We start from the raw sequence: 71,713 nt of genomic DNA on the forward strand, positions 1-71,713 counted from the left end.
AATGAGATTTTTTTTGAGACATTTTAACTAGAAATAGGACAAATATTCTTATTTTGAGTTTTTGCAGTGATCCATGTTACTTATCCTGTGAAGGACAGAATCATATTGATAAGTTCAGAAAACATTTTTTTATTGTTGTGTTTTGATGTATTTGATGTAAGCCCAGTGGATATTTAAAGCTTACAGAAGGCTGCATTTAACTGCTGCTATGTCATTCCTGCAGTATTTCTGCAGGTGTTTTGGTCACTGCTATTATTTGTAATATATTATATTATTTGTAATTAGCACAAATTATCTGTTCCCATATGATAAAATCCACCATCCCCCCTGATTGTTTTTTACAACTCGAGTACTGTGTATAAAGTACTTGAAAAAAGTAACTAAGTAAAAGTAGAAATACCATAACTGAAAAAGACTTTGGTAAAACTTAAAGTCACCCATAAGAAAATGACTTGCGTAAAAGTCTTAAAGAAGCTCACATTAAATGTACTTAAGCATTTAAATTCACATAATGGAGCATAGAAAAGGAGAGGAAACATTAAATTACAATAACAAATAACGAGCAATGTCTAGATTTGTTTTATTTGCATTTTTATTTTTTACCCTTTGAGACATGTGAAAAAAAATCTTATAATCGTTAATAAAACCCCGGAAGGAGGGTTTACAATTTTTCCATTTGGCACAATGAATAGGCCTATGGTACTTACCGAGTAACAAAATTACATTAATAATATCAGAAACATAACATTCCAAATCATCCATGAAGAAAATAATATGGCTTAATTCAAAAGGTGGAACATTATTAATTTTAAGAGATATCCAATTGTGTATGTCTGTCCGGAAACAATGAGACAAAGGACATTGATAAAACAACATTGATCCAGTGTTTCTTCATCCTTTGAGATAGAAAGTCGAAATTACGATATAAAAAGTCATAATTATGAGATAGAAAGTAGAAATTACGAGATAAAAAGTCATAATTATGAGCTATAAAGTAGAAATTATGAAATAAAAAGTCAAAATTACGAGATAAGTCATAATTATGAAATAGAAAGTCGAAATTACGAGATAAAAAATCATAATTATGAGATAAAAAGTCAAAATTATGTAAGTAATTTTTTATTTTTAAGGCTAAGTTTTCATATTATTTTTTTCTTTTACTGGCGGAAATGGGCTTCCATAAGTTCTCTATGAGAACAATTGAAATTATATTTTTTGGGGAAATCTGTATACCAATGACACGAGTAAGTCATGTTCGGTCCTAGGTATATATTGTGATTATTGTGCAAATTGTAAGTATATTATAAATTTAATAGTAAATATATTCTAAATTACTGTAGGCTATGCGTGTATATATAGTATAGTAGTATAAGTATATTATAATGTATGAGTATATTATGATATGTAGTATATTTATACTACTATAAAGAGAGGTATGGGTATATTATAAATTATAAAGTCGTTGCAAACTATTTTGCTCAAAAGTGGATACAGATCTGGTGATAGTAGCAAATATTGTTACTTAAGATGTGGATGGTTGGTTACTTAATCTTTTGTTTTTGTTTCAATTTATTATTTCAGCACTTCTAGTGAATTGCTTTGGGAATCCCGGTCTGTGATTGGACGCCGCTTCGACGTCACCGCTGCTCATTTGCATAAAGGTGAGAGAACGGCAGCCGGACGGCCCTAATTTCGGTGTGAATGCGTTTATTTGGTCATTATCAAATAATATAAAAGAATCAAAAATTCTGAACGAAACTCTAAATTATTCACAATAAATTACCAATTTTCGTTGTCACATAGAAACAAACACGTAAAACATAATTAGATGCGAGCGCGGACGTCGCGGCCACGTGCGTTCCGCGGCTGAAGCGCGTTCACGCGACCTGCGGCGTTTGAACCGCATCAGGTCTCAGTTTTCTCACATTTCTCGTTTGTTTTATGCAGGTGCCTTTTGGCAGCAATGCTGAGAGAAACCCTGGATCGGACACAGGTTCCTAAACTGCCCCCCTGGTAGGAAAACAACACAATAACTTTATTTTAAGGCTTTTTTACCTCCATTTTTCAGTGCACCACCTGCTGGAATTGAAGCCTCTGCTCCAGTTTGTGGGTTCCTGGCTTCAAGACAAGCTCCCTGCTCATCTTTGAGAAACCGGTTGTTTTTTTTGTTTTTTTTGTCATTTAAAACCTTTTAAAACTTTCAGCTGAAAACTGTTTGGTAGTTTTTGCTTAGTTTTTTTTCCTCAATATATTTTTATTCAAGAAAGCACAAAATAAGATGCAGTTAAATACAATATCTTGAATTGGATTAGTTTTCTTTTTTAACGAACAAACCCACCCACCCACAATATCCATATACTGCTGTAAAGAGGAAAAAAACAAAAAATAACTAAACAAAATAATAGTAATTAAAAATGATGACAGACATTGGGGGCATACACATTCAAGTACATGTCAATATTTAGGCAAGACCAAAAATATATCCCAGGTCTCCATAGGTTTATGATGGAAGGGTCAAGCATTTGAGGCTATCAGGCGTTTGAGGCTATCAGCGCTTGAAAGCCTCAAACGCCTGATAGCCTCAAACGCGCCTGATAGCCTCAAACGCGCCTGATAGCCTCAATCGCTTGATAGCCTCAAACGCGCAAGCCTCAAAGATATCGAGATATTAATAAAAGGCCATATCGCCCAGCCCTATATCAAGCGTTTGAGGCTATCAAGCGCGTTTGAGGCTATCAGGCATTTGAGGCTATCAAGCGCGTTTGAGGCTATCAAGCGCGTTTGAGGCTATCAAGCGCGTTTGAGGCTATCAAGCGCGTTTGAGGCTATCAGGCGCGTTTGAGGCTATCAAGCGTTTGAGGCTATCAAGCGTTTGAGGCTATCAGGCGTTTGAGGCTATCAAGCGCGTTTGAGGCTATCAAGCGCGTTTGAAGCTATCAAGCGTTTGAGGCTATCAAGCGCGTTTGAGGCTATCAAGCGCGTTTGAGGCTATCAAGCGTTTGAGGCTATCAAGCAGGTTTGAGGCTATCAGGCATTTGAGGCTATCAAGCGCGTTTGAGGCTATCAAGCGCGTTTGAGGCTATCAGGCGTGTTTGAGGCTATCAAGCGTTTGAGGCTATCAAGCGTTTGAGGCTATCAGGCGTTTGAGGCTATCAAGCGCGTTTGAGGCTATCAAGCGCGTTTGAAGCTATCAAGCGTTTGAGGCTATCAAGCGCGTTTGAGGCTATCAAGCGCGTTTGAGGCTATCAAGCGCGTTTGAGGCTATCAGGCGCGTTTGAGGCTATCAAGCGCGTTTGAGGCTATCAAGCGCGTTTGAGGCTATCAAGCGCGTTTGAGGCTATCAAGCGCGTTTGAGGCTATCAAGCGCGTTTGAGGCTATCAACACGTTTGAGGCTATCAACACGTTTGAGGCTATCAACACGTTTGAGGCTATCAGGCGCGTTTGAGGCTATCAGGCGCGTTTGAGGCTATCAGGCGCGTTTGAGGCTATCAGGCGCGTTTGAGGCTATCAGGCGCGTTTGAGGCTATCAGGCGCGTTTGAGGCTATCAGGCGCGTTTGAGGCTATCAGGCGCGTTTGAGGCTATCAGGCGCGTTTGAGGCTATCAAGCGCGTTTGAGGCTATCAAGCGCGTTTGAGGCTATCAAGCGCGTTTGAGGCTATCAAGCGTTTGAGGCTATGAGGCGCGTTTGAGGCTATGAGGCGCGTTTGAGGCTATCAGGCGTTTGAGGCTATCAAGCGCGTTTGAGGCTATCAAGCGCGTTTGAGGCTATGAAGCGCGTTTGAGGCTATGAAGCGCGTTTGAGGCTATCAAGCGCGTTTGAGGCTATCAAGCGCGTTTGAGGCTATCAAGCGCGTTTGAGGCTATCAACGCGTTTGAGGCTATCAGGCGCGTTTGAGGCTATCAGGCGCGTTTGAGGCTATCAGGCGCGTTTGAGGCTATCAGGCGCGTTTGAGGCTATGAGGCGCGTTTGAGGCTATCAGGCGTTTGAGGCTATGAGGCGCGTTTGAGGCTATGAGGCGCGTTTGAGGCTATCAGGCGCGTTTGAGGCTATCAGACGTTTGAGCCTATCAAGCGTTTGAGGCTATCAAGCGTTTGAGGCTATCAAGTGTTTGATGCTATGAGGCGCGTTTGAGGCTATGAGGCGCGTTTGAGGCTATGAGGCGCGTTTGAGGCTATGAGGCGCGTTTGAGGCTATCAAGCGTTTGAGGCTATCGGGCGTTTGAGGCTATCGGGCGTTTGAGGCTATCGGGCGTTTGAGGCTATCAGCGCGTTTGAGGCTATCAAGCGCGTTTGAGGCTATCAAGCGTTTGAGGCTATCAAGCGCGTTTGAGGCTATCAAGCGCGTTTGAGGCTATCAGGCGTTTGAGGCTATCGGGCGTTTGAAGCTATCAAGCGCGTTTGAGGCTATGAGGCGCGTTTGAGGCTATCAAGCGTTTGAGGCTATCAAGCGCGTTTGAGGCTATCAAGCGCGTTTGAGGCTATCAAGCGCGTTTGAGGCTATCAGGCGCGTTTGAGGCTATCAGGCGCGTTTGAGGCTATCAAGCGTTTGAGGCTATCAAGCGTTTGAGGCTATCAGGCGCATTTGAGGCTATCAAGCGCATTTGAGGCTATCAAGCGCGTTTGAGGCTATCAAGCGCGTTTGAGGCAATCAAGCGCGTGAGTCTATCAAGCGCGTGAGTCTATCAAGCGCGTGAGTCTATCAAGCGCGTGAGTCTATCAAGCGCGTGAGTCTATCAAGCGCGTGAGTCTATCAAGCGCGTGAGTCTATCAAGCGCGTTTGAGGCTATCAAGCGCGTTTGAGGCTATCAAGCGCGTTTGAGGCTATCAAGCGCGTTTGAGGCTATCAAGCGTTTGAGGCTATGAGGCGCGTTTGAGGCTATGAGGCGCGTTTGAGGCTATGAGGCGCGTTTGAGGCTATGAGGCGCGTTTGAGGCTATGAGGCGCGTTTGAGGCTATCAGGCGTTTGAGGCTATCAGGCGCGTTTGAGGCTATCAAGCGCGTTTGAGGCTATCAGGCGCGTTTGAGGCTATCAAGCGCGTTTGAATCTATCAAGCGCATTTGAGGCTATCAAGCGTTTGAGGCTATCAGGCGTTTGAGGCTATCAGGCGCGTTTGAGGCTATCAGGCGCGTTTGAGGCTATCAAGCGCGTTTGAGGCTATCAACGCGTTTGAGGCTATCAACACGTTTGAGGCTATCAACACGTTTGAGGCTATCAGGCGCGTTTGAGGCTATGAGGCGCATTTGAGGCTATCAGGCGCGTTTGAGGCTATCAGGCGCGTTTGAGGCTATGAGGCGCGTTTGAGGCTATCAGGCGCGTTTGAGGCTATCAGACGTTTGAGGCTATCAAGCGTTTGATGCTATCAAGCGCGTTTGAGGCTATCAAGCGCGTTTGAGGCTATCAAGCGTTTGAGGCTATGAGGCGCGTTTGAGGCTATGAGGCGCGTTTGAGGCTATGAGGCGCGTTTGAGGCTATGAGGCGCGTATGAGGCGCGTTTGAGGCTATCAAGCATTTGAGGCTATCGGACGTTTGAAGCTATCGGGCGTTTGAGGCTATCGGGTGTTTGAGGCTATCAGGCGCGTTTGAGGCTATCGAGCGCGTTTGAGGCTATCGAGCACGTTTGAGGCTATCAGCGCGTTTGAGGCTATCAAGCGCGTTTGAGGCTATCAAGCGCGTTTGAGGCTATCAAGCGTTTGAGGCTATCGAGCACGTTTGAGGCTATCAGCGCGTTTGAGGCTATCAAGCGCGTTTGAGGCTATCAAGCGCGTTTGAGGCTATCAAGCGTTTGAGGCTATCAAGCGTTTGAGGCTATCAAGCGTTTGAGGCTATCAGGCGTTTGAGGCTATCAAGCGTTTGAGGCTATCAGGCGCGTTTGAGGCTATCAGGCGCGTTTGAGGCTATCAACGCATTTGAGGCTATCAACGCGTTTGAGGCTATCAACGCGTTTGAGGCTATCGGGCGCGTTTGAGGCTATCGGGCGCGTTTGAGGCTATCGGGCGCGTTTGAGGCTATCAGGCGCGTTTGAGGCTATCAAGCGCGTTTGAGGCTATCAAGCGCGTTTGAGGCTATCACGCGCGTTTGAGGCTATCAAGCGCGTTTGAGGCTATCAAGCATTTGAGGCTATCGGACGTTTGAAGCTATCGGGCGTTTGAGGCTATCGGGTGTTTGAGGCTATCAGGCGCGTTTGAGGCTATCAGGCGCGTTTGAGGCTATCAGGCGCGTTTGAGGCTATCGAGCGCGTTTGAGGCTATCGAGCACGTTTGAGGCTATCAGCGCGTTTGAGGCTATCAAGCGCGTTTGAGGCTATCAAGCGCGTTTGAGGCTATCAAGCGTTTGAGGCTATCAAGCGTTTGAGGCTATCAACGCGTTTGAGGCTATCAACGCGTTTGAGGCTATCGGGCGCGTTTGAGGCTATCAAGCGCGTTTGAGGCTATCAAGCGCGTTTGAGGCTATCAAGCGCGTTTGAGGCTATCAAGCGTTTGAGGCTATCAAGCGTTTGAGGCTATCAACGCGTTTGAGGCTATCAACGCGTTTGAGGCTATCGGGCGCGTTTGAGGCTATCGGGCGCGTTTGAGGCTATCGGGCGCGTTTGAGGCTATCGGGCGCGTTTGAGGCTATCAAGCGCGTTTGAGGCTATCACGCGCGTTTGAGGCTATCAAGCGCGTTTGAGGCTATCAAGCGCGTTTGAGGCTATCAGGCGTTTGAGGCTATCAGGCGTTTGAGGCTATCAGGCGTTTGAGGCTATCAGGCGCGTTTGAGGCTATCAGGCGCGTTTGAGGCTATCAAGCGCGTTTGAGGCTATCAAGCGCGTTTGAGGCTATCAAGCGCGTTTGAGGCTATCAAGCGCGTTTGAGGCTATCAAGCGCGTTTGAGGCTATCAGGCGTTTGAGGCTATCAGGCGTTTGAGGCTATCAAGCGCGTTTGAGGCTATCAAGCGCGTTTGAGGCTATCAAGCGCGTTTGAGGCTATCCAGCGCGTTTGAGGCTATCCAGCGCGTTTGAGGCTATCCAGCGCGTTTGAGGCTATCAAGCGCGTTTGAGGCTATCAAGCGCGTTTGAGGCTATCAAGCGCGTTTGAGGCTATCAAGCGCGTTTGAGGCTATCAAGCGCGTTTGAGGCTATCAGGCGCGTTTGAGGCTATCAGGCGCGTTTGAGGCTATCAGGCGCGTTTGAGGCTATCAGGCGCCAGGCGCGTTTGAGGCTATCAAGCGTTTGAGGCTATCAAGCGCGTTTGAGGCTATCAGGCGTTTGAGGCTATCAACGCGTTTGAGGCTATCAGGCGCGTTTGAGGCTATCAAGCGCGTTTGAGGCTATCAGGCGCGTTTGAGGCTATCAGGCGCGTTTGAGGCTATCAGGCGCGTTTGAGGCTATCAGGCGCGTTTGAGGCTATCAAGCGTTTGAGGCTATCAAGCGTTTGAGGCTATCAAGCGCGTTTGAGGCTATCAGGCGTTTGAGGCTATCAAGCGTTTGAGGCTATCAGGCGTTTGAGGCTATCAGGCGTTTGAGGCTATCAGGCGTTTGAGGCTATCAGGCGTTTGAGGCTATCAAGCGTTTGAGGCTATCAAGCGTTTGAGGCTATCAGGCGCGTTTGAGGCTATCAGGCGTTTGAGGCTATCAAGCGTTTGAGGCTATCAAGTGCGTTTGAGGCTATCAAGTGCGTTTGAGGCTATCAAGTGCGTTTGAGGCTATCAAGTGCGTTTGAGGCTATCAGGCGCGTTTGAGGCTATGAGGCGCGTTTGAGGCTATCAGGCGTTTGAGGCTATCAGGCGCGTTTGAGGCTATGAGGCGCGTTTGAGGCTATGAGGCGCGTTTGAGGCTATCAGACGTTTGAGGCTATCAAGCGTTTGATGCTATCAAGCGCGTTTGAGGCTATCAAGCGCGTTTGAGGCTATCAAGCGTTTGAGGCTATGAGGCGCGTTTGAGGCTATGAGGCGCGTTTGAGGCTATGAGGCGCGTTTGAGGCTATGAGGCGCGTTTGAGGCTATGAGGCGCGTATGAGGCGCGTTTGAGGCTATCAAGCATTTGAGGCTATCGGACGTTTGAAGCTATCGGGCGTTTGAGGCTATCGGGTGTTTGAGGCTATCAGGCGCGTTTGAGGCTATCAGGCGTTTGAGGCTATCAAGCGTTTGAGGCTATCAGGCGTTTGAGGCTATCAGGCGTTTGAGGCTATCAGGCGTTTGAGGCTATCAGGCGTTTGAGGCTATCAAGCGTTTGAGGCTATCAGGCGCGTTTGAGGCTATCAGGCGTTTGAGGCTATCAGGCGTTTGAGGCTATCAAGCGTTTGAGGCTATCAAGCGTTTGAGGCTATCAGGCGTTTGAGGCTATCAAGCGTTTGAGGCTATCAAGCGTTTGAGGCTATCAGGCGTTTGAGGCTATCAGGCGTTTGAGGCTATCAGGCGTTTGAGGCTATCAGGCGTTTGAGGCTATCAGGCGTTTGAGGCTATCAAGCGTTTGAGGCTATCAGGCGCGTTTGAGGCTATCAGGCGCGTTTGAGGCTATCAGGCGTTTGAGGCTATCAGGCGTTTGAGGCTATCAAGTGCGTTTGAGGCTATCAAGTGCGTTTGAGGCTATCAAGTGCGTTTGAGGCTATCAAGTGCGTTTGAGGCTATCAGGCGCGTTTGAGGCTATGAGGCGCATTTGAGGCTATCAGGCGTTTGAGGCTATCAGGCGCGTTTGAGGCTATGAGGCGCGTTTGAGGCTATCAGGCGCGTTTGAGGCTATCAGACGTTTGAGGCTATCAAGCGTTTGATGCTATCAAGCGCGTTTGAGGCTATCAAGCGCGTTTGAGGCTATCAAGCGTTTGAGGCTATGAGGCGCGTTTGAGGCTATGAGGCGCGTTTGAGGCTATGAGGCGCGTTTGAGGCTATGAGGCGCGTATGAGGCGCGTTTGAGGCTATCAAGCATTTGAGGCTATCGGACGTTTGAAGCTATCGGGCGTTTGAGGCTATCGGGTGTTTGAGGCTATCAGGCGCGTTTGAGGCTATCAGGCGCGTTTGAGGCTATCAGGCGCGTTTGAGGCTATCGAGCGCGTTTGAGGCTATCGAGCACGTTTGAGGCTATCAGCGCGTTTGAGGCTATCAAGCGCGTTTGAGGCTATCAAGCGCGTTTGAGGCTATCAAGCGCGTTTGAGGCTATCAGGCGCGTTTGAGGCTATCAACGCGTTTGAGGCTATCAACGCGTTTGAGGCTATCAACGCGTTTGAGGCTATCGGGCGCGTTTGAGGCTATCAACGCGTTTGAGGCTATCGGGCGCGTTTGAGGCTATCGGGCGCGTTTGAGGCTATCGGGCGCGTTTGAGGCTATCGGGCGCGTTTGAGGCTATCAAGCGCGTTTGAGGCTATCACGCGCGTTTGAGGCTATCAAGCGCGTTTGAGGCTATCAAGCGCGTTTGAGGCTATCAGGCGTTTGAGGCTATCAGGCGTTTGAGGCTATCAGGCGTTTGAGGCTATCAAGCGCGTTTGAGGCTATCAAGCGCGTTTGAGGCTATCAAGCGCGTTTGAGGCTATCAAGCGCGTTTGAGGCTATCAAGCGCGTTTGAGGCTATCAAGCGCGTTTGAGGCTATCAAGCGCGTTTGAGGCTATCAAGCGCGTTTGAGGCTATCAAGCGCGTTTGAGGCTATCAAGCGCGTTTGAGGCTATCAAGCGCGTTTGAGGCTATCAAGCGCGTTTGAGGCTATCAAGCGCGTTTGAGGCTATCAAGCGCGTTTGAGGCTATCAGGCGTTTGAGGCTATCAGGCGTTTGAGGCTATCAGGCGTTTGAGGCTATCAAGCGCGTTTGAGGCTATCCAGCGCGTTTGAGGCTATCCAGCGCGTTTGAGGCTATCCAGCGCGTTTGAGGCTATCCAGCGCGTTTGAGGCTATCAAGCGCGTTTGAGGCTATCAAGCGCGTTTGAGGCTATCAAGCGCGTTTGAGGCTATCAAGCGCGTTTGAGGCTATCAAGCGCATTTGAGGCTATCAAGCGCGTTTGAGGCTATCAGGCGCGTTTGAGGCTATCAGGCGCGTTTGAGGCTATCAGGCGCCAGGCGCGTTTGAGGCTATCAAGCGTTTGAGGCTATCAAGCGCGTTTGAGGCTATCAGGCGTTTGAGGCTATCAAGCGCGTTTGAGGCTATCAACGCGTTTGAGGCTATCAGGCGCGTTTGAGGCTATCAAGCGCGTTTGAGGCTATCAGGCGCGTTTGAGGCTATCAGGCGCGTTTGAGGCTATCAAGCGTTTGAGGCTATCAAGCGCGTTTGAGGCTATCAGGCGTTTGAGGCTATCAGGCGTTTGAGGCTATCAAGCGTTTGAGGCTATCAAGCGTTTGAGGCTATCAGGCGTTTGAGGCTATCAGGCGTTTGAGGCTATCAGGCATTTGAGGCTATCAGGCGTTTGAGGCTATCAAGCGTTTGAGGCTATCAGGCGCGTTTGAGGCTATCAGGCGTTTGAGGCTATCAGGCGTTTGAGGCTATCAAGCGTTTGAGGCTATCAAGTGCGTTTGAGGCTATCAAGTGCGTTTGAGGCTATCAAGTGCGTTTGAGGCTATCAAGTGCGTTTGAGGCTATCAAGTGCGTTTGAGGCTGTCAAGCATAGACATATATACATAGACGCCGCATTGACTGACACTTCCTATTGGGGCCGACGTCGGGCTTGGCCGCCATCTTGGATCGGTGGCGCTTTGACTCCAGTGGGTTCACTTCTATTGAGGAAGGAGGTGTATGCATAAGTAAAATAACTATAACTCACTTAATTTTCAACCGATTTTCACGCGGTTTGCTTTGTTACAAACGGCAGACATGTAGCTATGATACAGGATGCTTGATGTACGTTAAAAATGCAGGCTTTCATGCTAAAATAAGTTCTGCAGGTAGTCACACTACTGGTTATGTTATTCAGGTATATATATATATATATATATATATATATATATATATATATACACATACATTTATATACACACACACATATATATATATATATATATATATATATATATATATACACAATACAAAATATAGTATAGCATATTAATGAATGTATTCATATATTTTAATAACAGACAAACTTAAAAACAAAAAACATAACGGATGACAGCATACAATTGTCATAATGGAGAAAATTCATCGTTAATTTCCCTGATCGTCGGTGAAGGAAATTTCATCGAATGCCCATCCCTAGTTCCCTCGTGAACCTCGGCTTTACTCAACCGAGTCATGCCTCGGATGAAGGAGAAAGGAATCGCCGAAACATGTCAGGTATTTAAAAAACCTAAAAATTCTTGTCGACAAAAAGAATTTGCAAATTAAAATGTAAAGCCATGGACAAAATGAACTTCATTAAATACATTTGCTTGAGCTCAATCACTTATGGAGAAATCAAAACCAATTCCATATACAGTATTTGAAGAAGGCAAAGCACGTTCTGTCGCATATTAGACTGTGGCAGCGTGGTGCAAGGAAGGCACCGCTGGAGGAACAAAGAACCACAACAAGGAGGTCGTTCTGAACTTGACCTCATCAGATCATTTGCTGCCGTCCGCTGAGGTTCAGCTCATCCAATTAGACTTCTTCTCGCACTTGGTGTCATTTTCCTTTGTTTTCCTCTATTGAACCGTAATCGGATCAGTCTGTGGGCCATCCCCCATTAATCTCCTGCCTTTGCTTTATTTGTACAAAGTCAGATTAATCTACCTCTTCCCCGTCTAACCTCGTTAGGGAGTACAGCGAGGCCCACCGCCACTACAAAGAGAGGATCAGCCAGGTGAGAGGCATGCAGAGGTTCATCGATCTCCTCAGATACATCATGTCAGGCCGGAAGGACCAATACAGAGAATTGTGCAGGTACATTCATGCTGGACACAAAAACTCTGGCGTCATGATCTTGTCTTTAAACGTTCCTCTCCTCTCTGAAGGTCTGTCGCTTACAGATGTAAGGCGTACTTCAATGTCCTTATGTTAAAGATGAACTGCTGTGGCTCCATGGTGTTCGACCACAACAACGAGAAGCTTGTGATTGCGGTACGTCTGCCTTGTCCGTCTGGTTTGAGCTGTATTTTCCAGGTTTTGGCGATTCAGAGAGTTCAGTGGGACGATGGGTGGAGTTCCTCGCTTCCTGTGGCGCCTCTGTGACCCAGTTAGCGTGGAGTGTTTGTGTTGTTCGTCTATTTCAGTAAGACCGTTCACGGCGCCGGTCACCCAACTGTTTTTAAACTGTTTAGTACATTTGTCACCTACAGCCTGAATTATGGTTCTGCGTCAAACCAATGCAGAGCACACGCCGTCACCGTGACGCCGTCGTGAACCTTTGGACTTCTCCGTCACTCCATTTCTCCGCGGTGCAGTACCCCCGGTGACCGCTAAGTCGCGATCTTTTCCTGAATGGTTTATCCGACTTTTTCCGGTCACAGTGAACTATTGTGCAAAAAACAAAAACAAAAAAAATCCCACATACATGAAGAAAAGATCGCTGAAAGTTCACGACTGCTTTAAACCGGAAACCGGAAATGCGTTGCTACCAAGCGAACCAATCACAGCCCTCTCGTCTGCGTTTGGTCTGCGTCGCCTCGACGCGTAGTCACAATTTTTGGGAGATGCACGTCAGTGACGGCGTCAGTGACGGCGTCAGTGACGGCGTCGACGCGAAGCACACGCCGTAGGCACGGCGTCGTTTTGACGCAGAACCATAACTCAAGCCTAAGTTGCGTCGCACACACTGCCACCCGGTGTCTGATCTGTGAAAAAAATCGCAATTAGATTATTTTCAAAAATCGTTCGGCCCTAGCGCAGGACCAATGCGGTTGGTGGGACCTGAGTGGGATGAATCTTATAGAGCCTCTTTGCAAGTTTGAGTCTTTCGGCCAATCACAGTCGAGATAAGGGGGGTCGTTTCATTCCCACGACGTGGTGGAAGGAGGGCAGCTTTTCATGCTACGCAACTACGCTTCAACCTGATTTCAACGGACGTTAATTCTGAGGCAACAAAGATGTGCTATCAAGAAGATGCACAACATTTTGACGAGTCTTAGCGCCCTCTTTGGGTGAAATTCACTAGATTCTGTGTAGGGCTGGGGATCGATTCAAATGTCAAGAATCGATTCGATTCCGATTCTTGAGATTCAGAATCGATTATCAAGATTTGATTCGATTCGATTCCGATATTGATTTGGGTTAGTGTTATTAAAACTGTTTTTTGAGCTGTTGCATGAATTATGACTGTAGTTATGCACAATGTTACTACTAGTATTATATTGAGATTCAACAGCAAGTATTGCAGCTAATGATGCTGTAAGGACCAATCAACTCCCAGAATGCTGATAGAACTGCTTTCAGAAACATCGTGGGTCAGAATTACCAAACAGATCCAGGGAGGAAACAGAGATGGATGAAATCGGTTTTATTTTTTCCCACATTCTGTTTTTATTTGTTCAATTTTTGGTCTATTTTGGTTTTTACAAATTTTTACACATTTTTGCAAATGTAACCCCAAGACAGTATATAAAGTAATGAAATATAGACAATTTATGCAATTATAACCTAACACTTTAATGTTTTCATACCTTTAAACACATTTAAAGGCAAAAACATGGCACCAGTTATTCTCGTGTCCAACAAAACATTCCTTTTTTGGGGATAAACAAAAAAATAACCAAAAGTTGCAATGCAATCATGAAAAAAAAAAAAAAACATAAATAAATAAAATAAAAATAAATTCCTCCCCCCCAAAAAAAAAAAAAAACTATCTTTAGACATATAAATCGATTTTTAGGAATTAATATGAGAATCGATTTAGAATTGGGAAATTTTTTTCAACACAAGCCTAATTCTGTACGCACTTCCACGGGACCTGTCAGGGTTTGACACTTCCCCCAGTTTGACTTTCAGTTTCTGTCTTGTCCCGCCTGTGTCCCATCTGCCCTGATTGTGTCTGCACCTGTGTCTCGTCATGTCTCGTTATCCCCTCAGTATATCTGGTCTTGTCATTCCTTGGTTCCCTGTCGGTCCGTACTGGTTCTTCCCTCCATGTGCTCCTGGTCCTTGATCCCTGTTAGTTTTGTGTTTTTTCGATCCTGCTCTGCAGCGCCTTGTTTTTGCCTTTTTGTGGATTAAACCCTTTGTTTTTGAGAACTCCTGCCTCTGGCCTCCCTCTCTCTCCTGCACTTGGGTCCTGAGAAAACCACACCGTAACAGGACCAACCAAGGTTTTAATGGTCCGACAGCTTTCAGGGATCTTTAGTTTGGTGCTCATCCGATGAAACGTTTCTGCTGCTCAAAAACGTTTAGGGAACAAAAAGGTGAAAGAAAATGATCATCACTACGAATACACGACAGTTCCAGCTGCTTCGTTTAATTATTTAAGTAGCTGAAGTAACTTTTCTCAGTTTTTGCAACCGTAAGATTTGTATCAGATGAGTTTCGTTCGGCCCGTTTCAGTCGGTGTCTCCAGACAGAGGGAGACCGGCGGGTCCAGGAGGTTGAGGAGCAGCTACCGGGAGGAGAGGGTGACGTTAGTGGCAGCGATGATGGATGGACGGCAGCAGCCGCGCCGCCGGAGCGGCCGAGGACGCGTCACCGGACACAGTTCAAGGACAACGCGGACGTGTCTGGAAAATCAAAGTCTGGTGTCCTTGTTTTCAGGACGGTTGAAGCCGATGCTTGAGCGAACGGAGCCGCCTGATTTATTTATGCATCGATTGTCGGACGCTCTGGATTAAAACGAGGCTCACAAAAGAAAAACAAACATCACCCGACACTGACGTTGCGTTTGTTTTTTTTATTAAAAATGAAATACAACACGTACAAAAGCTGCGACCAAAAACCTTTTATTTCAACGAAATGAGACGCTTTTTAAACTTTTTCAACCATTAGAGACATTTTGCTTAAAATTAGATGATTTTGATATTACTGATCATGGCTTACAGTTTAAGATTAAGATTCCCAGAATATTCAATTTTTTTGAGATAGGATATTTGAGTTTTCTTAAACTGTAAGCCATGATCAGCAATATTAAAATAATAAAAGGCTTGCAATATTTCAGTTCATTTGTAATGAATCCAGAATGTATGACATTTTTGTTTTTTTAATTGCATTACAGAAAATCACAATATCCTAATTTTCTGAGACAGTCCTGTATGCTCATATTCTCTGTAAGTGTGTAAAAGGAACTTGTGTTCCTAATGCTGGAATACAGTCTCTGTTAAATAAGATCGTTCTTCCGTAATACCAAACATATCTTTCTGTGATTTAAGAGCCTTCATACATTGTCTTTTAATTATTTTACTTGTTCTCACAGACAGACACTGGCTCTTATTGTCACATTCCTCATTTAAATACATCAGATTGTATTGTGTGTGATTCCTCTCCAGCAGATGCAGTATAAAACACACTGACCACTGACTGATAAAACATCTGCAGCATCGTACTACAGATAAATAGATCTGGATCATCAAATATTTAACTGAAAACCCTAATTTATCATTGTCCAATGTAAGGGAGTATTATTAAATCGCTTAAATTAATCTCATGTAGCTACACAAGAGATGCATTGCACCAGATTACAGTTCAGTTGCTAATTTATCTGCAATCCATGAAGAGAAGTTTTCCCTCCCCCCAAAATAACACAGAAAAGCTTGTCTAATTACGCTTTTAGTTCATCCAGCCATTCAATACACGTAACTAACATTGATGTATTCACAGTGATTCTATATCAGCTGTAAATGTACCTTTACGGTTTATTTTAATATTTACTGTTCAAAAGTGAGCTAACTGCTGTCTGTCCCATAGACTAACATGACAGCGCAGCTTTGTTGGGAACTATTGAGTCTTACATGAACCACGTGATCGCTCTGGCGGCAAGATCAAAAGTTGTCGCCACTCTGTTTTATCACCCCCCAATTTTATCTTTAAAAGTCTCTGAATAATGTTTTGTTTTATTATACATTGGGTAATTTTCTTTACATATCTTTCTTTAATAAAACCTTTTTCTTTTTTTTTTTTTACTGGTGCAAAGGTCTCTGTACGTCCACCAACGTCTGCAAACCTGCAAAAACCCTTTTCAATACGTAGAAGAGGGTTTAAATGACTGCATGTGCACAGTACAGACATAGCTAATGAATGTAATGCTATTAAGCTCTTAGGACCTTCGGTGAGGAGGTCTGATTTAATTATACCGTAAAGGATGTTTTGTTTGAATACTTTGCTCCAGTCAATGAGATATTTAGACCCTGAATGGCCGCAGGTCTGAAGGCGTCACAGAGACCAGATTTCCACCCAACTGAAATCCTGTGGAAGATTTTGAGCTGTTTAAGATGCAAAGGACTACGTCTTAGTCTAGAAATCTAGACGCACCGCCGGGATATTTTTCATCAGTGCGTTGGAGCTCATTAAAGATGCCCAAAAGTGTTGGCGAGCCAATCAGATCAATGGTTGTAGAGAGAGCCTCTGGGCGGTTTGACATGATGACATCAGAGCGTATGTTGTAATTGGATGTAAACGGTGTAAATGCAGTACTGGAGTTGAGGGAGGATGGCATCCCCCCTGAAATAAAAACAGTCCAAATCATCCCCCCTTTCCATCCCTTATGTCATTTCATCAATGAATGTGGTTTTACTGCTATTTCAACATTTAGAGTCATCACCAGAAAAATAACTTATTTGACAATTTTCACCTGTTTCAAGTCAATTTTCACTTGAAATAAGTAGAAAAATCTGCCAGTGGGACAAGATTTATCTTCTCATTACAAGCAAAAAAATCTTGTTCCACTGGCAGATTTTTCTACTTATTTCAAGTGAAAATCTACTTGAAACAGGTGAAAATAGTTTTTTCCTGTGATGAGTCTTGTTTTAAGTGTAATGAGATTTTTTTTACTAAAATGAGACATTTTAACTAGAAATAAGACAAATATTCTTGTTAAGATTTTGAGTTTTTGCAGTGATCCATTTTACTTATCCTGTGAAGGACAGAGTCATATTGATAAGTTCAGAAAAGTGTTTTTTATTGTTGTGTTTTGATGTATTTGATGTAAGCCCAGTGGATATTTAAAGCTTACAGAAGGCTGCATTTAACTGCTGCTATGTCATTCCTGCAGTATTTCTGCAGCTGTTTTGGTCGGTGCTATTATTTGTAATATATTATAATTATTTGTAATCAGCACAAATTATCTGTCCCCATATGATAAAATCCACCATCCCCCCTGTTTTTTTTTTACAACTCGAGTACTGTGTAAATGGCTGCAGCTGAGGATTAGCGGGAATTTGAATCAGCTTTTTCTTTGAATACTGGACTGAAGATGACCCACTCTTCTACACAACTCACTCCCCCGTTGATTCGTTTCCGTCGCCCGGACTACGGCACCTTGTTCATTGCTACGATTGGTCGTAGCGCTAACCAAGCCGGTCCCGCCCCTTGGATCTGGGGGGCCTATGGATCTTTTTCAGACCTACATCTTTCCTGACGTGGGTCTGATCTATCAGGCTAGCTACATCCAGCTTGGTAGAGTGAAACACACTCAGTAGTGAATATGATTGCAGTTCATCAGCTGACCACTAGGGGCGGGCTCCCCGGTTGGTCAGTGATCATTGATCCCCACGTTTAAAGCTCCGCTGTGGCAGAGTGGAGGGGCTGCAGCCACTCAGGCTGACGAGACACAGGTGTGGCCGGTCAACCTCTCCACCCTGCCAGCCTTATAAAGAGGACTGAGGAGTCTGCTGATGTTGGTCAGACGGAAGCTGGAGCTGTGTGAAGGAGCTGAAGCTTGTGCACGTGTGTCCTGGGTGTTTGGATCTGAGAATAAAACAGTTCTGCACTGAAACTCTGTGTCCTCTCTGTCCTGTCGGTCGGGCCCCGTAGCACTAGCCTTGCTACATCCGCATTTACAGAAAACCTTACCTCACCTAACCGCAGTTATAAGTTAAATATTTTAGTCTGGCTTAGCTCATGCTTACCTGGGATGCTAACTAACGTTATCGTTCGTTAGCGATTTAACATTAAATTGGCCCTCTAAAGGTCAGTTGCTTAGCACCCTGGTTAAAAAATGGTTTTGGTCTCTGTAGCTAGCGACTCGACACGCCTCTGCTCGGTTTGGCACTTTTCCACTAGGGGTCTAACGTGCCGAGTAGATACTTTTCTGTATCTATTCTGCCGAGGTTCTAAGCGGCTGAGTCGGCTGTATCTGACATCATCACACTACAGGCCACCGATTGATCGGGGGGTTGGAGTCAGACGTCTGAGTCAGGATGTGACATCAGAGAAAGAGACTCTGACGGCGGATTCTTGTTCATTTTATTCGACCAGCAACGGCAGCAGAAGTCTGTTTGGTCCAACTCTGAGGTGCAGATGTTCATAAACCTGGTGATGAGGAGAGAATTAAAAAGGGATCTAGATGGAGATAAGGAACGACCAGATCTACCAGGAGCTCTGTCTCTTCATAGCTACCCGCGGGCGGCTCCCAGCTGACTTTTCAGCAGCTCCAAGACAAAAAGAAAAAAATTAAAAAGAGTCGCCGCTTGAAGCTTCTCTCACTCATTTTTGAAATTGATATCCACAGACCTAGCAGCACATATATCATCTCCTCCAGGTTCTACATCTTTACTGTTGTCTTCTTCATTTAATCACACAATCAAATACGTCACAGCAGCTTCGCTCCAACCTCCTACTTCTGCTCCAGGTGAGGAATTATTATGGAAAAGAAACTTGGTTGAGTCGAGCCGAGCTGAGATGAGTAGAGTCGAGTAGGTGCTGGTGGAAAAGTGCAATTAGAGATGTGTCCACGAAGGTGTTACGTGGACCAAGTCCGTGTTAGAGCAAATACGTTGCTGTTGCTTCAACTTTTGCGCAAACGCAGCGACATAACTGATGTTTGCGGCAACGTAACTGACGTGGCTCCCCTTAGCACCCGAGCTGTGGAAAAGCAAACCGGTTCTCAGCTGGTTCCCAAGTGGAACGAGTTTTGAACCAGCACCAACACTGGAACCGGTTTGGTGGAAAAGGGGTATGAAGGACCTGGCGGTGCCTGGTCAGAGCTCCACCGGTCCTCGTTCCAGCTCTGTCGACACTCGTCTCGGATGTTGTTTTGGGAAGACTATTTGTACAAAATCAATCAAGAGCAAATGTACAGTCATGCTAATTGCTTCCCGGATTAAAGGAGGAGCCCAGTAGACCGAAAGAACATTGAGGGTTCCCAAGGTGCCCAATTGGAGCTCTCCTGGACCTTTCTTCAGCTCATATAGTTTCAGTATGAACTACAGAAATGAGGGATGCAAGGACTGGTTCGTTCAGAACTGGTTTAAGGTAACATTAAGGGCCAATCCCAATACACCCCCTACTTTCTACCACTAGGCCTAAAAATGAGTAGGGCCCTTGTAATCTTCCCTAGGGATTGGGACACCACTTGCTACGTCACTGCGTGGTTTACGTTCGGGTACGTAAGCGACTGCGTAGTTACGTTTGCACAAACGTCACACCATATCAGGAAGCCCAGAGCTAAAAGCTGTTTTAATTTCCGCTGTAGCGCTGTTAATATGCCACTTTATTAAGTTTTAATATTTTTTCAGGTGTAAAAGTAACCGTTAAGATCCCCAACCTGGGCTCAGTTTCACCAAATAACGCCTGTTAAGAAATTTGCGCAGATGTTTTCGGGATGAGAACAGCCTGCCGGCTCGGGAGCTGATTTATGATTCTGCGTTAAATCGTGCAGAGCCTACGGCGTAGGGTACGGCGTACGGCGTGCGTCGCCGCGTAACCTACGCCGTAGGCTCTGCGTTGGTGTAACGCGGGACCATAAATCAGCCTTTATTCTGTTGAGATCTGAAAAAACGAGCAAGCGAGTGATTATGTACATTCACTGAGTGAATATTATGAAAGTAAAATATATATTTCTCGCTAGAAATGTAATCAAAATGCATTTTTATGGGGGCTTCCGGTTGGTGAGCAGATGGAGTAGACGTGTTTCGCGAGTGCTCCCGTGAGTGCCAAACTTTTTAAACCACCAAGCCCTCAAACTTTCAAACTTTTTCCTTTAAAAAGGATTCCCTGTTGCTGTTTTTCTTTTTTTTGTCTCGAACGAGCACACTTACATCCGAGATGGCTTCGAGGAGCGGCAAGTCGGGCAAAAAGGACGAGGCTGGCGCTGTCTTAACCCTGGCGGCCATTACCACGTTGCTGGAGGAACACCGAGCTGCCCTGGCCGCCGAGTTTAAAAATACTTTCGGTCAGCTCGACTCCAAACTCGACCAAACGCGGCTCGCGGTCGAGGAACATGGCCAACGTGTTTCGTCCCTTGAACTCGCCACAGAAGACCTCAGCCAGCGAGTTACGGACCTTGAAGGCATCTGCTCGACTTTACGAGATGATAATGCTCGGCTAAAGGCTAAGGTCTTGGATTTGGAAAGCCGAAGCAGAAGGCAGAACATCCGTATCCTGGGTTTACCGGAGTCGACCGAGAGCGGGTCTCCTGCGGCTTTCTTCTCCAAGCTGCTGTGTGAGGTGTTCGGGAATGATACGCTGCCGTCACCGCCAGAAATAGACAGAGCGCACCGTTCTCTCGCCGCCAAGCCGGCCCCGGGACAGAGACCGCGTCCGGTCATCATCCGCCTTCACCGGTACCAGACGAAGGATCTCCTCGTGAGGGAAGCGCGCCGGAGAGGAAAGCTGGAATATCGCGGCCACCCCATCCGGATAGTGGAGGATTACAGCCCCGAAGTTGCCAGCCAACGAGCGGAATACAGCGGAGTTATGTCGGAGCTTTATCACCTGGGTCTGAAGCCGGCTCTGCTCTTCCCCGCCCGGCTCCGGCTCACGCTGTCCGGGGGGGCCAGGAAGTGGATCGGCTCCGTGGATGAGGCGCGCAAATTCATCACGAGTCGCAGCAAATCCTCAAACCCGCCGTAACGGGACTGTTGGAGGCTTTCACGGTCCGCCCTGCAGCCCGGTGTGGTTCACTGGCGCTCACTGACTCTGACTTTTTTTTTTTCTCTCTCTTTTTTTTTTACGTGAGTCATAATATCCCTGAGGGGAGGGTGAGTACCCCGCGACAAACATTTTTGTTTTTCAGTCTTTTTTTTTTGCCTGAAATCTTTTAGTTTTCATTTAAAACCTTATTTTACTCTGTTGTTAGTTTGACTGCCCCTTTGCAAATGTTATTAATTTGCAGTTCTTTTTGGCTATTTGAGGGAAGGGGGAAAAAAGGGAAAAATAAGTGATGGAGAGGGAGAGAAAAAAAGCGAAAAAATAAAAGCTTTTCCAATTTACCTATAAGTTTTGTAATAATTGTAAGCTGTTAACCTTACTTTTACGCTGTTTAAGTCGGAAGTTTTATATTTTACATTTTTGTACAGATATTTCTGGGCTCTTATCGGGACTTCCAAGTCAAGATTTGAGAGGGTATTTCTTTTTTTTTTATTTATATCTACACGTTTTGAGGTGCTAATTTCATATATTCATGATGCGCGAGCAAAAGCTATTAGTGTGTAGGACAGGAAGATGCGTTATTGCACTTTGTTTGTTTTGAAGAGCTTGCTGCTTTTTTTTTCTTTTTCTATAGTAGCTGTCTTATTTGGGGTGGGTGGGTCGGGGGGATATGTCACTGCCAGAAACTTTGCATTAATTCTTTTCAACTCCTTACTTAATGTGGGTCACATTCAGCCTCCTTTCCGTTTTCTTTTTTTTTTGCCTAGGTCATTGTGCTCAACTCCTAATTTTTCTTCTTAGATATTATGAGTAGATACTTGAAGCTGGTGAGCTGGAATGTTAAGGGTCTGAATCACCCTGTTAAAAGGAAAAGGGTCCTCTCACATCTAAAACATCTTAAAACAGAAATAGCCTTTCTACAAGAAACTCATATTCGCAGTTCTGATAATAGCCGCCTGTTCCCGAGGTGGTCAGGGCAGGGATTTCACTCCTCCTTTCAAGCTAAGGCCCGAGGAGTTTCAGTTCTGATCAGTCAGGATGTTTCATTTGAGCAGCACAACGTGATTTCTGACAAGTTTGGTCGCTACGTGATCGTTTCTGGGAAATTATTCAATACATTGGTCGTACTTGTGAACGTTTATGCCCCTAATTCAGATGATGCAGTCTTTTTTGAACGACTGTTTTCACTGCTCCCTGACCTTAATACATATTCTCTCATACTTGGTGGTGATTTTAATTGCTGGCTTGACCCAGTCCTAGACCGATCCTCTACCAACCCCGGCACAGCAAGTAAGTCAGCCCGTCTTATTCAGGCGTTCCTTTCTGACTACGGTGTTTGTGATGTGTGGCGTTCTTTACATCCATGTGACAGAGAATACTCCTTTTTCTCACAAGTGCACCACACATACTCGAGGATTGATTATTTTTTTATTGATAATCAACTGATTCCCCTGGTTCATTCCTGTGCTTATCAGAGCATTGTCATTTCCGACCACGCTCCTGTGGTCCTAACCATGTCCCTTCCTGACTTACCTCAAAGAGACAGACAGTGGCGATTCAATTCAACTTTGCTGTCGGACAGAAATTTTGTTAAATTAATGGAAACGGAAATAGCCTTTTTCCTATCCACGAATATGACTCCAGGAATGTCTAGTCTAACTGTCTGGGATTCCCTCAAGGCTTATCTCCGGGGACAGATTATATCCTACACTGCTAGGGTGAGGCAAAAATCTTATAGGGAGCGATCAGACCTTGCCCGCCAAATCAAAGAGGTCGATGAAGAATATTCTCGGACTAAATCCCCAGATCTTTACAAAAAGCGTCTAGAACTTAAAACTAAATTTGACCTGCTCACCACTCACCCAATTGAACAGTCACTTCTGAAAAGTAAAACCAGGTTTTATGTTTATGGAGACAAATCTGACAAATTATTAGCCAACCAACTTAAAGGCTCTAAGGCTAAACAAAGTATTTCTAAGATTCGTTTACCAAATGGCCATGTAACTACAGATCACTTACTCATAAATGAAGCATTTAGGGACTTTTATACCCAGCTATACACCTCGGAATCTCAGACTGATCGAGATGAGATTGCAGACTTTTTAAATAGTCTTAGTATTCCCAGTCTTTCACCAGATCTAAGGAAGACATTAGAAGAACCGATATCCCTGATGGAGATAACTCGAGCCATTTCTTCACTGCAGTCGGGTAAATGTCCTGGCCCTGATGGCTTCCCGGCGGAATTTCTAAAGAAATTTTCTACTCTGCTTTCCCCACTGCTATCTACAGTTCTTTCAGAATCCTTCAGCCACGGTTCCCTCCCTCCTTCTTTTTCAGAGGCCTGTATCACCCTCATAGCTAAAAAAGGGAAGGATCCTACTGAATGCGCCTCCTACAGGCCCATCTCCCTCTTAAACACAGATGCTAAAATCCTAGCTAAAGTCCTAGCCCATAGGCTGGAGAATGCCCTCCCCACAATTATATCTGAAGACCAAACTGGCTTCATTAAAGGTAGGCAGTCTTACTTCAACACAAGGCGACTGTTCAATATTATCTACTCTGCCTCTGAGGCTATCCCTGAATGCGTTGTCTCTCTGGATGCGGAGAAAGCATTCAACCGCGTCGAATGGGATTATCTCTTTGCTGTGCTGGACAGGTTTGGTTTTGGTCCGAATTTGGCTCTGTGGATTAAACTTCTCTATTTGTACCCGACAGCCTCAATTCGTACTAACTCTCAACGGTCAAAACCATTTAATCTGCATCGTGGAACCCGTCAGGGGTGCCCCCTTAGTCCCATGCTTTTTGACATGGCTATCGAACCGCTTGCCACAGCGCTCCGATCTTGTGAGGATGTGTCCGGTATCTGGAGAGGTGGCAGGGAACATAAGGTCTCGCTTTATGCCGATGACCTCTTGCTTTTCATCTCTCACCCTCTGGCCTCATTACCCCCTGCGCTGTCACTTCTCAGTCAGTTTGGGAAACTCTCAGGCTATAAACTGAATCTCAGCAAAAGTGAGCTTTTCCCTACCAATCTCGAATCGCATGCTTTAGACCTTTCCAATTTTCCCTTTAAAATCGTAAATGACAAATTCTCCTATTTAGGCATATCTGTGACAAGGAAACACAAAGACCTGCTCCAAGAGAATCTTATCTCATTGTTAAATGAGACCAAACAAATCCTTACACAATGGTCACCCCTGTCAATGTCTCTTGTGGGTCGCATCAATTCAGTTAAAATGACCATCTTACCTAAATTTTTGTACCTTTTCCAGACCTTACCACTCTTTATTCCTGGCTCTCTTTTTCAGTCCCTTGACTCAGTTATATCTTCATACTTATGGCGGGGTAAACGGCCACGTTTGAACAAGACTCACCTTCAAAAAATAAAGTCTGCAGGTGGTCTGGCCCTCCCAAACTTTCGTTATTATTATCTGGCTGCTAACCTGCGCTGCCTTGCATTCTGGTCCTTCTACTGCGACGGCGCTGACCGCCCTGACTGGGTGGCGATGGAGTTACATCCAACTGATGACCTGTCAATTCCTGCCCTACTCGGCTCCTCACTTCCACTTCCTTCACTTAAATCAATCGAAAACCCAGTGGTTAAACATTCTCTTAGAATTTGGGCCCAATTTAGGAAGTTCTTTGGTTTTCAAAGCTTCTCTCTTCTTAGCCCCATTGCATCAAATCACTTTTTCAAACCATCCCTTGAGGACCCCACCTTCCAGGAATGGCACAGGAGGGGTATGATTCGTTTTAGAGATATGTTCATAGACGGCAACGTGGCATCTTTTGAGCAGTTAAGTAGTAAATTCAGCCTTCCAAAATCACATTTCTTTAGGTATCTTCAGGCTAGACATTTTGTTCTTTCCCAGACACCCAGCCCTGGTGCATCGATAGGCTTGACCACAGTTGACAAAGTTCTTGCCACAGACCCATTCAAAAAGGGGCTCATTTCGTCTTTCTATGGCATGTTGCTGGATCTTAGGAGTGCCCCTACAGATAAACTCAAAGCAGTATGGGAGCAGGACTTAGGGCTTCCCTTATCAGAGGATACCTGGGAGTCCATACTCAAACTGGTTAATACAACCTCCCTGTGCGCACGTCACTGCTTAATTCAGTTTAAAGTGGTACACAGGGCTCATATTTCCAAGGCAAAGTTATCCTCCATGTACCCAGATATTAGTCCATACTGTGTAAGATGTAAAGTAGCAGAAGCCTCTCTCATCCACATGTACTGGTCCTGCCCATGTCTAAACAAATACTGGATGGAAGTCTTTCATACTCTCTCTCTGGTGCTTAAAATCAGATTAGAACCAAACCCACTGACTGCCCTGTTTGGGGTCATGGAGGGAGGAAGGAAGTTAACCACTGCACAGGGGCACACTTTGTCTTTTGCCTCCCTTTTGGCTCGTCGGGCAATTCTGTTCAGGTGGAAGGATCCCTTCCCTCCTACTCGTGCACAATGGCTGGAAGACATCATGTCCTGCTTAAAACTGGAGAAAATTAGATACTCGCTTCAGCAATCAAATAAGTTCCAGAAAGTGTGGGGACCTTTTCTAGAAGCATTCCAGACCCTGTGAACTATACTTCATATTTCTTTTGTATTCCTAGTGCAGGCTTTTGATGTTAGAATGACCTCATATTGTGATTAGTAATCTGGCAGTGACATGGGAGGGATTAGTTTGGTCTGTAGTTTGTTTTTGGTTACTATTTTATATTTTTTCATACTGTTTAATTGTTTTTTATATTTTGTACACTGGTGTATGCTATGATTAACATGCCCATGCCTACTCAAAATATTTGTAATTGACATTCAGCATTTCACCTTTTTTACATTGTGAAAATTTTGATAAAAAGATCTTGAATTAAAAAAAATGCATTTTTATGCAGAAACTAACTCAAAATATTGTTTTTATTCACTAAAAAATAAGAAATGTCTGCCATGTTTTTTCGTTTGATTCAGTCCGCAAATGACGACGTAAAACATTCTGGGAAATCTTTCTAGCCCTCGGTCAGCTAGTGACCATCTGAAAACCCTCACTGTGAAGGGCTAGATTCATACACACTAGCCCTCGTTATGTCCACTCCCCCTACATGCAAAGAGGAATTGGGACACCACTACCCTCACGGGAATGCGCAAAATTTAGGGGTAGGGCTGAAAAGTAGGACTAGGGGGGGACTGGGACTGGCCCATAGTTTCAGTATGAACTACAGAAATGAGTAGCAAGGACTGGTTTGTTCAGAACTGGTTTAAGGTAACATTAACTAGCACCATATGTTAGCATTAGCTGAGCCAAACTTCAGTAGCTGACGTGTGGAGACTGAGCTAAAAGGGGCGTGGATCCCAGCCTTGGTCAGTCCGCCCATTTTTGGATTAGCTCACCTTCTTCTGCAGTCCATGGTTAGACGACGCTCTCGACCACCTTCCAACGGATAAACGCGGGGACGTCTTTCAGAACAAAGGTGTTCCTGGAAGTAGCGGAGCCCCGACACCATCAGACTCCCCTCCACCTACGTCTTCGTTTCCATGAACTTCACCTCCCAGCTGCTGTCTTTTGAAAAAGCCCGTTGATGGTTTATTCATTTTAATCACTACAGATAATTTTTTTCTTCTTTTCTTTTTTTTTCCTTTTTTTGGGTGCAACACATGCCACATGTATAAAAGAATACAGTCACTTGTATGATGATTTTTTTTTTTTTTTTTTTTTCGTTCATATTTGATATAAACATTTACTAGACAAAATAACCCGACATGGTGACTGGACAGAGATGTTTAAGCATTGCAGACACTTACAATGTGAGGGTTGGTTTTCAGTTATGTTACAGACGAAACGATGGAAAGCTTCCGCAACTTCCGCTGCTATGAGCGGACCACAAGCAAACTCTCAGTCCGTGCTTGCATAGCCAACAAACGGGGAGTCCAAACTGTTGAAAGAGAATTTCTGCAAGAGCCTCGCGCTATCGTCTCACAGCCAAACGCCCTTTCAAAAGCTTTTTTTTTATTTTTCTCAAGCACCTCTCCCGAGGCGTCCCGCATCTTTAACGGTTGCTGCAAACAGAATAGAGAAGATGAGACCTTTCAATAAAAAGTTTCTCCTTTTACAAAAAAGTTTTACACAAAGGAATGCAGTGTTTCCAGTAAACATATATGAGGCCACGGAGCTCCCCCTCGCGAGGTCGGCCCGGGAGCGCGCCCCCAGCGACGCGGGTCGAAAGCCAAGACTGTACTCATTTTGCAGTGCTCTTCATTTTTGTAAACATGTTGATATGTACTGAGTAAAGTTAGTTATCCTTTTTTTTTTTCACGTTTTTTTTTTCTTTTTTTTTGGAAGTCAAAATCAAACAAGCAGCCTGAAAAGGGAAGCCAATTTTTTGGTGGGGTGGGGTTGCCGAATGACGTCTGCGTTGGACTTTCTGAAGCGGCGGCGGTACAACGCGATCAGAAGGGAACAATGGTCCTTCATCCCAGAGGTACGGAAGAGTAGTAGGGCCAGGCAGGAGAAAAATAAAAATAATATTTTAGAGGAGGAAGATTTTTTTTCATTATGCACTTCGAGAAAAAAGTCGAAATGTCGAAAAAAAGTGAAATGTGAAGAATAATGTTGAAGTACAATTTCGAGAAAAAAGTGGAAATGTATTTCAACTTTATTCTCGAAATTTCGACTTTATTCACGAAATTTCGACTTTATTCTTGAAATTGTATTTCAACATTAAGCTCGAAATTTCCACTTTTTTCTCAGCTCCTACCGAGTTCACCCACAGCAAAAACTCAAAATCTTACCAGGAATATTTGTCTTATTTCAAGTTAAAATGTCTCATTTTTAGTAAAAAAAAATCTAATTACACTTAAAACAAGATACATTACCAGAAAAATAACTTATTTGACAATTTTCACCTGTTTCAAGTAAATTTTCACTTGAAATAAGTAGAAAAATCTGCCAGTGAGAAAGATCTATCTTCTCATTACAAACAAAAAATCTTTCTACTAATCTTTCTTCTAAATTTTTCTACTTATTTTGAGTGGAAAATCTATTTGAAACAGGTGAAAATTGTTGTTTTTTTCCAGTGATGAGTCTTGTTTTAAGTGTAATGGGATTTTTTTACTAAAAATGAGACATTTTAACTAGAAATAAGACAAATATTATTTTTCTCGAAGTCCACAATAAAAAAAAATCTTCCCCTCTCAAATATTTTTTCTCCTGCATGGCCCTAATACTCACCGACGCCAGACACAATACAATGATTATGCAGAAGCTCGTCCCTGGAGATAAACCGACGCCTGCAACACGATTACCTTTCCCAAAAACTCTGAGGTGTCACACATGAACGTGTTTCGAATGGAGGGACGAATGCTCCCACGTTACTGGAGGTGAGCTGATGATCCACACACTGTACAGCCCATGCAACAATACTCAATGAAGTCAGCGTGAGGGTTTTTCTTTTATAGCCACCTAAAGATGCGAAAGGATAGAGATTATATCTTTTTTTTTCTTTCTTTTTTTTTCTGACACATAATATATGCATGCAAAGAAACCCACTCTCCTGGGCCCCGTGGCGCCGACACGCCGTGGCCAGACGGGAGCCTTCCGAGTCTCCGAGAGCTCGCCACGTCTGGATAGTAGAGACAGTTACAATTATCATAGGAATTATTGTTTGGTTACGATTACGTGAAGCGCACGGCGGTCGCAGCAGGGAACACCGGGGGTGCTAAGTACTGCAGGGACGTCGTTTACTGCGGCGCTCCACCGATATACAAGCTAAGGTGGGATGAGGATGTTACGGAAGAGTATCAGGGCCATGCAGAAGAAAGAATATTTGAGAGGGGAAGATTTATTCTTATTGTGCACTTCGAGAAAAAAAGTTGAAATGTCGAGATGAATGATGAAATACAATTTCGAGAAAAAAGTTGAAATGTTGAGATTAATGTTGAAATATAATTTTAAGAATAAAGTCGAAACATTTTTCTCAAAATTGTACTTCAACATTATTCTTCACATTTCAACTTTTTTCTCAACATTTTGGCTTTTTTCTCGAAATAAAGTTTAAATTTTGTGAATAAAGTCGAAATTTCGCCTTTTTTCTCAACATTTCAACTTTATTCACGAAATTTTGACTTTTTTCTCAAAAATTTTTTCGAAATTGTACTTCAACATTATTCTTCACATTTCAACTTTTTTCTCAATATTTTGGCTTTTTTCTCGAAATAAAGTTGAAATTTCGTGAATAAAGTCGAAATTTCGCCTTTTTTCTCAACATTTCAACTTTTTTCTCAACATTTCGACTTTTTTCTTGAAATTGTACTTCAACATTATTCTCGACATTTCGACTTTTTTCTCGACATTTCGACTTTTTTCTCGAAGTGCATAGTGAAAAAAAATCTTCCTCCTCCTAAAATATTATTTTTATTTTTCCCCTGCCTGGCCCTAATACTCTTCCGTAGGATGTGGAGGGTTCACTGTGCACGAATCACACCGGCAGGTCTGGAGATAGAAATCTATGATATCTGATAGCTATGTTCAAAATGAGTCTGCATTTTTAACATTCTCATGCAAACGACCACAAGAAGCAAGTCCATTGAAAAATAGTCCAAGCGTTGTCGTGTTTAGATCTTTTTTTTTTCTTTTTCTTTTTCTTTTCCCCCGTGGAAATGCCAGAGAACCTAATGAGACATAAAACGTGTGCTGCTGTCCAGAGTGTGTTGATCGAGGCGTGGAGGGTGGGGGGGGTGGCAGGAGGAAGAGGAGGAGGAGGAGCAAGAGCGCCTCACTTCTGCATGTCACACTGCAACAGGAGCACGATGGACGGATCGCTCTTCGCCGCCTCCTTGAACTCGTCCAACGAAATCTGGTCGTCGTTGTTCTTATCCATTTTGCTGAAGATCTTGTCCACCCGCTGCTCCGGTGTCAGGCCGTCCTCGTTCATCTTCATCATGATCACCGTGCCAACCATCTTGTAGATAGCCTGCGGGGGGCGAGCAGCGAGAAATGTTTCAGAAACTGAAACAGCTCTTCATAGACAAACCACCTTTGGGATGAATGTGTTATCTGTTGTAGGCAGGAAAATCTGGAACAGCCTTCCATCTACAACTAGACAATTTCCTCGCAGAAATTTCGAGAGTGCCACGGCGGGCTGCTGCCCATTTGTGTACATTATTGCATTTTGCAAGCAATAAAGGTGAAGGACTCACATATGGGCCAATCAGAAGAAGGGGCGGGGCTAATTTGCACCAATGAACGTCAAGGACTGAATACCGAGTCCAATGACACCACCCATGACTCTCTATGTCTAACCATTCAAGTTATTGGACTATAACATATCGGCCAATCAGAATAAGGGGCGGGGCTGGTTTGCACCAATGAACTTCAAGGACTCAATACTGAGTCCTATGACACCACCCATGACTCTCTATGTGAAACCATTCAAAAGATATTGGACTATAACATATCGGCCAATCAGAAGAAGGGGCGGGGCTAATTTGTATATATAATATACAAATGTATATATTTATATATACAATAATAATAATATACATATATATCCCATGAACCGGTTCCCAGCAGGACTGGTGATCATCTATATTCAAAAGGTCAGGGTTCAGATTTCTCCATTTTCCAGGTTAAAGTATATGAAGTCTGTACTGACTGGATCATGTGACCAGTCTAATCACTCAGCAGCTGAGCTCTGGTTGCCCCGGCAACAAGGACCTCGAAATGAAGAAGGTTCCGGACTGGCTGTGAGAAAACCCCAGATTTTGCCTTGTGACAAGTTCTCAAATAACTCTGATTTGTGAGAAAACCATAGCTCCTAGCAGAAAAACAAAGACATCGTTAGAGACACAGAACCCGGCAGATTCTGACAATCTTAATTTTATTCAGATATTCCTTAAAATGTGTTAGTAATGGCAGTTCGAAAACAAAGTGAGATTTTTTTGAAGAAAACTTTTGATTACATTGCAGTGAATGGGGACTGAGGCAGGAATTGGAGCAGCTTTAGCCCCCCCTGTTTAAAGTATGTGCATACCCCGCCTGTGAAAGTCACATTTTATGAATCCCAACATCTATGTCTACATTCTGACCAAAAATGATCTTTCTAGCTTTCACGTTTCGGCCGTGAGCTCGAGTTACAAATAAAAATTAAGGTACATTTTTTACTGTCTCTGCCACTCTAAACAATCTACACTCTAGATTTGACAAAAAAGTGATTTCCAGTCCTCGCTTGAGCGCTCATATCTTGAAAAGTGTACATTTTAGGAAAAAACAGTTTCAGGTTTGGAGAGAGAAGAGAAGTTTTCCTCCGTTTTGAAGTTTGAATGACAGTTCTACGTGCAAGTATGAGAAAGATACGTGACGCAGAAAAAAGGTGAATTTGGGTTTTTTTCGAACCTCCTTCCACCCACAGTGTGACATTCTGCCCCATTCACTTACATGGGAAAATCTCCCCATTAGTTTGGAAATTTGGAAATGTTTTTGTACTTCGTGCAAAAACTATTTTTGCCATCGCTCTGAAAATCCACAGGACTGTAGTTAAATTCAGGGCCTACAACTTTCTAAATCGGTTCAGGATTTTTCAAGTAACGGTGTGCGAGTGGTGAGGCCCCAAAGTTCTCCCAATGCATTCCGGATGGCGCTAAGCGCGCACGTTTTTGCACGTTGCGCAAAAACGTTCACGGCAATCGCTAATAAAAGTCATAGCACACGATTCCCGCTTAAGGCACACGTTTCTACGTTTTTACTTTTCGCGTTTTCTCAAAGCTGCGGGACTAGTTACGCGCCGAAGTTTGTCCGGAAAATGAATAATAATAAGATGAAACGCACACAATAACAATAGTGCCAAGAGGCACGACTCCTCCATAGATATTGCATAGCTATGGAGGAGGCGTGCCACTTGGCGCAGCCGTGGCACTAATAAGGGATTGTCCCTCATACTCTTCCTTTAAGGGAAATCTCAAGGAATGGCTTAAAACGTCTCAAATCTGTGATCATTAATTGTTTATTGTATTAAAAATTGCAGTGTTGTGCAAATTTTTAATTGTTGTTGATATTGTGTGTCGTGTAATGTTGATTGTATCTTTTTAGGGGGACTGCCAATGCAAATTAGCCTTTTGGTTACAATTGGGTATATTTACATTTGAAAATTTCTATCAATGTACAATGTCCTTCTACACAAAATAAAATGAAAAATGAAATGAAAAAATCAGTTCTTACCGAGTACGCGTATTCACCTGCGCTCAGTTAAATGGTTATCGATATGCATGTGTAGGAACGATTATCGATACATAAATCCAAGTATCGATTTAAAAAAAAAAAAAAAATGTAATCCCGATTTTTTCCCCCATTTTATCACCCAGTGCTCCTACCTAAGTCAGTCCTGGGCATTGCTCCATCTACCAACCCCGGGAGGCCCTGCACTAAGCTCAAGTCTCCTTACTTGAGGAGTGAGCAGGCTGCTTCTTTTCACCAGGCAGGGTGGGGTTTCTCTGGCCGGACGTGGCGCGTGGAAGGATCACGTTATTCCCTTATTGTAATCAGAATGTCGATATCGAATCGTATCGTATCGTATCGGAAATCGTATCGTCTTGGGACCTAGTGTATCGGAATCGTATCGTATCGGGAGGTCAGTGATGATACCCAGCTCTAATAACAAAGATCGTAGTTTTGAACTGAGCCACGTTTTTGCAAGCGGACAACTTACAGATGTTGGATCTGGATGTTTCACTCCGGGGTCAAAGTTCTGCCGAACAGTTCAGGGCCTCGTATCTGAGTCCTTAATGATAGTTTTTAGTCCGTGACAGTTCTGAACCACCGGCGGATCAGTTCAGCACCTGGACCTCTTAACACAGGTGTAGTCTGGCTTCGTATCTTGGGTTTTGCAGCTCCTTGACAGTTCAGAACCTCCGTCATATTTCTCATTTCATGATGCATCAAAGGTTCTGGGCAGATCTGAACTGCGGGTTGAAAAGTTTAGCGCCAGGACCTTTTCACGACTGAGCCTTGGATGTATACTATCTTACAGAGTACAGAGTGCTCAGCGGTTCAGGGCCTCCTTTGTCATATCTGGTTTTACGTGACAGTGGACTAAATATTTTCAGGGCACGACGGGTCAGAACCGCAGGTGAGCACCTGGACTTTGTGCAGCAGAGATTCTGTTGAACTGAATGTAGTTTTGGATTCAACTCATAATTACGTTACTTAATTAGTATAGGTATAGCACATGTAGGACGGGTCTGTTTACGCTAATGTCCACTAATGTTCCAGGTAGAAGTTACCAGGTTGGGACTTCACACCTTCAGGGATGCTGTGGGCAGTAATTACTAGTTGGATAGGGTTTTATGATTAAAAATTAAATGAAAAGAAAACCTCTGGCAGTTTGGACGTCGGTCAGTTGTGAATAAGGTTTAAAAGTAGGGATGGGAATTGATACAATTTTTACGATTCCAATTCCATTTTGGATTCTGCTTAACGATTCGGTTCTTAATCGATTCCCTTATCGATTCTCATTTGGGGAAAAAAGGAAAACAATGAGGCAAATGGCGCTAATATGATAGGGCATGTTCGTTAATTAGTTACCTGCAGTAACGCATGTAGTCGGTCAAGGACATGCTAATGTTGATGCTGCTGCTGCTGGGTTGAGAAGTACTGACGTTTGTCCGGAGTGGATTGAAAACACAACATTGATTGATTGTGTGCTGCTGTGTGCTAATGTTTTTGCATGTTGGTAGTATTTCCTCCCTTTGATGAAATACTGACTTGGCAAGTATTGCAAGTTGTCCTGTTCTCGTCTTTTTTACTGAAATGTTACAGGACTGTCGAGCGTTTGATAACTTGGGCGCAATATTTACTATTGACTGCTGACTTATGCAACGTTCGTTCCCACTGGAAATCGAAAGGCGAATCGTTTGCAAAATTTCCAAACGATTCCAAGGAATTAAAACACTGGCAACCGGTTCTGAACAAGAACCGGTTCTCGATTCCTATCCCTATTTAAAAGGTCTGGTTTATTGTTCTGAAGTGCTTTCCTTTTCGTTTATACCTGCAGTTTTCTCTGCAATCTCAGTCATCTGTGTGTATTTAGTGAAGTATTCAGCACAGCGAGGGTTGTGTGATGTTGCGGCTGCAACAGGACAAACACACTGGAACCGTCGATATGCTCAAATATCACTCACACGTATCAGATTAACTTTATGGATCCGGTTCCCAGAAACGGCAGTTACGCAACTCAGTACAGTTACAGTTTAGTCATTGTGAAGCTTTCGCTGCACTGAAGGTGTCCAGGGGGGTAAATGAGTGGATAATCCCTCACCTCGATTATCTCCAGCATCTCCACCCGGGTGATCTTGCCGTCGCCGTCCAGGTCGTACATGTTGAAGGCCCAGTTGAGCTTCTGCTCGAAGCTGCCGCGGGACGTGATGGACAGGGCGCAGATGAACTCTCGGAAGTCGATGGTGCCGTCGCTGTTCTTGTCGAAGGTCCTGAAGGCGTGCTGGGCGAACTTGGAGGCGTCGCCGTACGGGAAGAACTGCGGACGCAGAGGAGAGGTGCTCAGTAGGGTTGTCCCCATCAGGATTTTTTAGCTCCCGTTCACTTGAGTTTGAGTATCTGTCGATTTTTCCCGATCCAATCACTTTTTTTGGCTCCCAATACAATTCCGTTTTTTTTCCTGATCAGATACTTTTTGGCAATGAATTAAAGGGGACCTATTATTGCATCTAATACCTATTTTAAACAGGCTTTGAGTGTCTTAAAAACAAGCTTTTCATTGTTTTTGCTAAATAAATTAGAAATTCAGCCTCTGAGCCATGTCTTTATCTTCCCATTCTCTAACCTCATTATTTATGCAGAATTCTGAGTGGGCGGGGCTATGATAATGAGGCTCTGTGCTGATTGGCTGCCTGAATGACGTGATACACCGCTACGAAAAAATGGTGGAAGCTCCAGCTGGCGGAGTTAGTTGTGGGCGTGGTTTCACGCATCGGAGACCAACCTATGTAAATCGCATTTTCGTTACGTAACGACGGGAGCAGAATCTGAACGGCTCGTAGATCCACATCACACTGGACGGCTCATCCGGGCGGCTGTACAGACACTGCAGAATTTGGTTGCTTTCCTCCTTCTCTGAGTTGGCAGGCTGAGGGGAGACCACTTTATATATGTTAAAGCATGAAAAAACCTGTTTTTCATAATCGGTCCCCTTTAAGTAAAAACGAAAAAGAGGACTAAAACTCAAAGTGTCCCAAGTTTCTTTTTTTGTCCATTCTCTCCAACATGGACATATATTTTTTATCACTCACTGCATCATTGGATCAAAACAAAGCTTATCAGCACTGGTGCCACAAAATGTATAAACATGAAATTGTAAACTAAAACAAAAAGTGGAGAATAGTGCAATAACAAAAATAAATAGATTTCACTTCAAAAGAGGTAGTTTACCTACTAGGTTCAAAAGTTGAATGACATCCAGTCAAACTCTCCGACAGCTTTTCTTTCTTTTCAAAACTTTCAGACATTGTCTGAGCCGTTTATCTGAGCGTAGGCTAGCTGTTGTTTGCTTTCTGTTAGCCACGCTTCTTTCCCCTCCGGCACAAACGAGCTTCCAGCCGCCGCCGCCCAAAAGCAATATCTTATAATAAACACACATCAACTGTCTGTATTGTTAAATACAGTTGTTAAATACATTAGAGGGAATGCGCATGACGTCACAGATGCGACTTCACAGCAGGTTTCGCCCACTGAGTGTCAGAAAGACTGAGTGTCAGAAAGACTGAGTGTCAAAAAGACTGAGTGGTAGCGTAAACTTTCAATTTGAGCAACTGGAAAACATCTAAAATGGGAAAGAGCTGTCGTGTGATCGACTGTACTAGTTATCGTTTTACAGACTGCCAAAAAATACACTTAAGAGAGACAAATGGATCGCTGCAATTCACAGAAATAACTGGATTCCAGGCAACGAAACGTGGATTTGCGGTTCCAATTTTGTATCAGGTAATGTTGGATTTTTGGGTAGCTAACGTTAAACGGTCAAATCATAAAGTTCATCACTTTAATTTCGCCAACAAATCCTGCCTTGAAGTAGGACCAAGCATCAAGACTTTTGTCTGCCTTCAAGCTTTGCTTCGTGTATTTAGTACAAATATCAGGAAACTGGATTGGTAGCCAAATTTTAATGTCCATGGACCACTGGTTCTTGGTAACTTTACCAAATATTAATGTCCATGGACCACTGGTTCTTGGGGTAACTGTACCAAATATTAATGTCCATGGACCACTGGTTCTTGGTAACTGTACCAAATATTAATGTCCATGGACCACTGGTTCTTGGTAACTGTACCAAATATTAATGTCCATGGACCACTGGTTCTTGGTAACTGTACCAAATATTAATGTCCATGGACCACTGGTTCTTGGGGTAACTGTACGGGTCACTGTCACGTCCAACTGCCTTTAATTTAAGCCGATAATCGGCTGTTATCCCGTCTTCTCAGTTTCCCCTACTAGTTGCAGCCATTTTTGCCACTCAGTAAGGGGGCGTGGTCTAGTGGGGGAAGTGACGTCAATGCAGACCCTCTATAACTAGGTATGTCCCGATACTTTTTTGGCCGCTACTGATGTTTTGAAAATGACGTGATCTACACTAGTGCCCAGCGACTCGGGCACCGGGCGTTACGGGCGTTACAGCGGACACCCACCTTGACGTAGAGCTGCTGGAACTCCTCCAGGTTCAGCCGGCCGGTGGGGCAGTCCTTCAGGAAGCCCTTGTACCACTGCTTCAGCTCGTGCTCGTTGAACTCCGTGTTCTTCACCAGGTCCTCCATCACCTCCGGAGTCAGCTTGCTGTTCTGCTTTCCCATGATTCCTGCGGTGCGAGACCACCTGAATAATGCATTTCTCCTCACTCGCTCCTTTTAAACACAAATACAGTGGCTGAATGAGCCCCCCCTTCCCCTCCCGCCCCGGTTTCCCCCGTTTGCTCGTGAGCTATTTCGGTCGCAGGCTGCGGCCCGGGCAGCGCTGACCTGGATCATTGCTGTCAGAGCAGATCCGGCTCATCAGACGTTCGATCCTCGCTCTCGAGTTTCCATCACAAACGCTGTCCTACAACCCGACAACCACAACAAAGCTGACGCAGGGACTCCGGGGGTGGCGTGCAGCAGTGAAGTTCGCTTCAGGTTGGATATTTGGCTCTGGATCGAGGTCCTTGGAGTAGATATTTGTTTTAAATACTCAAAACCAAACCCACCCTGAACTGTAGGCTCCATTTTTACGCGCCTGGCGTGGGGAAGTCAGAGAAACCCGACTTGAGCATCAGTAGGGCATAGTACACTTGTTCAGTTTCAGTTTCTATTTTTCTAGTTTACATTTTTTATTTTTCATACTTATAATTTATCTTTATCGTTTATTTAGTCTGAGTTCATGTTGTCCGACTTTGAGCTGCTGTAACACCCGAATTTCCCCTCTGGGGATCAATAAAGGACTATCTTATCTTATCTTATCTTATCTTATCTTATCTTATCTTATCAACAAAGTCACAACTCAGCGGCTTCTAACTTTGAACCCTGAACCTGTTTAGCTCATACTTGAATTCTCTTATTGACGCCCCAGATCTGGGGACTTTAGGGGGTTTGAGGGTTTTTGAGGGTTAAAACAGCTCTTAGTCTGACTTAGTCTGATTTAGTCTCACTTAGTCTGATTTAGTCTAACTTAGTCTGACTTAGTCTGATTTAGTCTAACTTAGTCTGATTTAGTCTGTCTTAGTCTGACTTAGTCTAATTTAGTCAGACTTAGTCTGATTTAGTCTGTCTTAGTCTGTCTTAGTCTAACTTAGTCTGATTTAGTCTGACTTAGTCTGAATTAGTCTAACTTAGTCTGATTTAGTCTGAATTAGTCTAACTTAGTCTGATTTAGTCTGACTAAAGGTGCGGGTATGGTTCTGCGTCACACACACGCAGAGCACACGGCGCACCCGTGACGCCGTCACGAATCGTTCAGAGTTCTCCGTCTCTCCATTTGGTCGCGGTGCAGTACCCCCCACGGCCACTAGTTAGCGATCTTTTTCTGAATGGTTTATCCAACTTTTTCCGGTCACAGTAAATCAAAGAAATAAGGACAACTATTGTGCAAAAAACAAAAACAAAAAAAATCACACATAAACGAAGAAAAAAGCCCTGGAAGTTCACTACTGCTTCAAACCGGAAACCGGAAATGCTTCGCTTTCAAACGAACCAATCACAGCCCTCTCGGTCTGCGTGTGGTCGGCGTCTCCTCGACGCGTAGTTACAATTTTCGGGAGGTGCACGTCACTGACGGCGCATGTGACGGCGTGTCCTCTGCGTGTACAAAAACCACACGCCGTAGACACGGCGTCGTTTTGACGCAGAAGCATAATTCAGCCTTAAGGACACACGTTTGGGTAGGCACAGCCCACCCCTGCCCCAAAACCGGCCCCGACGGGAGGATTATGATCATATAGTGTGAGCAGACGGGTCATCAGAGCATCGGGTCGTACAGTCTGAGACCATAAATCGTGGGCTGTGAACTTTTGAACTCAGCGATCTAGTCGTGCAGTTTGAGATGGGGCTGAATCAAACGATTTAAAATATCGCACAGTGTATGCCCAGCTTTAGTCTAATTTAGTCTGATTTAGTCTGTCTTAGTCTGATTTGTATTTGTATTTGTATTAACCTGAACAGTGGCGGCTGGTGATAAAAAATGTTGGAGGGGCACACTGGCGAGTGGGGATTACAACACAACTATAAACTCTACTTTTAGAGTTCTCTTCTAATTTTAAGGTCTGGTTGGTCCGGTCCAAGCTCCTTAATCAGCTTCTTTTCCTCCGGCAAACGCCTCGTGAAATTATTATTCTGTAATATGAAACAACCGAATTTAGTTTTTCTGCTGCCATTGTCTCCTGTCTTGTCGTTGTGACTCCGTTTGTAGCGAGTGACAGATACAGTCACGCGTCTACGCTGTCAGGGGCGTGTGACTTTGATTGACAGCTCATGAATCAATCAGATTGGATGAAGAATGACAGAAAACACGCTGATTGGCCACGGAGGAGAGTCTTTGAGTAACCAATTAGAGACCAGCATGAAGTCACATGGTAGAAAAGTTTAAAGGTATTGTGACATGAAAAACACATTTTTCTTGATTTTTTGTGTTTTGTTGGGTGTCTTGACATCAATTACACCCAAAAAACAACGAACTTTTAACATTCAGTGTATTGTGTGCTTTCTGGGATTTTCCGCATAACTGTGCAAAAACGGCTCATCTGGTTTGGTGGCGGGCCGTGACGTCAGGGCCCGCTAAATCACCGCCCCCTCCACCCAGCTTCCTGCCTCCTCTCCTCTCCAGTGCACCATAAAGGCTGATTTATGGTTCCGCGTTACACCGACGCAGAGCCTACGGCGTAGGGTTACGCGGCGATGCGCTCGGCTGTTTAGAGCCTCTTTTGTTCTAATCACCGGAGGAAAACTGCTAAGAAGACCCGCGGCCACTGACTGGACTTAAGATAAGGGGACAGTGCTGCTTGCATGCCTTTATTTTTATGATTGTTTGCTGTGGTTCTCCCTGCTGCTTTTTCGTGCTTCGCCTGTCGCTTAACTCTCCGACGCCGCTGTGAGCGTATGGCTGGAGGAGGAGGAGGTTTGGAGGAGGAGCGGCGCAATGATTGACAGGAAAGGGGGGAAAGGAAGCGTTTTTCACGGGGCAAAAAAACACTGTAATAAAAAGCCAGGAATAGAGTACTAGAGTGAAGTTTTTCTTGTTACACTCTTTTAGACACATTTGAGGGATGTTGGCCAAAACTTTTAATAGTGTTAAAAGCATGTTAAAAATGATGTCACAATACCTTTAAGAACATACAATACACACTCATTTGGCCGGCACCCCTCGCCATTGAAACCTATGTATTTCAGTCTGCACAAAAAACAGCTCTGAATAAACCCAGTATGGGATGGGAAGGCTCGAAAAATTAAAAGTCAGACACATTTTATGAGTGCACAGATGTGATAATTACTTTTTATTACTTAATTTATGTGTACTGTGTCTATATTTTTTCCTGTAATTTTAATGGGGGCGGCGCCCTAGCGCCCCCTATTGACAAGCCGCCACTGACTCTGACTTAGTCTGATTTAGTCTCTCTTAGTCTGTCTTAGGCCCTGTCCCAATCCCCCCCTAGTCCTACTTTTCAGCACTACCCCTAAATTTTGCGCGTTCCCGTGAGGGTAGTGGTGTCCCAATTACTCTTTTCACTTAGGGGGAGTGTGCTTATTTAGGGCTAGTGTGTATGAATCTGGCCCTTCACAGCGAGGGATTTCAGATGCACCCTAGCTGACCGAGGGCCAGAAAAATTTCCCAGAATGCTTTTCGTCGTCATTTGTGGACTGAATCAAAATAAAAAACATGGCGGACATTTCTTATTTTTTAGTGAATAAAATCAATATTTTGAGTTAGTTTCTGCATAAAAATGTGTTTTGATTACATTTCTAGCGAGAAATATATATTCTACTTTCATAATATTCACTTAGTGAATGTACATAATCACTAGTTTGCCCGTTGTTGCGAAGTCTTTTTCAAACCTCACCAGAATAAAGGCTGATTTACAGTTCCGCGTTACACCAACGCAGAGCCTACGGCATAGGTTACACGGTGACGCGCGCCGTACGCCGTACCCTACGCCGCAGGCTCTGCGTCGATTTAACTCGGAACCATAAATCAGTTCCCAAGCCTGCAGGCATCATCATCCTGAAATTTTCTGAGCAAATTTCTTAACAGGCGTAGCTACAACTGTTAGATTTCATCTATTAAACCAACATTTATTTTCCTAAATGATTTATTTCAGCCAGCGGTAATTCTCCACAGAGCTGCAGGTTTCTCCCCGGGACGACGGCGCAGGTCGACCCGGCCGTGAGCTGCTGCTCTTCTCCGAAAACATCGGATCAAATTTCTTAACAGGCGTTATTTGGATAAACTGAGCCCAGGTTGGGGATCTTAACGGTTACTTTTACGCCTGAAAAAATATTAAAACGTAATAAAGTGGCATATTAACAGCGCTACAGCTGAAATTAAAACAGCTTTTAGCTCTGGGTTTCCTGATATGTTGTGACGTATGTGCAAACGTAACTACGCAGTCGCTTACGTACCCGAACGTAAACCACGCAGTGATGTAGCACACAAAATGTAGTGGTGGTGCTGAAAGTAGGAGTATTGGGAGTATTGGGACAGGCCCCTGGGAAGATTCAAGTGCCCTAAAATCTGTGGCTTCTTTTTTTAGGGCTAGTGGTAGAAAGTAGGGGGTGTATTGGGATTGGCCCTTAGTCTGATTTAGTCTGACTTAGTCTGATTTAGTCTGATTTAGTCTGATTTGGAGTTTCAGAGTCGCCGGTTCGGCTGGTTCTGAATCCACCGGCAGAGACGTGGACCCCCAAACCCGGTACTGAGTCCAGCCCGGTCCACAGGCCGGCTGTAATCCGGATCAGAGCCGACCGGTCTGTGAATAATGTTCCCAAACCGGCTGGGATGGGATGGTCGCTCATGCACGATCATGAATTATTGACTTGGATGAGGGCCGAGAATAGTCTGAATATCCATCCCATAATTAAACTAACGAGGGATACAGGACTGCAGAGTCATGGATGGATGGGGGGGAGGGGGGGGGGGGGGTGTCTGCCACCACATGTGGCCCCGCGCTGCAGCGGCCCTGGGGCCTCCCTGCACAACTAGATTAGTTATTACAGCCACGGATCTTCCAGCTCGGATGACCTTGAGGACAAAAAACACTTAGCGGGAGGATGAGAGGATGAGGATGAGAGGACGGCGTGGCGGCATCACGCAGGCGCACCCGACGCTTCATGATAATAATAATAATGATAATTAATAATAACAATAATAATAATAATAATAATAATAATAATAATAATAATAATGAATAATAATAATAATAAATAGATGATGTGTGCAGCTGTGACGGGGGTGTCGGGGCCCAGGGGTGATGGAGATGGAGCCGCTGCTGCATTCCGATGGAAAACGACGCAGTGAGAAGCGCTTTCACACCATACCCCCCCCTTTCCTCCCCAACCCATCCCATCATGCTCATAATCGCATGTTTCCGTTCGCATCAGGGCGACAAACGTGAAAAATTAAGAAATAAAAATAAAAAAAGGTGTGGGGGGGGGTATTTTTGAAGCGCAACACTTCTCCCTCGGCGGCTCTGCAGAGTAGAGGCGTTTTTAACGACGACACTCTTTTATTTTTGGTTAAATGCCCCCCCAAACCCCCGTCCTGCCCCTAACCCCCCCCCCCAGCAGGGTCCAGGTCGAGACGCAGAGGCGTTTTTTTCAGGGATGCGCATGCAGGAGCCGCGGAACAACCGGTGGACATGCGACGCATAGAGCGATGTATGGTTCCGCGTTAAATCGACGCAGAGCCTACGCCGAGGGTTGCGCCGTGGCCTACGGCGTAGGCTCTGCGTTGGTGTAACCAACGTAAATCGGCCATAATAACCATAAATCGGCCATAATAACGCGCACTGCATGTTCAATCCGGGCTGCGGGGAAATAAAAGCGCAATAAACACACAGATGCAGCAGACACGCAGCTCTTACCTTATTGCAGCTTATTTGATGGTGTATTGGAAATACAGCAGCTCTTAAAACCCCCTTCCGATGGGATATGGTATTATATATATATTTATATATAATAAAAAAATTAAAAAGGCGCTCGCCAGAAACAGATTTTTGCCTCTCTCTCTCTCGGACCCGCGGATGAAATGTCTCCAGATGAGGCACCGATCCCTGGGCCGGGTCTGGTTGTGGTCCTGGTTGTGGTTGTGGTTGTGGTTCTGGTTCTGCAGCAGCTTCTCCGCTCCGAGCGCCTCCAGCTGCTGCTATCGCGTTATAAGCGCGTCCTTCATCGAGATGAGGAAACACGCGTAGGATTGTGGTCCGGCGGAGAGAGCAGTGCGCAGCAACAGCAGCCCTCTCCTCTTATAATTCACTAAATCACTCACATATTACATGCTTCAAATATATCCTGTATAACAAGAACATGAGTATATAAAAGCGTATATTTTACTACTATCATGGTCCCTGGAGACTTTTTTAAAACCTGTGTAGGTCATGGGTCATGTAAAAAAAAATAAACACATCTAGTGGGTCATGTGTCATGTTTTTTTTTTATTTTTTTTTCTTATTTTTTCTCCTTTTATTCCTTTTTTCCCTTTTCTGCTTTCTTCTCTTTTTCCCTTTTTTTCTTTTCCCCCTTTTTTCTTATTTTTTCTCCTTTTTTCCCTTTTTTCCCTTTTCTGCTTGTTTCCCTTTTTTTTCTCTCTTTTTTTCTCCTTTTTTGCCCTTTTTTCTTTGTTTTCCCTTTTCTGCCTTTTCCCCCTTTTTCCTCTTTTTTTCTTCCTTTTTTTCTTCCTTTTCCCCCTTTTTTGCCCTTTTTTCTTATTTTTTTTCTCCTTTTTTTCCCCTTTTTTCTTATTTTTTCTCCTTTTTCCCCTTTTCTGCTTTTTTCCCTTTTTTTGCTTTTTTCCTCTTTTTCCTTTTTTTGCCCTTTTTTCTTCTTTTTTCCCTTTTTTCCCCTTTTTTCCTCTTTTTTCTGCTTTTTTCTCTTTTTCCCTTTTTTCTTTTCCCCCTTTTTTCTTCTTTTTTGCCCTTTTTTCCTTGTTTTCCCTTTTCTGCCTTTTCCCCCTTTTTCCTCTTTTTTTCTTCCTTTTTTTCGTTTTCCCCCTTTTTTGCCCTTTTTTCTTATTTTTTTTCTCCTTTTTTTCCCCTTTTTTCTTATTTTTTCTCCTTTTTCCCCTTTTCTGCTTTTTTCCCTTTTTTTGCTTTTTTCCTCTTTTTCCTTTTTTTGCCCTTTTTTCTTCTTTTTTCCCTTTTTTCCCCTTTTTTCCTCTTTTTTCTGCTTTTTTCTCTTTTTCCCTTTTTTCTTTTCCCCCTTTTTTCTTCTTTTTTGCCCTTTTTTCCTTGTTTTCCCTTTTCTGCCTTTTCCCCCTTTTTCCTCTTTTTTTCTTCCTTTTTTTCGTTTTCCCCCTTTTTTGCCCCTTTTTCTTATTTTTTTTCCTTTTTTTCCCCTTTTTTCTTATTTTTTCTCCTTTTTCCCCTTTTCTGCTTTTTTCCCTTTTTTCTCCTTTTTGCCCTTTTTTCTTATTTTTTCCCCTTTTTTCCTTGTTTTCCCTTTTCTGCCCTTTCCCCTTTTTTCTTATCTTTTCCTTTTTTCCCTTTTCTGCTTTTTTCCCTTTTTTCTCCTTTTTGCCCTTTTTTCTTCTTTTTCCTTTTTTTTTTGCTTTTTTCCTCTTTTTCCTTTTTTTGCCCTTTTTTCTTCTTTTTTCCCTTTTTTTAGTTTTTCCCCCTTTTTTCCTCTTTTTTTCTCCTTTTTTCCCCTTTTTTCCCACTTTTTTTCTTCTTCTTTCTCATCTTTCTCTTTTTTCCCTAATTTGCTTTTTTTTCTCTTTTTTTCTCCTTTCTTGCCCTTTTTTCTTCTTTTTTCCTTTTTTTGCCCTTTTTTCTTCTTTTTTCCCTTTTTTCAGTTTTCTCCCCTTTTTTCTCCTTTTTTCTTCTTTTTTTCCCCTTTTTTCCCACTTTTTTTCTTCTTCTTTCTCACCTTTCTCTTTTTTTCCCTAATTTGCTTTTTTTCTCTTTTTTTCTCCTTTCTTGCCCTTTTTTCTTATTTTTTCCTTTTTTTCCCCTTTTTCTTTTTTCCCCCTTTTTTCTTATTTTTCTCCTTTTTTCCCTTTTTTCCCTTTTCTGCTTATTTCCCTTTTTTCTTTTTTTCTCTTTTTTCTCCTTTTTTGCCATTTTTTCTTATTTTTTCCCCTTTTTCTCTTTTTCTCTTATTTTTTTCCTTTTTCTAACAGGAAACAGGACATTTTGAATTTGGTGCCATTAACCCAATCCTTGAGTGAGACGGAAGCAAAGCTGCTCAACAATTCCTTTTCTTATTTTTTCTTATTTTTTCTTTCATGATGGACCAAATGTTTCCGGAGGTCGAGAAGGTCTGGACTGCAGGCGGTTCGATTCAGGACTCTTCCAGGCCGCATATTTGTAAATGGAGCCTAAAATAACAGCTTATGTCAACATAGATCGTTAAAAACTAACATGAACTGACCTGTCAGTAAGCCCCGCCCCCTATAGTTATGGTTGTTAGGTGCTTAAAATATATCCTGTATAACAATTGAACATGAATATATAAAAGCATATATTTTACTACTAATCATGACCCCTGGAGCCTTTTTTGAAACCCGTGTCGTGGGTCATGGGTCATGTCTTTTTTTAAATACCTGTGTAAAGGGTAATGAGTCATATATTATTTTTAATACCTTTGAGGGGTATTTAAAAACTATTTCTGAATCAAAATATTCAGAGGAACCTGAAGGAACCTCTGTGTGCTGGGTACAAGACTGAAAACCTTTATTCCTTATCAGCAGTACTGGTTGAGGGTGGATGAGGGGGGATGAGGGGGGAATGGCACCCCCCCCCCTGAAATAAAAACGGTCCAAATCATCCCCCCTGTAAAACTGCCATCCCCCCTTTCCATCCCTTATGTCATTTCATCAATGAATGTGGTTTTACTGCTATTTCAACATTTAGAGTCATCACCAGAAAAATAACACCAGAAAAATGTGACAATTTTCACCTTTTTTAGGTAAATTTTCACTTGAAATAAGTAGGAAAATCTGCCAGTGGGACAAGATTTATCTTCTCATTACAAGCAAAAAAATCTTGTTCCACTGGCAGATTTTTCTACTTATTTCAAGTGAAAATCTACTTTAAACAGGTGAAAATTGTTGTTTTTTCCAGTGATGAGTCTTGTTTTAAGTGTAATGAGATTTTTTTTACTAAAATGAGACATTTTAACTAGAAATAAGACAAATATTCTTGCTAAGATTTTGAGTTTTTTCAGTGATCCATTTTACTTATCCTGTGAAGGACAGAGTCATATTGATAAGTTCAGAAAAGTGTTTTTTATTGTTGTGTTTTGATGTATTTGATGTAAGCCCAGTGGATATTTAAAGCTTACAGAAGGCTGCATGTAACTGCTGTTATGTCATTCCTGCAGTATTTCTGCAGCTGTTTTGGTCAGTGCTATTATTTGTAATATATTATATTATTTGTAATCAGCACAAATTATCTGTCCCCATATGATAAAATACACCATCCCCCCTGATTGTTTTTTGACAACTCGAGTACTGCTTATGAGAGATGTTCAGGCGCTGCTTTAAAACTGCGTTACAAGCAGGTATGTGAAGGTATGTGAATATGATCCAGAAACACCTTCATCTTCACTGAGACAAAGCTTGTTTAAAATGGACCAAAGAACCGCGGAAAATTGTCCCGTAGGTCAGACCATTCCAAATTTGCCCATGGAGTGGTGGACTAGCACATCTGTAAAAGGAAAACCCATCAATGCTGCTATATATGCAGGTTTTTTATATATATGCATTTTTGTCAGGGAAGGCTTGGCATCTTTCAGCAAAACATTGCCAGACATCATTCTGCATCCACTAGAAAAGCTTGTTTTGTTTTAGCACGGGGGTCGGCAACCCGCGGCTCTTTAGCGCTGCCCTAGTGGCTCCTGGAGGTTTTCAGAAAATGTTTGACCTTTTTTTTCCTTTTTTTCTTCTTTTTTTCCTTTTTTTCTATTTTTTTTCTTCCCTTTTCCTTTCCTTTTTAATCTCGATATTTCAACTTTTTTCTCGACAATTCGACTTTTTTCTCGAGATTTCAACTTTTTTGTCGAGATTGTACTTCAACATTAATCTCGACATTTTGGCTTTTTTCTCAAAATTTTGACTTTTTTCTCAACAATTCGACTTTTTTCTCGACATTTTGACTTTTTTCTCGAGATTGTACTTCAACATTAATATTGACATTTCGACTTTTCTCTCGAAATTTTGACCTTTTTCTCGATATCTCCACTTTTTTCTTGACATTTCCACTTTTTTCTCAAAGTGCATTATAAAAAAAAAATCTTCTCCCAGTTATAACTAATATAGATACATGCAGCATGTATTGCCTTCATTCTAAGGCTTATACAAGACTTTTTTTGCGGCTCTAGATATATTTGTTTTTTGTGTTTTTGGTCCAATATGGCTCTAAAACATTTTGGATTGCCGACCCCTGGTTTAGCAGAAGCCTTCAGGTGTCAGATGAGATGAAAGTACTGCAGCTCAAGGTTTGTTTGGATTATCGGGGTATTTTATCATCGGACCTGGAATTCCAGATGAATTCCCGGCCTGGGAGTTACCCATCTTATCTTAGAGAAGATATCAAAACCCACATTAGTTATTTACCTGATTTAGAGCGTAAAAGGCACTTTATGAAATAAAGTGGTACTTATACTTTTGCTGTAAGTTTTAATGTGATGGACAACAAATCTTCTGTAAATCATCTCTCCATAAGATCTTGGAAATTTAATGCGTTTTTGGTAAAACATTAACGTTTTTGGTGGCGTTTTGGGGTGTTAATTCGTCTTCTACTTGTCTTGCCCTAAATGCAGTTCAAATAATATTACTTTCTTACTTTCTACTAATTCTCTAAATAAATTACCGGCAAAAAATGTCAAAGAAAACCTTCTTCGTTAACCTCTGCTGGAGTCTTCATCTGGCAGGCCTCAGTTTCTCCCCAGAGCAAAGAAAACCTTTCCTCTTCTTTGTGATCTAACTGTTTATACATTTATAGTTCATTAGACCCCCCCCCCCAAAAAAACAAAACAAAAACAAAGGATTTATAAAAAAAATCAAAAAAGTGCCCTCTATCCAACTCGCTTGTGTGTTTTTGCTCCAGAAACACAATAGTGACCCCGGCGTGTGCGGAAACGGGTTTCAGTGCACTTTCAGTCTGAATCGGATGGAATGTTTCTCTCCAGGTCGCCGTGGTAACTGTGAATTACCCGTCAGAGCCTCTTGACGTCGCCATGGAAACTCTCTGACTCCCAGTCAGGATCCCCGGCCGTGATTTGTTTCCTGTTTGTTTTACACACATTAGATATTGATGTCAAACCTTAACGCACAGTTTTTTTAAGGATCCAACGTGCAATCTTTACAGGTTATTACTCTGGATGCATTGCATTATGGGTAAAACCTTTTTTTTTCTGAAAGTTAATGTTAATTAACTTGATTGTGTGTCCAGCAGTTATTCTGCAGCTCACTCAGCCTTTACTCCTGTTTTCCAGATAATTATAATAATTATAATTATAAAGATATTTCCCAGAAGACCTAGTAAATTATCTCCACTCTTAGTTAATGTAAATGCATTGCATTGTGGGTCTAATTTACTTATTTACAATAACGTAACTTATTTTTGAATAAATTGGTTTAATTCATCATACGAATTGTTACAGATTAGTTTTGGAATATTGTATGTGACCCGGTCTTTGGACGTTTTGACCGTATAGAAATGTAATTCTTGCCATTTTAAGAATGAGATGTACCTGCTGTACTCTACTGCCCTTTAACAACTTGTGCTTTTTATTATTTTACCTCTTTTCTCATCATTTTATTTCATTTTATTTGTTATTTACTGTTTGTTTGTGTCTTGCTGCTTATAATGTTGATGTAAAGCACTTTGAATTACCTTGTGTTGAATTGTGCTGTACAAATAAACTTGCCTTGCCTTAATATTAATCCACAGTGAAAACATAGCGATTAGTGCTGTGATTCTCTCTGAAGCCAACACAACATAGACGGAGCTGTCGGTTGTTTCCAGCCACATAAATTCATTTTTATCCATATTTCTCATCAGTGCATTATGGGTAGTGACGGCGTCAGTCTCTGGGGCCTCCAGTGAGATAAATGTGACTTCCGTTCAGCCTCGGCCTGAACCCAAGAGCAGCCAAACGGACGAAGACTCCACTGACTGGTGAAGATCAGGGAGGCTGAAGAGCAGAGCGAAGAGCGACAGCTCGCCGTGGTGAGCTGTCGGGGTCCGGCACAGTTTCAGGGGGTCTTACCAAAAACTCGGGGTTCTGTAAGTTCTGTAAGTTCATGAACCCAAATTTTATTCACAACAGAACACAAGAAGGAAAACAGGTATTTTGTTCTTTTTTCCTTTTTTTCTTGTTTCCCCCCTTTTTTCTTCTTTTTTTTCCCTTTGTTTCTTTTTTCCTTCCTTTTTTCTTTTTTCCACTTTTTTCCTTTTTTTCTTGTTTTCCCCTCTTTATTCTTCTTTTTTTCCTTTTTTCCTTTTTTCTTTCCCCCCCCCTTTTTTCCTTATTTTCTCCTTTTTTTCTTGTTTCCCCCCTTTTTTCCTTCTTTTTTTTCCTTTTTTTCCCTTTTTACTTTTTTCTTCCCTTTTTCTTTTTTCCCCCCTTTTTTCCTTTTTTTCTCCTTTTTTTCTTGTTTCCCCCCTTTTTCCTTCTTTTTTTCATTTTTTCTCTTTTTTAGGAAAAAGAATCCTTTTTTTCTAACAGGAAACAGGACATTTTGAATTTGGTGTCATTAAAGGTTTTTAATGGACCTGAGTCTAAATAAAAAGATTGATTGATTGATTGATTGATTGATTGATCAAAACAATATACATCCCCCTCACAAAAATGAGAAAAATAGAGAAACATATTTTCTCATCAACAAAACATATTTAAAATTTTTCAAGTAACAAAATAACATATTTGAACTATTTTTAAGACAATAAAATAACATTTGAACCATTTTTCAGACAACAAATAACATTCTTATTTTTGTGAGGGGGGATATGTATTGTTTTTCGGCACTACCTTGTTCTTTATAGCTGATATAACATGAATTACTCCTATGTGGGATCAATAAAGTTCTTATTTTTGCCATCTGAGAAAATTAAATATATTATATTTGGTGCCTAACTGTTTCCCAAGTATATTAGTGCGTGTGTGAATGAATAAATGAGACGTAAAACGTACATTTCTTTGTAGAAAGGCGCTTTATGAAAACAGGTCCATTTACTTGTATTTAATTGTATTTACTTGTACGTGTTTTATTTAGTTTACAGCGCACTCTTGCCACATCCAATATGGCGGCGACGTTGACGTACGGCTCAGCGCTCGATGGGGCGTCTACGTATAAATGTCTACGGGTCTTCCTCCGTGGGAGCGCCGGCTGCTCCCGGCCTCTCGTCCCTCCTCATCCTCCCTCCTTCGTCCAATCTCTCGGGACGACATCCTGAGCGAAAACTCCCCCTAATCTGGCTTCCGACCCTCATTCTCCTCCTCAAAGCCCCTAGTCTGTAACTTCCCCGACAGTTTGACCTTGAGCTAAATCATGAGGCAGCTGTGCTCTAATCACAACCTCCATAAATCTCGGGCGTGCAGAAAGACGTGCAGACATGCCGACTTCTCTTCTCTTTGCATTAGCGGCCGTGACACTGAACTAACGGTTTCTAACCCCCCCATCTTCTCACAGCCCGTCGCCTTTCTTTCTGCAGCACAATGCAACATGAATCATGTAATCATGTGCTTTAAATGAGCCGAACACAGTGACCTCATCTTACTGTCGTCATGGTTTCAGAAGACGGCATCATCCAGGATCAATACTGCTGCCAAACGCTGGATTTAAAGTCATAGTTCTGCATCAGGTGGTCATTAGCTCCATAATCTGAATTTATCCGAAACAAATGTCGTTTTGCTAAACATTGGCGATTGAATAACTTTAAGTAACGTTAGCAGAGTTAAAATAGTTGTTGCTGAGATTTACCTGAGATCAAACTCAGACATTCTTGTTGCTCTTAACCCTTGTACTGTCTTTGGGTCAAAATGACCTAATTCTCCTGTCCTTCTTTCCTCCTACTCTCTCCTTCCTTCTTCCCTTCCTCTTTCCTTCCTTCCTTCTTTTTTTTCTCCCTTTCTTCCTTCTTTCCTCCTTTCCTTCTTTTTTTCTCCCTTCCTTCCTTCTTTTCTCCCCCCGTACATTCTTTCCTTGTTTTCTCCTTTCCTTCGTTCATTCTTTTTTCCCTTCTTTCCTTCCTTCTTTTTTTCTCCCTTCCTTCCTTCTTTTCTCCCCCCGTACATTCTTTCCTTGTTTTCTCCTTTCCTTCGTTCATTCTTTTTTCCCTTCTTTCCTTCCTTCTTTTTTCCCTTCCTTCCTTCTTTCCTCCCTCCCTTCCTTCCTTCCTTCCTTCCTTCCTTCCTTCCTTCCTTCTTTTCTTCCTTCCTTCCTTCCTTCTTTTCTCCCTTCCTTCCTTCTTTTTTCCCTTCGTTCCTTCCTTCCTTCCTTCTTTCTTCCTTCCTTCTTTTCTTTCTTCCTTCCTTCTTTTCTCCCTTCCTTCCTTCTTTCCTCCCTTCTTTTCTCCCTTCTTTCCTTCCTTCCTTCTTTCTTCCTTCCTTCTTTTCTTTCTTCCTTCCTTCTTTTCTTTCTTCCTTCCTTCTTTTCTCCCTTCCTTCCTTCTTTCCTCCCTTCTTTTCTCCCTTCTTTCCTTCCTTCCTTCTTTCTTCCTTCCTTCTTTTCTTCCTTCCTTCCTTCTTTTCTTTCTTCCTTCCTTCTTTCCTCCCTTCTTCTCTTCCTCCTTCCTTGACCTGAAGACAGCACAAGGGTTAAATCTAAAGCAGACAAGTAGGTTAATTTTGTCTGGATTTATGTATGAAATGAACTGAATACCTGGAATCGGTATAACACATACCCCAGACCAGTAGGGGGCGCTAGGGTGCCGCCCCATCAAATCAAGAGACGAAAAATTAAAATTAAAAATAAAATTAAAAACAAATGCAAATAATTATTATAAGCAGGTGTTATTTCAGTCTGTGGGTGACTGTCAATAGTAATTAAATGTTTATATATTTATTTAGTTACAAATTTTTTTTTATTTTATGTTATTTACTTCCGGAAGCAAGGGGCGCCGGTCAAACAGAATCCAGTGTAAAGTCTCCAATATTTGTGGCGTGACATACTCGTATGTTGTTTTTTTAATCTAATGTGATTGGACAATTCATTCCCTGTCTTTTTTAGAAAATCAAACTGAACTACACAAAACCGATTTTTATGTTTATTTTAAATAGGTTAAATAACACTTGCTTTTGAAATAATATTTGTTGATCAAATATCTGAAAGAAAGGAACGTTATCTTTTCAAATAATATAATTCCAGACAGAACTATGGAAATGTTGGTTTTTCTTCTCTCTAATGTGTAAAATAAACTGAACCCAAAAAAACAAAAATACAAAATAACAGTGTTCTTGTTGAAACGTTAAACCCCGACTTTATGTTCAGTTTTCTTTTTCCACTGCAGCAGAACTGAACTGCTTCACTAAAACTTATGACCAATAAGACATTGTTGGATGGTTACATTTTACAAAATTAAAGGACCAAAATATTATTTTCTACCTTTCTTTTTTCCCCATTCTTCCAAGCTTGTACCTAACCGTGACTTCTGTGTACCGTTAAATTATTTAGCACCAGCCGCTACTGCCCCAGATGCTTCTTTTTAATTTATTTTGTTGCATAAACTGCATATAAGAGGTGGAAGCTGCAGATGTCCCAATTCTGGTCCCTGTGGAACTGATACTCAACAGCCATTGGCTCATCTGCCTTTCAGTGAGCGGTCAGTTGCTATTTTGCTCCAAACACGTTATTTGTTTTCTCACTCAAAACTCCTCTGATTCCCGTTGATTTGATTCCTAGTAAACAAAATTAGGGTCAATGACGTGACGCCTATATTTTCAGAAAAACAGACTTTTTTTCAATTCAAAAAGGTTTAAATGGATAAAGAAAATACCATATACATGAACTACCTTTCCCACATATGGACTCACTTGAATTTTGCAAAAAATACTAGTTATTTGGGATTTTGTTGTTGTTTTAAGCGTCAAAATATCATGTGGTGCGACCGTCCGACCAGGACTCTTGTTTTGAAAACTTATTTTAAATCACTCTAAATGTATTTAAATCAATCTTCTGCCCTATCTGGCATGATTTCAGAACTGTCTTGTAGTGTGTAAGATTGCTACACATTTGTATTTATATTTCCATCATAGTATACAAACAAAATTTGACTGATGTCCATTTTATGAAGTATAAATATCATGTGGCGCGACCATTAAAAAAACAATTTTTGTATAATACTGAAAACTTGTAAAAAAAAAAAGATGTCAAGATGTTAAGGAAATTAATTAATTATAACATGAATCATGGTTGCACCACATGACTTTTTTTAAGGCTAGTGCCACTTCATCTTGACAAAAAACTCTGAAATCACTTAAATTAAAATTTTTATATGAATTTATGTGTACACAACATTCTTAATGTTTCAATTACTGCAATAGGTAGTCTTTTTTTCATTATTTTTAAATTGACCTGTTGAAAATCCTTATTCGTCATTGACCAATTACTTGTAGTTGCTTTAACTGGTTTAATAGCTGCAATGTTCCTTAGAGCGTATTTTATTCTTTAAACATGTTAACCTGATCAATGTAATACAGTTAGGAGGTGAAACTGTTTCTGATTAATGGGAACCTTTCAAAACCTCCGAAGGAACCCCAGCAGGTTCCTCGGCAGCCGTTACAGAGACACTAATTTAGGCCACCTTTGTTCAGTCCTGTGTGCTGAAGAGCAGATGATGCTTCGAGCCAAAGTTATTCTTAGATGTGTGGACCCAAATCCAAAAAGGCCAGCGCCGAAACACTCACTCTTCGAATAAAAAACAAAAGTCTGGCGCACTCAGACGTCTCCGGTTACTTGATTTCTTAATTTAATGCTCACATACAGTACAGCATACATATAAGATCACCTTTAGTTCTCACAAACACAAAAGCAAACAGGTAAATACGTCGATAAGGTTTAGCACCAGCATAGAGCACGGATCCACTCGGCTTCCTCTAAAACTCTTATTCATAGTGATTTTCAAAATAAAACCTCGGTTTGATCTCACTAGGCATGGCTTACGTGTAATATCTTTACAGCAGCATTCACCTACAAAGGTTAACTGATTAAAAAAAGGATGCATACTGTGCATCACAAGTGGTATGCAAAAGCAATATTATATAATATTCCCATTTACATGACTTTTAAAGTTTTTCTCAGAGTAGAATTAAGGTGTTTTATGTGTTTCGACAACTTCAGTATCAACACTGTTGCTTGATAAAAAAAAAAAATACAAATACAGGTATAAGAAAAAACATTGAAAAGAGATAACTGTCATGTGACAATTCTGCATATTAAAACATTTATTACATCCATTTTGAAATTGCTCACAGCAGGGACTTCTTTCTCCCCCAAATCAAATCAAACTCCAAATCAATCTCCAAGATGCATCCTTCAATTACAAGCAAAATGTTATTTTCTCAGCCAAAATAGACGAATTAACTAGTTACTACCTGCTTGATGCAGATGAGTTACATTCAGGCAGTTTTTCCGTCACTTTTGGGGAAGAATTTGGAGAGATTTCTCCAGTTGGGCATAAAGATTCGTACAGACCAGAGTCAAAAAAGTGTATGACTGATAAAAGAAAAATAAAATTACAATTAAAATCAAATGTTAAAAATAAAAAATGTATTTAAATAAATACATTTAAAAAATGTAATAAAACAGTCTTTTTTTGACCAGGTTTTGTTGCGTAATTTCAAAATGGATAAAATAATATGGTAATTGAAGCTGCTTTGAGGCAGATGAGTTACATTCAGGCAGTTTTCTGTGAAGTTTGGGAAGAATTTGGAGATATTTCTCCAGTTGGGAGTAAAGATTCATACAAACCGGAGTCAAAAGAGTGTATGACTGATAGAAGAAGAATAAAATAAAGTTAAAAAAAAAAAAAATACAAATAAATAAATGATAAAATAATAAATAGAAATATCTTTTTTTGACTAGTTTTTGTTGTGTAATTTCAAAATGGATAAAATAATATGGTAATTGAAGTTTGTGTTGTGCAGTTTTGATCTGAGATCATATTTCTGATGTAAAAAAATCACTCGTATGATTTAAGACCAAAGCTTCACTCCCCTCGATACAATTACCGTTATAAATATAACACGTTCACAAAGCTTTCATCTTCAGTATATACCAACTTTTACAAGAAGTCTTCAGTCTGTTTATGTGCACTAGTGTTTTGTTTTACGGTTTTTAATATGAAAATTATATTAAAAAAAGAAGGACAAATTCAATGGTAACATTACTTTTTTTTTTTGTTACACAGTAATGTGAAAAAATAGTATCAAAATGATTTTCTGAACCTCTCGATCAGAATCAGTGTAGTATTTAACGCACCATTGTTGAGTGAAGTTAAAAAGATCAGATGGGCGCATTTGTCACAACACGGAGGGTGAAGTGCATGATGGGTGTATGAATAATCTCATGGGTGTCGCTGAATGGTTACTTCCAAAGTAGAGCAAATTAGAAAAACAGAAGCTCATAAATGTATGATTATCAATACATGACATCATGGAAATCGTTATTAAGATGGTTGAAACAGTTACTTCTGGTCTGTGAGCCAATGGGAGGAGAAGTTCTCCAAGTCTGAGGGGCAGTAGCCTCCTCGGCCTCCGCAGCTTTATCGGCTTTATCAGGGAGTTTCACACGATTCATCAACTTTACAGATGATTTGAATCCGTTTTGGACTTAATTTTCAAGAAAAATCTGAATACAGAAAGTTATTTAAGTTAGCACCATAGCTTAGCTTCGTTCTGCCCACTGGTCCAATTTGGATGAATTGGGGCTCGTTGGAGCCATTGCCAATAATCCACAGTCCAGAGGCCTGAAAACAAGACTTTAATCCAACTCTTCTCAAAACCTGAGTGATGTCACAGATTATTCTTATAAAGCCTATAAACGTACGTATCGCGTATCGCTTGTCTTGTGTAACAGGGCGAACCTACGTACACTGTAGATTCATTGTCGTCATACTGAGTGCGTTTACATGGGAAGTTTAATTCCTCTTTAATTCAGAAATAAAGTTAAATCCAATTTAAAATGAGTAAAAATTACCATGTAAACACCTAATTCCGAATGAAAATGGTCATTCCGAATTAAACTTAATTCCGAAGTAAGTGGCTGGTTTATTCCGATTTTAAATCCGAATAGAATAATTCCGCGATCATGTTTACCGGTACACTCGTTCCGCTTTAAATTAATTCCGGTCCTTCTGCGCTGCTCGTTCCCTCCCCCGTCTGTCTCCATGACGCTTATATTCCGCGCTGGGCTTGTTTTCCAAACAAATTTTCAAGATGGCTGCACGCAGTAAACGGTGGTGAAGAGCAGAGAACATTTATTTAATAAATAGCTTGGAGGACCTGGAAATAATTAAAAGAACAGATGGAAACGGGAAACATAACAATTGTGAGCTTTTCAAAGTTGTAGCGGCTAAGTTTGTTTTTCTTCCGGTAGACATAACTTCCGGTCCGCCCCCCTATCCAATCAGAACCTTCCCAACCCCCAGACCTTAAGCGGAATTGGATAAAGCCGGTCAAACGTGTTTTCCTCAATTCGGAATTACTATTTCCCTGTAAACTTGAAGGGAAAAAAGTTTAATTCCGAATTAAAAAACATGTAACCGTGGCCGATGACTCTTTACGTTGCTTGGCCGGTCAGGTTTTTGTTGGGCGCGCATTATAGCCAGGAATACTGCTCCAGAGTTTGCCACTAGGCTATATTTAGGGATACCACCTATTTTAGGGGTTTCTCTGATTGGTTTGGTCCAAACCTGAGTGAGATTACGGCGTTCACACCAGACGAAACGAACTTGAGGGAACGAGAACTCGAGTTCGTTTTAAGTGGACTAAAGCCTGTAGGTGCAACTGCACCTTGAAACGCACCAGATGATGTTGCCACTAATGAGGGTGTAGTATGATGTTTAGATGTATTATCTTTAGTCAGCACTTTCCTTGGTTTCAGGGCTGTAACTTTATTCATCTGCACCGTGGTTGGCTTTACTTCCTGTTTTATTTCAGATTCACACCTGGTTCGTCGTTTGATGGCCGTCACACACCTGTGTTTTGTTAGTTATTATTTCCTTTGTATATATTGTTCTTCATCAGATTTCACAAAGTTATTATTACAGACATATTAATGAAAGACAGAAGATGTTTCGTAGTTATATTTTAAGATTATTACTGGATTACGTTGAAATTTACAGCTCGGAGGTGGTAACCTATTTGCTTTTATTCTGTTGGGGGATAAAAGGAGGCGCTGGATCTTGGCTCTGGGGAACCTATGTTCAATGACGCACCTCATGACGGTAAAGACTCCCTTCCCATTGGATCACAGACCTGGGATCTTGGGATGCGACCCCTCTTGAATGTTCCCTCTGGACCACAACTGTGAGATAGCCCTCAGAACTTTGTCTGCTTTAGTTTGTCGATGTGGTAGCAAAGCTTCAACGCCGGCCCGAGCTTCAGTCCGAGGTACTTCATGATCATGTCGCTCTTTAGGAGTAACAAGGCGTTTCCATCTATCTCCTGAGAAACGCAAAGAAAAGGGTGGTCAAAGGTTCATCACAGCCCGGTAAATCAGCAGCGCAAAGAGAACCGGAAAGCAACGGACTCACGTGTTTCCTAAAGACGTCTGCGTGAGGACCGAGAGCCTGGGGATCTGCGTCCCTGATGAACCAGACGACGTCTTCCACAGACCACGTGGTCGGGTCCTTGTTGGGTGGAGCCTTGGACTCCTGGGACTCTGGAGATGCATTGTAGCCTCCTGGGAGGACAGATATGGCTTTTACTGGTGTGCCTCATACCCCTTTTCCACCAAACCGGTTCCAGGGCCTGTGTACTTCGCGGGTCCGTGTATCTTTTGGTCATTGGATTTTTCCATCATGAGTGGGAATCAAAAAACAAAAAACGATTGGTTTATTTGATTTTCCTTTTAAAACAAAAAACAAATATTGAATTACACTGCATTTTTTCTTTTTCTGTGTTAATATGATTTAACAAAGATTCAAAATACGCCTTTATTTTCGTTTTCTATTTCATATAAGAAAAATGAAATTACTAGTCAACGGGAACGAAAAAACGAACCAAAAACAACGGTTTATTCATATTCGTGCACCGGAAGCTGGCATTTACAACCGAGTGAACTTAGTTCTGGATATTTGACAGGCATTCCTGTGACAATTCTCTCCAGGGGAAGTTTGATTTTAATATTTTATTGGTCGGGTTTACGTGACTCGGAAATGGCTCTGTATGCCGCAGTTCGGGTAACCATGGTTACCATGGCGGCGCTGGAACAACAGATCGAGGATTATTTTTTAAAGATTGATTAAGGACTTGTTCCACAGCGGTTTGACGCACAATGACATTGCCTGCACGTTGCAGCAGATGTGTCTCCTGCAATGCTCAGAAATGAGCGTCAGAAGATTCTGTGCTCGGCATGATCTGAGGAGAAAAAGACGCAGAGCTGGAGAGCGTTTTGATTCAATCTATTTATGAGGTTTTTATTCAGATGTCCACAGTATATTGCAAATATACACACTGCATGCGACGCGAGCGAGAGTCAGCGTCAAAAACAGTTCCATTTCTTTATTATTTATTGTACTGTCTACACTGGTTGCGAGCGACGCAGCGCCGTTTTGAGCTGGACTTTTGTCGCACGCCCTGCTTCTATTTTCTTCCCGTCGGTCGCGTTGAAAGCCGGTTGAAAGTTGAAAAAAAAGTTGAAAACGCTGTAGGAAACAGTCATTTCAATACAAGAACCTCAATAAAGTGGCAGCTGCTGGAGATCGCCAGGCTGGAAGATTCTGATAAAATAATAAGATATAATAAGAATCTTATCTTAATCTTATTAGGGCTTAATTTGTCCTGGATCCTGCCGGATTTCTCATGTCCTCTGCTTTTCCCCCACATCCCAGTAATGATCTGACATGCTGACATGTTTTTGCTGCATTTAACACCACGAACACGCTGGTCACTCCAGCTGTTCGCTGTTTGATTGCGTCACCACACGCCGTTATTAATTGTTCGGTTTTTTCCCCACTTATTCCACCGAATAATAAGCTTGTTTTCTGTTTAGAAAGTACAAACGTAGGGAGATTACAAGTAATCACCCATCTTTTACTTGTCCCTTTACTCTTTTAGGAGTTATTTTAGGAGTTTCTTTCAGGAGCGCACGGGCGGGTGAATAAAAGGCGAGTCTCCGCTGTCAATCAAAAGAACGCGGTAGAACGTGGGGCCGATAACGGGTTCAGAGCGGGTCCGATGCCACGCAGTGCGGCGCGACAGTCGGACGCTCGCGTGCAGTTAGGACAGGCTGTTAGGGAGCCGTAGCCTAATTTTTGTTGACCGCTTTGTACTGATCACTGATCATCCCGATCACGTTTGCAGTGTACACGTTTAAAACCCATTAAGCATGTCGGAAGGCCGTTGTGGCTGAGTTTTGTCATTAAACGCCATAAAACTTCTGTCGGACTCAGCGTGCTTCTCTGTCAGCAGCGCGTCATGCAAATATACAGGACCTAACAATAAACTCTCAAGCGGCTCTAAAAGTACAGGAAAGCCGCAATACCGGCTATCTGTCTTGACTGGGGGTGCATGCTGGAGAAGGTCGGGTTGGAAGAACCCTGAGAGAGCTCCATCAGCCATACCATGAATTCCGGCGTCAGGTAAAGTTTGTGCTGCAGTGCAATTTATACATATAATGGTAATCACGTGGATACCTCACGCGTGGGACTAAATTAATTCTTCCAACCCGACCTTCTCCAGCATGCACCCCCAGTGAACACAGATAGCCGGTCATTCGGCCATGATGAATCAAAGCGCTCTCCAGCTCTGCGTCTTTTTCTCCTCAGATCATGCCGAGCACAGAATCTTCTGACGCTCATTTCTGAGCATTGCAGGAGACTCATCTGCTGCAACGTGCAGGAAATGTGTTTGTGCGTCAAACCGCTGTGGAACAAGTCCTTAATCAATCTTTAAAAAATAATCCTCGATCTGTTGTTCCAGCGCCGCCATGGTAACCATGGTTACCCGAACTGCCGCATACAGAGCCATTTCCGAGTCACGTAAACCCGACCAATAAAATATTAAAATCAAACTTCCCCTGGAGAGAATTGTCACAGGAATCCCTGTCAAATATCCAGAACTAAGTTCACTCGGTTGTAAATGCCAGCTTCCGGTGCACGAATATGAATAAACCGTTGTTTTTGGTTCGTTTTTTCGTTCTGTTGACTTCATTTTTCTTATATGAAATAGAAAACGAAAATAAAAGCGTAGGCCTATTTTGAATCTTTGTTAAATTATATTAACACAGAAAAAGAAAAAATGCAGTGTAATTCAATATTTGTTTTTTGTTTTAAAAGGAAAATCAAATAAACCAATCGTTTTTTGTTTTTTGATTCCCACTCATGATGGAAAAATCCAATGACCAAAAGATACACGGACCCACAACATCACTGCAGTTTCATGACGGAGTGAAGACTACAGATTACAGATTACACTCATGTTTCACTCCCAGGTTTCATATTTTATTTATTTTCTGTTTCAACATTAAAAAAATCTAAAACTGTTAATTTTCAATCTGATGAACAAAAGAACCAGAAACCACTTTCTTCATTTATTACTGTGCATGTGCAATCCCCCCATTTGTCCAATCCTTGTTTTCAGTATCCTTGGAAACGAATAGGAAATAGAGAAAAGAGTTTTCCACTCGCTGTTTTAATTCCCAATTTCGATTTTCAAACACATCAATGAAATCGGGTAATGGATAACGGATAATGGATAACGATCCGTTTTCCGTTTTTATTATCAAACCAAAAGATGGGAAATGGATTATTTTGGATTATTTCTCTATTTTTATTTTGTCTTTTCAAAACAAAAAACGGATGGCCGCGAAGTACACGGACCTTCCAGGGTGTCTCCTGTTTCACATCTGTCCTGATTGTCCGCACCTGTGTCTCGTTATCCCCTGTGTATATCTAGTCTTGTCTTTCCCCTGCTCCCTTTTGGTCCGTACCGTTTGCTCCCTCCATGTTCTCCTCTAGTTTTTTGGATTCCTGTTTTTTGTTTTGTCTTGGTGATCCTGCTCTGCAGCGTTTTTGGTTTTGTTTTGTTCAATAAATCCTGCCTTTTTGCCAACTACTGCCTCCTGCTCTCCTGCATTTGGGTCTTCAACAACCACACCGTGACACAGGGCTGGTTCTGGTTCCAGTGCTGGTGCTGGTTCACAACTTGTTCAACTTGCGAACCGGCTGAGAACCAGTTTGCTTTTCCACAGCTCAGGTGCTAAGGGGAGCCACGTCATTACAAGTCACTGCAAACGTCAGTTATTTCGCTACGTTTGCATTGGTGCGAAAATTGAAGCAACAACTAGGTATGTGCTCTAAAAGGACTTGGTCCACGTAGCACCTCCATGGACACATCTCTAAAAGACAGGTTTTGTCCTCCTCAGACCTGTTAGAATTTTATGAAATTGTTAAAGGTTTGAGGGGTTTGAGTGTAAGATTCTACACAGGTGGTTACTCTCAACACAGGAACACATCCCGGTTTGTATGACAAGATTGTTTAGCTGAGTTCTTCTTTAGGTGAAGACAATGAAGAGAAACAGATGTTTTAAAACTGTTCCATCGTGTTTTTCTCAGTTTTAGTGATCTTAGGTATTTGCTGAGTTAGCATCTCAAGTAAGAAACAATCGGCAGGATATATATGGCTTAAAGTGTGACATGTTTAGGTTTTTTTAACCACAGATGTTTTCACATAAGGTTCCACATCCGCACCTATAACGTACAAAACACCTCCCTTTTTAGTATCAATAGGGCTGGATCGATGACCACCGTGTGCATTTCTCTCCTTCCTCTGTGGTTTGAGAAATGTTTACCTCCGTCCGGAAAACATTGTGCATGATATAATAAAGCTTGTAATAACTTTGATACTGTTCACTGGTTTTCTTATGGTGCACCAGACAAACGGAAACGAGGATCTTACAGACCACTGCTGCTTTGCTGCATCCAGATTAATTCTCATTTGAAAATGTCTCCGTCTCCCAGTCTTGCTGTTGCCGTTGGTCTTAACAACTCCGTCCCCTCCGCTTACGTAAGCGGTTCTTTCCTCTAGTCCAGGGGTCGGCAACCCAAAATGTTGAAAGAGCCATATTGGACCAAAAACACAAAAAACAAATATGTCTGGAGCCGCAAAAAGTCTTGTATAAGCTTTAGAATGAAGGCAACACGTGCTGCGTGAGAAAAAAGTCGAAATGTCGAGAAAAAAGTTGAGAAAAAAGTTGAAATATTGAGAAAAAAGTTGAAATATCGAGAAAAAAGTCGAAATGTTGAGAAAAAAATTGAGAAAAAAGTCTAAATTTCGAGAAAAAAGTCGAAATGTCGAGATTGAAAAAGGAAGAAAGAAAGAAAAAAAGGAAAAAAAAGAAGAAATAAAAGAGAAAAAAAGAAGAAAGAAAGGAAAAAAAAATAAGAAAAAAAGGAAAAAAAAGGTCAAACATTTTTGAAAAAGCTCCAAGAGCACGTAGGGCGGCGCTAAAGAGCCGCATGCGGCTCTAGAGCCGCGGGTTGACAACCCCTGATCTAAACCAGCAAAGAGTTGGTGCTACCTTGGAACTTGAGCCAGTTCTTTGTCAGTGGAAACAGAAAGCCCGGATCCAAACTCAACACTGGCCCAGAACCAGAACCAGCCCTGGAACCGGTTTGGTGGAAAAGGGGGCAAAAGAGGGTTAAAGGTCAGCCTCGCCTTGCGGACGCTCCTCACCTGTCCTGTTCCCTTCTGGAAACGTGTTGGGGCTCGTTGCCGGCTGCCTGCACATGCTCATGGAGGCCGAGCCGTTGGAGAACTGCTGCGAGGAACGAAACCCGTACGAAGACTTTGGCGAGTAGGGCGAGCTGACGGAGTTGAAAGCAGAGTCGCCGGGGTCGACGGAGTAGCGCTTGCCGTCCGACTGCTCTACGTGGTAGTCCTCCGTCATGGACGCTTCAGCTGAGGACACAGACACCGCCATCAGTGACTCAATCTACGTTGACCCGAAGCATCTGCTTACATCATTACTGCCAGTACTGGAGTTGAGGGGGGATGAGGAGGGATGGCATCCCCCTCTGAAATAAAAACGGTCCAAATCATCCCCCCTGTAAAACTGCCATCCCCCCTTTCCATCCCTTATGTCATTTCATCAATGAATGTGGTTTTACTGCTATTTCAACATTTAGAGTCATCACCAGAAAAATAACTTATTTGACAATTTTCACCTGTTTCAAGTAAATTTTCACTTGAAATAAGTAGAAAAATCTGCCAGTGGGACAAGATTTATCTTCTCATTACAAGCAAAAAATCTTGTTCCACTGGCAGATTTTTCTACTTATTTCAAGTGAAAATCTACTTGAAACAGGTGAAAATTGTTGTTTTTTCCAGTGATGAGTCTTGTTTTAAGTGTAATGAGATTTTTTTGACTAAAAAGAGACATTTTAACTAGAAATAAGACAAATATTCTTGTTAAGATTGTGAGTTTTTGCAGTGATCCATGTTACTTATCCTGTGAAGGAGAGTCATATTGATAAGTTCAGAAAAGTGTTTTTTATTGTTGTGTTTTGATGTATTTGATGTAAGCCCAGTGGATATTTAAAGCTTACAGAAGGCTGCATTTAACTGCTGCTATGTCATTCCTGCAGTATTTCTGCAGCTGTTTTGGTCAGTGATATTATTTGTAATATATTATAGTATTTATAATCAGCACAAATTATCTGTCCCCATTTGATAAAATCCACCACCCCCCTGATTTTTTTTTACAACTCCAGTACTGATTACTGCTCTCGGAGGTGAACTCTGAGGTACCGTCTGAGTGGTAGGACCCGCCGCTGCGCTGGCTGATGGGCTGGTCGCTGAAGAGGTTTTCACAGTGCAAGCTCCGGCAGAGCTTCTTGAGGAAACGAAGCACGTAGTCGATGCTGTTCACCACCGGCAGGCTGAGGAGATGCTGCTTCCCGTCAAACGTGGCTGGAAGGAGCGACACAGGGAACAAATTTAAGTCATTAAACCATCACCAATGGCACATTTTGCTCAGCATTACCTCAGGTAAGTGGTAGACCCATACCTGTCAAGTCTCCCGTTTTGGTCGGGAATGTACCGTATTTTACCCAGGGCCGCTTCTAGAAAATGATGACTATAGGGCTGCATCTCAGATCAGAGGGGGTGCACATGCCTGGCACGTTATTCAACACTAAATTATGCATTTTCCCATAATTTCAAGCAGAATGATACTAGCAAAACAATAATATTTAAAGTGTATTTCAAATGCTTTATTGCAGCAATATTGCTGCAGAACAAAGAAAATGCTACATTTAGTCTGGGCTACCTCGCCCATCAGACAATCTAGCAACAGAAAATAAAACATAGCAACAAAAATAAATATACCCATAAATATACAGGACTGTTTCAGAAAATTAGAATATTGTGATAAAGTCCTTTATTTTCTGTAGTGCAAAAATGTCATACATTCTGGATTCATTACAAATCAACTGAAATATTGCAAGCCTTTTATTATTTTAATATTGCTGATCATGGTTTACAGCTTAAGAAAACTCAAATATCCTATCTAAAAAAATTTGAATATTCTGGGAATCTTAATCTTAAACTGTAAACCATAATCAGCAATATTAAAACAATAAAAGGCTTGCAATATTTCAGTTGATTTGTAATTAATCCATGTTTTTTTAATTGCATTACAGAAAATAAAGGACACAATATTCACATTTTTCTGAGACAGTCCTGTAAACTTGCTGGCGTGGTTGTGCTTGAACCACTTCCGAATATCCATAGTTACTTTGTGTTAACGGTGCAGCAGAGTTTACTTTCCTATAGAGCAGGGGTGTCAAATGTGCGGCCCGCAAGAGATTTTCATGCGGCCCGCAAGAAGTTTCCAACGCAAAAAAACGTAATGTTAATTTACTAAAAAGGAAGGCATAAATAATTGCCATGAATCGCAGCATATCCGATAATATATTTCTTCTACAAATCCATCATTATTCCACAAAGAGCAGTTTTCAACATTTTTTTAGTTTTCTAGAATGCATTTGCCGATTTTATTTCTTTGTAGACGGTCGTTTATTTTTATTAACTGACTACTATTATATATTTTTGCAGGAAAAATATCACTGCTAAAAAAGATGATAGAAGATATTTATTTGGAGAATTTCAGTTTTGAACATGAGGATAGTGACAAAGTAAAACAGTTAAAAGAGAAGTGCTGACTTTTTCGGCACACTGGCGTAAATATCCGCGCCAATTTTTAAAAATAAATACACTTAATTGTACTGGAAAAATCTCCAAATCACAAAGAAACACTCTCGGATGTAATAAGAAAGATTTTGCTTTTAATTAAATTTCCTATAAAAAAGCGAAATATAAAAAAAACATACTTGTTTCTGTTTATCTTTGTAAAATTATATTAAAAGTATCTTACATAATTTGAAAAAAACCCGAGAAATTTCAAAAAAAGATCCTGAAGAAATATATCTTACATAATAAGAGTGTAAACAGAGTGTATATTTCCTTTAAAATTAACTAAACTGATATTGGATTAGATAACAATAGTAAAAAAAAAGAATTAGAAAAAAAATTGCACCGTATTTGTTATTTTGAGCGTGCGGCCCGCGAGAAAGAAATTGGTCAAATCCGGCCCGCCAAGCAAAATGAGTTTGACACCCCTGGTTTAGAGAGTGAAGGCCAGAGCCACATGAGTGAAAATGACAAATTAAAAGAAAATGTAAATGTTTCACTTGAAGACAATCAATGTGTATATAAACTGAAAATAGTTAAAATAAATACATGTGCTTTAATTTCCTTTTTGTGTTTTCATTTAGGCTCTGGAAAGCAACTAGAGACAATTTGTATTGTCATAAACGCTATATAAATAAAATGTAATTTGGTTTTAGAGCACATTTATTGGCACTTATTGTCATCCTCCATCCTGTCAACATCTTGACAGGAGGTGACGCCACCAAACCCTTGTTAACCCTAAATCGGGCAAATGGGCAGAATGAACAGACTCAGCAATCAGTTGGAGCATCGTGTTTGAATTTGTTGTCCAATTCGACTTTGTCAGTCTTCCAGGTCTTCATACTTCTGCTCTGCAGCCACAAGTATATAATCCCTTTTGCTGTTAACTGTCCTCTAACTCTGTTTTAATTTCTGAAAGCCAATTTGATTGGCAAACTCTTACATAAACTCATACATTCACCGGCGACTTTATTAGCTACCCCTGTCCAACTGCTCATTAAAGCAAATTTTTAATCAGCCAATCACATGGCAGCATAATTAGGGCCCAAGCACTTACAGTGCGAGGGCCCTATTGTATCTGTAGGAATTGTTCTCATTTTAATTTTCCTCGTTTTTTTTCCGACGAAATGAGGGCCTTTTTTCCCCCTAAACGTGCCCCAAAAGTCACCATATTTTGCACGAAGCCAGGCCTGGTGAAAAATTTGATATTTAATGGTTTGCATTAATGGGCGTGGCCTAACGGCTCAACAGCGCCCCCTAGAAAACTTCGTGCCTCAAGCCCCACAATACAGTTTGACGTACATGCACGAAAATCGGTACACACCTGTCGCAACTTAAAGAAAAGTCTCTTGGTGCCATGGCCGAAATCGAACAGGAAGTCGGCCATTTTGAATGAATCGTGGTATTTTGGCGCAATTTATGCCATTTCTTCAGCCGTAACGTGCACCCAGGTGTGTTATACATCAAAATGTGCGTCTCGATCCTGCGACGATGGGCATTACTTTTCTCAGTCAAAAGAGTTACCATGGCGACGATAAATGCCAAAAAGCGCGCCCACCCATCATCTGATTGGTCCATATTTGATAGTTCCTACTTCCTGCCATAACTTTTGAATGGTTTGACTCGTGGGTGGTGTCATCGGACTCGGTATTGAGTACTTGACCTTCATTGGCATGAATTAGCCCCGCCCCTTCTTCTGATTGGTCGATATTTGATAGTTCCTATTTTCTGCCATATTTTTTGAATGGTTTGACATAAAGAATCATGGGTGGTGTCATCGGACTTAGTTTTGAGTCCTTGACCTTTATTGGTGAAAATTGCACGCGCGAGGGCCCGTTCATCGCTGCTTGCAGCTTTAATTGTAGTTTGTAAGTGGTTAACACAGTGGGTGGCGGAAAAACCTGTCAAAACTTGACAGGTATGGTCGTAGACAAGTTATAAAGCGAGGTCTTTGTACAACACCTGATATTTTCTCTCCCCCGTAGCCTTGCGTGAGGAGGGTGAAGACGGTTTTCTGCTGGAAGGCGCTGTCGATGCAGCCCTGCACGGCTTGCTGCAGCACCACGGACGGCCGGTCAGGGCCGAAGTGGTCCGGCAGCTGCTGGATCTTCTTCCTGTCCAGGTTGGGCCCGGTGTTGGCCTGCTTGTTGATGTAGATACAGACTGAAACAGGGGAAAAGGGAGATGATACGTATCTTTTGGACCTTCAAACCAGAGCCGGCCCAAGGCATAAGCAAACTAAGTGGCTGCTTAGGGCCCCGAGACCACTAGGGGGCACCCAAGAGTTAAAAATTATTTTTACATAAATACACATATTGACGAGGTACTGTTTATCTAAGTTGAGGGATTTTAATTATAGTTCTAGTTTTTGCCGTATTTTGTTGTTCCACTTCACATTGCCGTTGCAGTTTATTTAAAACCAAAAATAAAGTAGATAAAGTGTTTACAGTAAGTGGTTTATAAATGATCTATTTGATTATTTAGTTTCTTTTAGTAGACCTACACTGTAGATGACACTCAGTATCACACTTAGTACTATATCACTTTAAATATTAAGTGTAAATCAACCCCAGGCCGCTCTTGTAGCTGAATTTGCTCCCATTTCAGATTAAAAACCATAGATGGTAAAAACCTGCCAGGCTGACGGTAGGATGATGGAAACAACACTGCTGCAACTGTGACCTTTGACCTTTGACCTGTTGCTTCTCTGTGTGGCCAGTAGGGGCAGTTGGTGACTTTGATCAATATTAATTGAAAGATTTTTCCTCAAGTTTGTTAATCTGTTGTAGCTTCCATGGTCTTAATCACTGTGGATTACAATCTAACTACAACAAAAAGTTCTTACATCTAGTTTTACAAGTGTATTTGTAATGACAGGGAAGAACATGAAATAAGTTTATAGTGGGTGTGTGAATGATCAATACTCAGTATTATTGGCAGTAATAGAGGCCCCGTGGAGGTTTGGGCCGGCCCTGCTGCAAAATCATCCATTTGGGGGGAAAAAGAGGTAGAAAGAGGTGGATTTAGTGTTTTCATACCTGTGAGCACCTGGGGTGTGGCTGAGTGGGGGATGGTGGCGGCATCCTGAGGGATGGAGCTCATGTCCGGCTCCGGGGTGCTGCTCGGGGGAGAGATGGCCAGCGGGGTCATCACCATCCTCGGTTTGAGCTGCAGAAGAAGAAGGATGCATCGTTTGTACCGGATCAAGTCCGGCGGAAAGATTTACGGGACGAAACTGAGGCTTTTTTTTTTTTTTTTTATCTTTTATGTGGAAAAGCCTTGATTTCACAGATGCAGATTTACCTAACGTCAAAATCCCTTCAAGTAAGTTAACATAACATTAGCATGACATTTTGTAGAACTTCTCATGTCGAATTTGCCTCCTGGCTCTTCCCAGATTTTCTTTTTAAAATATTTACATGGAACATGGAAAGCTTCTCATCGTAAATATTACATACAGAAAATTACACACAAAGCAGAATGAGTAAAGATCGTGCTGTAGATTATATCAATATATCATGTTACAAAACACATTTTGATCCCACTGCTTATTTTTGTCAAGTTAGCAAAAGTCAGACCTAATAAGTTGTATGTTCTCAGTCCACTTAGACACATCTGGTAACATTTCTCCTTCTCCATTTTTAGAGAGAACTTTTCCATGACATATATTTCATATATTATTCCTATCCATTCATCTATAGTGGGGGATTCAGGTTTTAATCACCTCCTTGTAACAGCTTTTTTGCTCACTGCAAGGAGTGTCTTTAGCAGTTTCTTATCTTTGTTATTCCACTCCTCAAATTGGAGGTCACCCATATAGAGTATCAAACCGGTAAGGAATTTTGACTCCAAATATATTATTAATGTGTTCGTGAATTTCCCCCCAGTAGGGTACAATAACCTTGCAATCCCAAAATTCATGGAAGTGATTGGCCACGGTTACATGATGTTTTTTAATTTGGAATTAATTATTCCGAATTAAACTATTTTCCTTCGAGTTTACATGGAAATAGTAATTCCGAATTGAGGTTTACATGGAAAACACGTTTGATCGGCTTTATCCAATTCATCTACAGGTCTGGGGGTTGGGAAGTTTCTGATTGGATAGGGGGGGGACCGGAAGTTACCTATACCGGAAGAAAAACAAACTTAGTCGCTACAACTTTGAAAAGCTCACAATTTTGATGTTTGCTGCCATCTGTTCTTTGAATTATTTCCAGCTCCTCCAAGCTATTTATTAAATAAGTCGTCTCTGCTCTTGACCACCGTTTACTGCGTGCTGCCATCTTGAAACTTTCGTGCGTCCGAAATTCCATACTAAACAGTATACTAAAAAGTATACTTAAGTTCGGCACACTTTTGAGTAAATATCAGTAGTGTGCATTAATTCGGACGTACTGTTAAGAGCGAACACGTCACTTCCTGCCGTTGGGAGGAAGTGACGTGTCACAGCAGCAGTAGCAGCTGTTACCATGGTAACAGCAGCAGTAGCAGCTCCGCTCCGCTATTTCCCGTTTATTCTGGCCGAAACAAGATGACATTATATAATATTATTATATACGAATATTATACTTATGACATATACGTATCACTTAGCAACCAAACGACGCTGCATTGCATTGTGGGAAGTTTCTGCTCGGCTAGTGTCCATCAATCCACACTAATACATTTCTCCAGAATGAGTATGGATAGAGCATACTATTGAGTATGTACTAATGTTTCGGACGCACTTAAAAATCTTGCATACTCATTTTGCATACTCATTAGGGTGGAAGTATAGGATTTCGGACGCAGCCTCTGTTTCGAAAACAAGCCCAGTGCGGAATAGGGCTTGGTCACCAAGTTGCATTCTGGGACGCGGCGGCCATTTTGGCAGCGTTGTGTGTGTAAACAAACAGCAGTGTAGTAGCAGCGTTGTAGCACCAAGTGAACAGATGGAACGCAAAAAAAAAGCTAAAATGCCGGAAAGCAACTGGAATTTACCGGGATACCGTAAACACGGAAGCCAGGGACCAGTATATTGAGAAAATTATGATTATTAACGGTTTGGATCCATGGCGACAGACGGGCGAGGGAACGAGCAGCGCAGAAAGACCGGAATTAATTTAAAGCGGAATGAATGTATACATGATCGCGGAATTATTCTATTCTGATTTAAAATCGGAATAAACCAGACACTGACTTTGTTTCCATGCAGTCAATATTAAAACCCGAATATTAGCAATAACCCGAATTTGCACGGCCATGTAAACACCAATAACCCCTTTGAATAACCAGAATTTGCTCATATTCTGGTTTTTAAAAACCCCAACATGACCCCTGGGTTACTCCTTTTAAAACCCGAATATTGGGTCATGTAAACGCCAAACGGAATATCCCCATCAAACGGAACATGAATTTGTTTTCTGCACATGTTCTGTTCGCAAGGAATCCTGGTCTTTTGAGTCCAGGAAGTTCTTATAAACACGGAGAAACCAAGACCAAGAGGAGACTAATCACTTCATAAATGTAATGAAGGATATGAACATTTTGGCATTTGTAGACGTTAGAAAGTACCGGGATAGAAGATTTACAAGAAGTTGCGCGAAGCAGCATTTGTTGTGAATTTGGATACAGGAAGAAGAAGCGGAAATGACGGTAATTGCGTAATGACGTTCTCCGCGCATCACTGGTTTGATCCAGATATCCCAAATGATTAATTACCATGTAAACAGGGATAATCCTGTTTGCTCACGCATAGAAACGGAATATTCCGAATGTTTCAGTAACCGGAATATTAGCAATAATCGGAATTTTGACTGCATGTAAACGTAGTCACTTACTTCGGAATTACTGTAAGTCTAATTCGGAATGGCCATTTTCATTCGGAATTAGGTGTTTACATGGTAATTTTTACTAATTTTAAATCCGATTTAACTTTATTTCTGAATTAAAGAGGAATTAAACTTCCCATGTAAAAGCACTCATTGGCATCCTGAGTCCGAAACTGAGGCTTTTAAGCATCTTTATAGTTTCAGACTTGTGAATGTTTGAGCCTCACAGACGTCAACCGAGGTCCCAGCGAGGCCGGTGTTTGTTTGTTTCCTGTTTGTGAACACATGCATGTTTTAAACACCCCTGGTTCCTCCCCCACCCCGGCTGACCTTGAAGCCCGGCTTTCTCCCCCTCTTCTTTGGCACTTTGAGGGGAGGGAGCGAGTCGGGGTAGTGGTTAGGGAAATCCATCTTGCGGAGCGGGGGCCTCCCCCTCTTCCTGCCCGGTATCTTCCCCGACACGCCGGCGATGAAGGAGGGAGCCACCGCAGCCGACTGCATGTCACCGTTGCTGTTGCTGCCTGAGTTCTGAGCCGCTGCAGCAGGTACACTCATCTGGAGCTGCAGACAAAGGAAACACAGCCGCTGAGCTGCAGGGAAACACGTTTATAACCAGTACTGGAGTTGAGGGGGGATGGCATCCCCCCCCTGAAATAAAAATGATCAAAATCATCCCCCCCTGTAAAACTGCCATCCCCCCTTTCCATCCCTTATGTCATTTCATCAATGAATGTGGTTTTACTGCTATTTCAACATTTAGAGTCATCACCAGAAAAATAACACCAGAAAAATAACTTATTTGACAATTTTCACCTGTTTCAAGTAAATTTTCACTTGAAATAAGTAGGAAAATCTGCCAGTGGGACAAGATTTATCTTCTCATTACAAGCAAAAAAAATCTTGTTCCACTGGCAGATTTTTCTACTTATTTCAAGTGAAAA

The 71,713-nt window shown here is 42.2% G+C and overlaps 2 protein-coding genes across 3 annotated transcripts in view; both read right to left on the reverse strand.

Moving 5' to 3' along the window:
- Positions 1-26,430: 26,430 nt before the first annotated feature.
- On the reverse strand, positions 26,431-42,824 carry vsnl1b (visinin-like 1b). Its single transcript, XM_061743899.1, has 4 exons — positions 42,468-42,824; positions 36,556-36,722; positions 34,173-34,388; positions 26,431-29,834 (listed from the first exon to the last, which is right to left on the reverse strand). Exons 2-4 carry the CDS (start codon positions 36,715-36,717, stop codon positions 29,637-29,639), a joined length of 576 nt encoding a protein of 191 aa, XP_061599883.1. The 5' UTR covers positions 36,718-36,722; positions 42,468-42,824; the 3' UTR covers positions 26,431-29,636.
- Positions 42,825-53,491: 10,667 nt separating this feature from the next.
- LOC133462611 (sex comb on midleg-like protein 4) overlaps positions 53,492-71,713 on the reverse strand; it is a 20,477-nt gene continuing 2,255 nt past the window's right edge. For both annotated transcript variants that reach the window (XM_061743937.1, XM_061743938.1), the window contains exons 2-8: positions 71,103-71,333; positions 67,998-68,127; positions 66,922-67,122; positions 63,517-63,678; positions 62,443-62,667; positions 57,300-57,448; positions 53,492-57,210 (exon numbers count right to left, since the gene is read on the reverse strand). In XM_061743937.1, coding sequence (XP_061599921.1) covers positions 57,085-57,210; positions 57,300-57,448; positions 62,443-62,667; positions 63,517-63,678; positions 66,922-67,122; positions 67,998-68,127; positions 71,103-71,333 — 1,224 coding nt within the window. In that variant the 3' untranslated portion in view covers positions 53,492-57,084. The remainder of the gene's footprint in view (positions 57,211-57,299; positions 57,449-62,442; positions 62,668-63,516; positions 63,679-66,921; positions 67,123-67,997; positions 68,128-71,102; positions 71,334-71,713) is intronic.

The sequence above is a fragment of the Cololabis saira genome, chromosome 16 (assembly GCF_033807715.1).
Source record: "Cololabis saira isolate AMF1-May2022 chromosome 16, fColSai1.1, whole genome shotgun sequence".
In the NCBI taxonomy this organism is placed as follows: domain Eukaryota; kingdom Metazoa; phylum Chordata; class Actinopteri; order Beloniformes; family Belonidae; genus Cololabis; species Cololabis saira.

Bases quoted from the DNA above. Each gene is read 5' to 3' on its own strand.
- vsnl1b (XM_061743899.1), bottom strand. From the start codon at position 36,717: ATGGGAAAGCAGAACAGCAAGCTGACTCCGGAGGTGATGGAGGACCTG. The intron at 34,389-36,555 runs GTGGGTGTCCGC...CTGCGTCCGCAG, and splicing joins TCCAGCAGCTCTACGTCAAG to TTCTTCCCGTACGGCGACGC. The intron at 29,835-34,172 runs GTGAGGGATTAT...CGCCCCCCGCAG, and splicing joins AGATGCTGGAGATAATCGAG to GCTATCTACAAGATGGTTGG.